We start from the raw sequence: 69,411 nt of genomic DNA on the forward strand, positions 1-69,411 counted from the left end.
AGGAGATACTAGGGGGGCGCAGGGCCACAGGAGGCTGTGCATGTGCAGAGAGGTGGCCAAATTCGTACTTTCAGAGGTAGGGCCACCTGAATGTGTTGCCCAGCTGGACGAAGGTTGAGGAGGAGAGATGTGGGCCTCTTTAGCCCTCCTCCCTAGTTTCGCCCATGCACTCCAAGGTCAGGTCAGGCCTTTGCGGGCCCACACTGATCCTTGCGCTCTCCATCTTAAAGGCTCTGGGAAGAGGTCCACCGTGGGAGGTAAAGAGAAACACAAGAATGTGGGAGTTCTGGAGGGCTGTCCGTGTCAGGGAAGGTGAAATCGCCAACAGGTGACCGGTGTTCTTGGTCATGGCCATTGGGGGCTTCTGATCAATGGAGCATCACCAGGGGTGTTCCCAATGGAACCAGTGGTCTTGATCCAGCCTCCGAGTCCCAGCACGTGAGTGCCCACTCCCTCTGCCTCCCCTGCAGGCCTGTCCTCAGGGTCATGGATAGCAGCAGGTGGCCCTGAGGCCAGGAATGGTCAAGTCTGAGGGAGGGACCGGACGGGAGAAGCCTGCTGGAGGGCCCTGGAAGGAGAATTATGGGCGAAGGGCGGGTGGTCACCGTGCCCCACATCTTGGACACTGAGTGGTGGTGTGGGGGAGCCCAGGGTGGGCATAGGTACCACGGAGCGGGGACCGGGTCCAGGCCTGGCAGGTGCCAGTCAGGCTTCGTCCCCTGCTGCTCCACGCCTCGCTTTCCTCCACTGGAAAATGGGCAGGAGCGCGGGCCCGTCTCCAAGGACGCATCGCGTCAACGCGGGGTCTGATACGCCGCCTCCGGGAGACCGAGCACCCTTGCGCCCTCAGGGTCTCTGACGCCGCAAGGAAGACCAAGCCCTCGCCGCCCGCGCCCCCATCGGGGCGGAGCTTGTGCCGGCCCCGCCCCCCCAGTCCCCGGCGCTCAGGCCGGCGCGCCCCCGGCCCAGCTGCGGCGCGTGACGCGGGCGCGCGGCTCCGGCGGCCAACGCGGGCGGGCGCAAGCGGCAGCGGCGGCCAGCGAGCGGGCGGTATGGCGACGGCGGGGACGGCGGGGACGGCGGGGCCCGAGCCCATGCCGAGCTACGCGCAGCTGGTGCAGCGCGGCTGGGGCAGCGCGCTGGCGGCGGCGCGGGGCTGCGCGGACTGCGGCTGGGGGCTGGCGCGCCGCGGCCTGGCCGAGCACGCGCACCTGGCGCCGCCTGAGCTGCTGCTGCTGGCGCTCGGCGCGCTCGGCTGGACGGCGCTGCGCTCGGCGGCCACCGCGCGCCTCTTTCGGGTCAGTGACACCGAGGGAAGGGACGTGGGGCCGCGGGGTGGGGGGCGGGCTGTGATAGGGGACCCGGGACACGGACCCCGGGCCCTCGCGTGCCCCTTTCTGCCTCTACGGGCCGGGTCACTGGAACGTGGGGGGCCCTCCGGCTGGAGGAGCTGTCCCCTTCAGGGCTGAGAGAGGTGGGGGTGGGGTGGATGCGGGGGTGTGGCCGAGCTGGAGGAACCCCGGGACGTGGGGGCCCCCACACGGATGGGGTGTTCGAGATGTGGGGGAACCAGGGCCGAGTTAGACCCTTCAGTGCGCGGCAAGGGGTCCCCGGGCAGTGGCCGCCGCACGCCGTTTTAGGCAGGACCGAACCGGGGATGGAGGAACGGAGGACGCGGGCGGGGTGGGCTTGGTGCTCACAAGCCGCCTGCGCCTTGCGTCTTGGGGACATGCGGGGAGCGCTGGGAACCTGAGCGAGCGGGGCCCGAGGTCCTTGCGGCGGCGGAGCCGGGGCGGCGGCGGAGCCGGCTTGTCCGCTGCTACCGGGAAGAGGCCAGAGCTTCCCGGTCGCTGCCTCGCGCATGTCTGGAGTCAGCGCCACCCTCCGACCTGGGGAGGCAAAGGCCTGGGCTCCCGGACCACGCTGGTGGTCGCAGTCTTGGCCGGTGGCGCGGCCTGGGTCTCCAGGGCTGGACTGGGCTGCCTCCAAGGGGGGGAATTGCCCAGTTTCTACCGAGTCTGTGAAGGCTACCGCCCCAGTTGGAGAGTGACCCTGTGGGTGACATTGGCGCCTGGCCTCCCTCCCATCCTTAGGGAGGGGTCGCTGCTAGGAGAGCTGGTAGGAAGGCGTTTAGGCCCCTAGCTTGGCTGCGACTCCGCCGTGGACTGACTGGGGTCACCCCGCCCCAATCTGGCTGGAGGTGGCAGGGGGTGCAGGGACAGAGTGCTCGGCGCCAACAAAGGGGCCTTTCTCTGCTGGCTGGGAAGAGACTGGCTCTTGTTAAGTCAAGGATAGGGTGTTGTTTGGCTGCCACTGTCCCCACCACCATCCCCGTATCCCCCACATGGGAAAGAGTCTGGAAGCAGACCCCCTGCTCCAGGGAGGGGGAAGCAGGCACAAGTGTCCCTCCACAGGTCGGCCTTGGTCCGTATCTGGCTTTGTTGCTCCCCCTACTTTCCCAGTTTCCAGCTGGGAAGCGGGAGATCCAGGAGGTTGAGGGTCAGAGCCCAGGCGGGGGATGTGGTTGCTCTGGGACAACCAGTGTGGAGCGGGCTCCCTCCCTGAGGAGGAGGCTGGCAGAGGGGCCTGGTGGCAAGATCGTGTACACCCTCCCTTCTGGAATCCCCGGAGCTTGGGTCAGCCCGGGTGGGACGAGAGCGATTCCAGGCTCGCCTTTCCCAAGAAATGGGTGGAGGGGCTGCCCTTTCCTCCAAAGCTCATCTTCTTGGCAGCCGCCTGGTTGCCAGGGGTTACTGGAACTGGCTCTGGCTGTCTCCATGGCAACTGTTGGTGCTCTGGCCCCCTCAAGCCTCTCCTGGAGGGAAGGGGGTGGGCTTGACCCAGCAGCTCTGGAGCCCCGCCCACAGGGAGCTTGAGGCCCAGGCTCCTGGACTCCCAGGGAGCTGTCCCCACCCCCCATTCCTCCGTGCCTCACCATTGCGTGATCCCTGTTCCTTCGAGTCCTCCCTGGTGTTGCCTTGTGGTCCCTGTGGCTCAGCTCATGTCTACCATCTCACTGAACATCCTTTCCCTGCCCTCCCCGTTCTCCCTCTGCCCCATTCTCCCCTCCTTTGTCCCCCCACATTCTCATGCTCTCCCCCCACCTACCCACCCCATCTTCCCCAGCCCCTGTTTCTCTCTAGTCTGCCCCCAAATTCTGGCCCCGAGATACCTCCCGTAGGGGCTCTCTGTTCTCCCAGAGCCCCCTATACTCACCTCCAGGCTCTCTCCACAGGTTTATCCCCACAGCCCACTCCGTATCTTCTCTTTATCCGCCTCCTCCCTGTTCTATCCCCAGCGTCCTCTGTGACCCCCAACTCCCCTGGGTTGACCCCACTGGTCTCCCTTACCTTACACTCACATGTCCCCCTCCTTGCCATCAGGGCTTTCTCTTAGGTCTTTCCTCACCCCCCTCCCCACCCTGCACTGGACAGCTGAGCACTAAGTTTAGCCCTTGGCTGGCGCACGTGGGCTCTGGTTACGCTCCAGGCGGCTGTGGGTACCGGGCCCAGCCCTCCCCAACCCCGCGCAGCCTGGAGAACCCCTGAGCCTGGGCTTCCTGGCCCTGGGCCCCCAGCGCTGATGGCCACCCACCTTCTCACCTGTAGCCCCTGGCCAAGCGGTGTCGCCTCCAGCCTAGAGATGCCGCCAAGATGCCTGAGAGTGCCTGGAAGTTTCTCTTCTACCTGGGCGCCTGGAGCTACAGCGCCTACCTGCTCTTCGGCACCGACTACCCCTTCTTTCACGACCCACCCTCTGTGTTCTACGGTAGGGGCCTTGCCAGACAGAGCAGGGTGGGGGAGGGTTCTGCTCGGCACATGGGGAAGGGTACATAGGGGAGCCGGACACTCATCTTGTCTTGTGCTAGATGTCTGCCCCCAAACAAGGCCCAAGGTAGCCTCAAGATAAGGGTGATCAAAGGGCTTTGGAGACAGGAAAATGTCTTTCGAAACTGGTCCTATTAGGGCTCAGGGAGGTGCCATGAATGAGGTGACCCCTTGCGTGGGCCCAGGTGGGCATTCCAGATGCCTGGAATAGCATGTGCAAAGGTCCTGGGGCATGCATGTTCTTGGTGCATGAGGACGAGAGGAGCATAGGAGGAGTCTGAGTTTCATCCTAAATGAGATGGGTGTGTGAATCATAAAAAGCTTCTGGCTGCAATGTGGAGGCAGGAGAGTCTTGGAAAAGGAAGAAAGTGACCCAGTGGGGAGGTGAGGGACTTAATGTGGCTTTGACCTGCTTGCCAAAGAGATAAAGACAGTGAGAAATGGCTGCATCCATTGATTGGATTAGATACGAGGGTTGTCAAGGCCTGAGCTTGGTGGAATAGGCAGGAAGGTGACTGCAGTGTCCTTTATTGCCAGTAGGCAGGCTGTTACAGAAAACCTGATCTGTGATGGGGGTGTCAGGGTCTCTCTGTTCCTGTGCTGACCACCCAGGCTGTGTGCCAGGGACACACATGGGCATGTGTCCTGCCATGTGACATAAACAGTTTCAGAAGGCTCCTGGAGGCACCAAGCCCCGGCTTCCATCAGAGGGCTGGGCACAGAGCTGCTGTGTTTCGGTGTCCTGGTGACAAGCACTGAGTTTGCTGGGCACCTGCCTGTCTTGGTGGGGCCCTGTCACCCGCATGGCCATTCTCATAAATCCCTGGATGGCAGGGTTTAGCTGTCATCTAGTTTTCCGTTATGTTAATGAGCCACAGTGGAACTGTCTGTTTCAGGCATGGAGTTGCCTCTGGCTTTTTCTTATAAGTTACGCTGTGATCACCTGCTTGCAGGTTAACTGCTTATTTGCATGTGCATTTAGTGGGCGCCTGCTGTGGACCAGGCACTGTGCTGACATGGCTGTGAGCACGAGAGCTCAATGAAATTGCGAGTGAAATGCGAAATCTGTGAACAGCCGGATAAGAAAACTTGAGGGGGAAGAGGGGAGGGAGGATTTCTACAGTGCCGAAGACGGCCCCACCAGAAAGGACTTTTTGTTTTGTTTTGTTTTGTTTTTCGGAGAAAGGACTTTTGAATGGGGACCTGGAGGTGCCTAGAGCAGATCAGAAATGCACCGGCCACCGTGGGAGGGGCACACTCCCGGCAGATCAGAGGCAGCAAGGAGCCCCCTAAGACGGGGTGTTTCCTAGGGAGCAGAGGGGGTTGTTGACAGGCTCAAATGATCAGGGGAATGAGGGCAGGAGCTCATTCTCTCACAGGGGCTCTGCCCAGAGTGAGAGAGAACTGGCTGGCTCGAGAAACGTTTTGAACGCGGAACTGGTAGGACTTTGCCAAGCTAGAGGCTGGGGCGGGAAAGGAGGGCGGGGGAGGATTCCGGGGGCTGGATGTGGGGGGTGGGGGCGATTCAGGGAGAGCAGGAGCTGGGTTTGGGACACCCAGGCGCTGGTCCCAGGGGCCAAAACGGGCGATGTGGTGGGGGTGACACAGAGGGCCCAGAGCAGCCAGTGGATGTGAGTGTGGAGGGCAGGCTGGCGGTCCGTGAACGGAGCCCGGCCCCCGAGGGCGCAGAGGTGCAGACAGAGTCTGGATGATGAGTCGTATGTGTGCCCCCCTCTCCCTGCCCTGCCTCAGATCGGGGGCTGGAGGCCGGAGGGGGACGCTCGCCCGGGGTAAAAGTCCTGCCAGTGTGATGGGTGCCTCCACCTTCCTTCTTCTTCTTTTTTTAAATGTTTATTTATTTTGAGAGACAGAGAAGGAGAGCATGAGCAGGGGTTAGGGGCAGAGAGAGAGAGAAGGAGAGAGAATCCCAAGCAGGCTCCATGCTGTCAAGCACAAAGCCCGGTGTGGGGCTCGATCTCATGAACCTTGAGATCATGACCTGACCTGAAATCAAGAGTCAGATGCTTAACTGACTGAGCCACCCAGACACCCTGACCTCCCTTCCTCCTAAAGAGGGACAGAAGCACCCGGTGGCTGTGTGTGTCCTGGGGGGGGGGGNCTGAAATCAAGAGTCAGATGCTTAACTGACTGAGCCACCCAGACACCCTGACCTCCCTTCCTCCTAAAGAGGGACAGAAGCACCCGGTGGCTGTGGGGGGGGGGGGGGGGGGGGGAGGGACCCTCCACCGCCTGCAGCATTCCCACGTGGTGAGGACAGAGCTTGGAGGGAGGGCCCTGCCGCAAGTGTGGGTTTTGCTGTCAAGCTTTGGGGAGGCCCTGGACCTGGCAAAGCAGTGGGATGGTGGCTGCAATTTTTTGTTATTAGGTAAAATATACATGACATAAAATCAACCACAATTCACCAGTCACAAGTAATGCATGAGTCTGCTTATACGGGGTCCCTGGAGTGGCCAGATTCAGAGACCAGAAGCGGACCCGTGGGCGCCAGGGCTGGGGGAGGGGATGGGGAGCGGGTGTTTAGTGGGGACACGGGTTCAGTTTTACCACATGAAAGGAGCTCACACACAGCAGTGTGAACGTACTAATACTCCCGAACTTAAAAATGCCTCAGCTGGCAACGCTTATGCTGCATGTGTTTTATCATAGTTTTAAAAAATCCACCATTTGGGGACACCTGGGTGGCTCAGTTAGGTAAGCTTCTGACTTCAGCGCAGGTCATGATCTCACAGTTCGTGGGTGTCGTGACAGCACTGTGCTTGTCAGTACTGAGCCTGCTTCGGATCCTCTGCCCCCCTCTCCCTACCTCTCCCCTGCTTGCGTGTGCATGCGTGTTCTCTCTCTCACTCTCAAAAATAAATAAACATTAAAAAAATAAATAACATTTACAAATTCACCATTTTATTTTTTAAATTAATTCTTAGAGAGAGACAGAGTGTGAGCAGGGGAGGGGCAGAGAGAGAGAGGGACACAGAATCTCAAGCAGGCTCCAAGCTCTCAGCTGTCAGCACAGAGCCCGACACGGGGCTCGAACTCACAAGCCATGGGATCATGACCTGAGCCGAAGCGGACTCCTAACCAACTGAACCACCCAGATGCCCCCAAATTCACCATTTTAAAACGAACAGTTCAGAGGCATTTAGTGCACTCACAGTCTTGTGCCACCATCACCTCTGTCTGGTTCCAGACCATTTTTCCATCACCCCAAAAGGAGACCTGTCCCCATGAGCATCACCTCCTCCCCCTGACATCCCCTAATCTGCTTTCTGTCTATGGACTCTCCCGTTCTGGACGTTTCACACATGTGGGATTATGCACTGTGTGCCCATTTGTGTCTGGCTTCTGTCACTCAGCCTCTTGGTTTTGAGGTTCATCCACGCTGCCGTGTGTGCCAGTGCATCGCTCCTTCCTATGGCTGAGTACTGTTCCATCGTGTGGCCTGACCATGTTTTGCTCGCCCGCTCACTAGCTGATGGACACGTGGGTTGCTTCCACCTTTTGGGGACTGTGAACGGTGCTGTGTGTGTACAAGGGGGCCTGGTTTTGGTTCCCTTGAGCACCTACCAGGAGTGGACTTGCTGGATCACAGCCATTGAGGCCACAGCGGGGAGTGGACAGTTGGGAACAGGCTCTAGAAGGTCAGGAGGGGCTGGGGCGGAGCTGGGTGGGAGGCAGCAGCATCTGGACCAGGGTCAGGGTGGCGAGGGCAGCGGAAGTGAGCAGAGGTGTGGACGGAAGGGGCCCCTGGGTGAGGGTCCAGGTAGATCCTGGGTGTGGAAGAGGTCAAGGCACAGATGAAGAACTGAGGCGAGGGCACTGGGGATTTTTAGGGGACAGCCGGGCTTCCGGGGAACGTGTGGGTCTGGTTCCAGGTCTCTGAGGCTGGGGGCCAGGAGGCCCTGGATGGGGCCCAGGGAGGCCATTTTGGGGAGGGTGGCCAGAGAACAAGGCACGGTCCAGAGAAGTCCAGGTCAGCACAGGCAGAGCCCTCTCGGTGAGGAAGCAGAGGTGACAGGAGAGCTGGGGTCGCTGTCACCGGGGGCCTGAAGCCTGAATATGGAGCACAAGTGCCAGGAGGAGTGGGGTGGCTGCAGGAGTCGGTGAAGGGGAGCCACAGCCCACATGGTGGGGCAGTGCCTACCCCGTGGCGCTGGCTGGTCTGACTTCTGCCTCAGCTGCTCCGCCCATAGCCTGGTGAGGTGGGTGGCAGCCTCCATCGAGCTGGGGACTGGCTGGGATTGGAGAGCCCGGGACAGGGCATCGGGGCTGGCTCGGGAGAGCCTGATGATTTAGGGAAGAAGACAGGAAGGGGGCCAGGCCAGAGTTGGAAATCCTGCAAGGGACAGATTTCAGGGGTAGGAGCACCTTCTTCTATAAATCGAGAGCTGTTCCAAAAACTAACAGCTGTTCATAAAAAATAACGGGTGGCGGGGCGCTTGGGTGGCTCAGTCGGTTAAGTGTCTGACTTTAGCTCAGGTCATGATCTCACGGTTCGTGGGTTCGAGCCCCACGTTGGGCTCTGTGCTGACAGCTCAGAGCCTGGAGCCTGTTTCAGATTCTGTGTCTCCCTCTCTCTCTGACCCTCCCCTGCTCACGCTGTCTCTCTCTCTCTCTCTCTCTCAGAAAAAAATAAAACCTTAAAAATAAATTTTTTTTTTAATTAAAAAAAAAAAAAATAACGGGTGGCGAATGAAGACAAAAAACCAGCTAGCAGAACACCTGCAGGAATGGGGGACAGGCCCGGGCTTGTGGAAGATGCATCTCAGCTTTCATGGTCCTGGGGGCCTTGGGGGTCCCTGCCAACACAGTCCTGCTGTCCCTAGACTGGACGTCGGGCATGCCGGTCCCACGGGACATCGCAGCCGCCTACCTGCTGCAGGGAAGTTTTTACGGCCATTCCATCTATGCCACGCTGTACATGGACGCCTGGCGCAAGGACTCAGTGGTCATGCTCGTCCACCATGTGGTCACCCTGGTCCTCATAGTCTCCTCCTATGCCTTCCGGTGAGTCCAGGGGCAGCAGGAGGCAGGGGGCAGAGCATGAGCGCAGAGAGGAGCTGCCATGGGCACAGGCTAATGCGTCCAGGGGAAGCGGGCTGCGGGGAGCGCCTGTGGGGGTGGGGTCCGGAGAGAGATTCCAGAGGGACGGGGGTCTGTCAGGTGCAGAGAGCCCCCCCACTCTGTTCAACTCCCCATCCGTCCCCCTCCAACCCCATGGCGGCCTCGGCCGGGTCACAGAGCAAGTGTTTACTGGACCGGCTGCCACGCGCAGGTGCAGCTGGGAACAGGGCAGGCCAGCTCTGGCATTCTAGAGCCCACCGCGGCCAGCACCTGCGGCCCCGGAGCGCTTCACATGTAGCCAGTCGGCACCTCGACGTGCGTATGTGTGAAATCCAGATCTTTTCTTTACTGGTCTGTGGTGGTTTTTTCTTTTTTTAATGTGGCTGATAGAGAATCTCAAATAACAGACGGTTCAAGCTCTGTTCCTACTGGACTAGGCGATCTAGCTACACGGCCGCAGGGGCCTGTTGCAAGTTTAACTACACTGAAACAAAGTTGTATATTCTCTTCTTCAGCCACAGCAGCCACATTTCCGCTGCTCAATGGTCACATGTGGCTGATGGCTCTCATATTAGACAAAGCAGATTTAGCACATTTCCACCATTCTAGGAAATTCTATTAGCTAGCACTGCTCTAGAGTAGAATCAGATGATACAACCCAAACAAACAAATGAGAAAAGAATTAAGAGTTTGTTTGAAAGCAATACCTGTGAAGAAAAATCAAGTCCGGAGATCAGGGCCGCCGGGGTGGTGAGGTGCGGATGGGTGTCTGGGCGACAGGTGGGCCAAGACTGAAAGGAGGTGAAGGAAGGCTCCGCGAATACTGGGGAGGAACATGTTAGGTGATGGGGACAGCATGTGCAAAGGGCCCGTGGCACACGAGCTGTCAAGAAGGCAGAGTGAGAGAGCCCAGCCACGCCAGGCTGAATTCAGGCCCAGGCCCAAGCAGCTATAAGTTGGAATGCTGGGGAGGGATAGAGGGACCGCCTTCAGGCTTTAGAGCCTAGTGGGGACTTGGGCTTTCCTGGGCAAGTCTACAGCTTGCAGCAATGTTCAGGTTAAACAGACCTAGGAGTGTTAGCGTGGCAGTGATGTGCAAGGTGAGGGACAAACTTGTGGGGGATCTGGTTACAAAATGGTCCAGGTCACGGAGGGTCAGGGGTCCCAGAGCTGGGGAGGGTGCAAAGAACTTCCAGGGAGGGTGCCAGTGGGGGCAGGTCCAGCTTGGGTGCTGCCACTGACCTGGCCAGCGGCAGGAAGGGGCAGGTCACGGAGGCCAGGGGGGCCAGCTCTGAAGGGGCCCACGGGAAGCCTGGGGTGCCGCCTTGCTGCAGCGACCTCTCCCATCCCGCTTCCCTCCCCAGGTACCACAATGTGGGCATCCTCGTGCTCTTCCTGCATGACGTCAGCGACGTGCAGCTGGAATTTACCAAGCTCAATGTCTACTTCAAGTCTCGCGGAGGCGCCCACCACAGGCTCCACGCGCTGGCCTCCGACCTGGGCTGCCTCAGCTTCTGCCTCAGCTGGTGAGGGGGGCGGGGAAGGAGGCGGGAGCTGTGGTAAGGGGCGGGGCCAGGCAGGGGAGGAGGTGGGCCCGGCGATAAGGGGCGGGGCCAGGCAGGGGAGGAGGTGGGGCTTTTGTGGGAAGGGGTGAGGCCACGCCAGGAGGTGAGGTTGGTGGGGCAGGCAGGGCACCCAGGACAGGAGAGCCTGAGGGGGACGGAAGCAGGGCAGAATCAGAGCTGGGCAGGAAGGAGACCAGATGGGCAGGGGTGGCGAGGAGACCTGGAGGGGAGGGCGAGGAGGTGGGGGGGTGGGGGGTGGGCAGGGATGTGCAGGGACAGATGGGTGAGTCCAGGTGGGACAGCCCTCCCCCTGCCCCCTCTCCCGACGGCTTCCCCCACCCACCCCTCCTGCGCAGGTTCTGGTTCCGCCTCTACTGGTTCCCGCTCAAGGTCCTGTACGCCACGTGCCACTGCAGCCTGCGCGCGGTGCCCGACATCCCCTTCTACTTCTTCTTCAATGCGCTCCTTCTGTTGCTCACCCTCATGAACCTCTACTGGTTCCTGGTGAGTCGGAGCCCCCGGCCCCCGGCCCGCCCGCTCTCCCTCAGCCGCGGTCCTGTCCCGGTCCCCGTCCCCACGCGGCGGTCCGGGCACAGGCGCCCCCTGGGTGCACCCAGGGCAGGGGGGGGGGGGGCTGGTGGCTGGAGCGCACGGCCCCTCGGAGGGCGGCGGGGTCAGGCCGGCGGCTTTTCCTCACCGGTGCCTCCCCTCCCACAGTACATCGTGGCCTTCGCTGCCAAGGTGCTGACCGGCCAGGTACGCGAACTGAAGGACGTTCGGGAATACGACGCGCCAGAGGCCCAGGGCCCCAAGCCCAGCAAAGCTGAGTGAGTGCGGAGGGGCCGCCGCCCCGGGTCATTCCTTTAGCCACGTCTGTCCGTCTGTCCGGCCACACACTCTCTGGGCTGGCTCCGGAGACAAGGCAGCGGATGATGTCGCCCGGCCACGGACGCTGTCCCCCGGAGCCTGCATCCAAAAGAGACTGTAATAAAGGCATGGAAGATGTAGCCGCAGAGCCAGGTGCTGGAAGGACAGACAGGAAGTGGGTAGAGAGGTGTGGGGGTGGGGCAGACGGGTGACGGGCAGGAATCAGGATCTGGGTGGTAGGAGGGTGAGGCCAAGCCGAGGCGCTCGTCCAGTGGCCCAGCCAGAGTCCACCCTCAGCAGGTGGCAGCAGGAGTGGGGGTGAGGGGTGCCGTGGGGGCCCAGAGAGCCCCTGCTCTGTCCTCGTTGACTCTTCCCGGCCTTGAGGTCCAGCAGGGCAGCCCAGTGGTCAGCCCAGCAGGCGGTACGACTGGGGGCTCAGACCCAGTCTAGCCCACGTGGGCGTCCGAGGGGAGGGGGAGAAAGGGGGCCTCATCAAGCGTCATGGAGGTAGGACCCCCAGGACCCACCAGCCCGTGTTGTGAGCCAGATGGTACTCAAAGCCGCCAGCCTGGAGGGGCCCCGGGAGTGCATGGAGGCAGGCGTGGGCCTGGGGTGTACAGCGCCCCAGAGACAACACGAGCAGCGCCGCAGCGGCAGCGCGGGGGGAGGCCCCTGACGACTCACAAGGCACCGGGCCAGTGGCCCCTGTGGTTTGGCTTCTGGAGCCATCAGGGGACAGCCTGGGAAAGGCGGTTTCAGGGAAGCGGTGCGCTCAGGCCCGATGAGGTAGGTCCAACGGGCAGTGAGGAGGATGAGAGAGGCTGAGGCTTAAAAAAGTCTCCTTGGAACACGTGGGAAGGGGGCAGGGGACGGGAGCCCGACCAGCGCGGAGAGCTGGGTCAGAGGGCCGCTCACATAGATAAAGGCACTTTGCACCCTCAGGTATGAGACCACAAGGGGGGGGCGGTGCGGAGGCTAAAATGCCGGCCCCCAGGGCAGGGAGGGAGCGGACAGGAGAGGCTGGGCGGCAGGTGCGGTCTCCCCAGCTGGCCCGTGTGGGCATGCTGGCCAAGGTGACGGATCACCACGGGGCCATCACTGTCATCGGGCCACGTGGGCACAGGGGCCATAGCCAGGAGGAGGAGTGTGGTCACATCCCGACTGTTGCTGTTTTAGGTGAAACAAATAAAAAGAAACAAAGACAATCCAAGATTTCTGGCTCCAGCCACCATTTACCGAGACGGAAGGTGGGGCAGGGCTGTGCGTACTGGCAGAGGGGGGATTAGGAGTCTAGTTTGGGGGATGTCAGACCGTCCAATGTCCAGAGAACATGAGTTGGGAATTCCATGAAGACATCAGTGAGGTCTCACTGAAAGGTCTGCCAGACCCTCAGAGGCTTCCAGAAAAAGCAACGGCTAAAGAGAACTCCGGGGATGGGCGAGGGGAGCATCTGCTTGGCCAAAACTAAAAATCTGAAGGTTCTTCCTGCTGGAAAGTAATGAACCCCTGGTGGAGATGCCCTCGTAATGCAGAGCCCAAGGCAAAGAGCAGGCCGGACCACCCAGCCCCGTTCAGTGCTGCTCCCTCGTCTGTCTGCCCCGAGAACGCCCAGCCAGAATGCAGGTTGGGGAGCTGGCATCTGGCCAGCATTTCCAGTAGGACGAAAGTACAGACCCCGCATAGAGGTGGCAGGGCATGCGATCGACCCACAGGCATCGCCAGCAGAACGAAATTCCCCGAGGTTGGCTAGAGTTAGTGCAGTTGGGTATCAAACGAGATGGGATGAAAAGCAAGGAGCATGTGGAACGTGCTATAGAAAAGTGGTCAGGACACCTCCAAACCATCAGCTCAGCTCATGGAAAACAGGGAGGCTGAGGAACTGTCCCAGATCGGAGGAGACTAAGAAGACATGGTGACTGAATGTATGGGATCATGGACCAGGAAAAGGACACCTCTGGAAAAACTGGCAAAATCCAAATAAGGTCTACACTAAGTTCACAGCACTGCCCCAGCCTTGGTTTCCCAGCTGTGACAAATACGCCGTGGACGTGTAAGATGGTAACATTCAGGGAGGCTGGGGGAGGGCTCCGCCAGAGCTCCCTGTACTGTCTCCGCGACACCTCCGCCAGTTCTACGATTGTCCTAAAATAAAAGTCTTATTTAAAAAAACACAAAAGGCATGAAAGACCGTCAAAAATGACACTGGATGTCCTATGACATTGCCAGGGCTGTCGTATCGAAGTACCGCACGTAGTGGGGGAGCTTTAAAACAACAGAAATTTATCCCTCGCAGTTCTGGAGACCAGAAGTCTAAGACTCAGCAGGGCCGTGCTCCCTCTGAAGTGTCCAGCAGAGGATCCTTCCTTGTCTCTTCCAGCTTCTGGGGGCTCCAGGTGTTTCTCTGTATCAGCCCAGTCTCCATATTCTATCTTCACATGACCTTGTCCTCTCTGGCTCTTCTGTCTTATAAGGACACTTGTCCTGAGATTTAGGGCCCACCCTAAAGCCAGGATGAGGTCATCCCAGATCCCTTCACTTCCATTTGCAGAGACCTTCTTTTCCAAATAAAGTCACATCCACAGGTGCCAGAGATTAGGATGTGGACCTCATACCTTTTTGGGGACCACTGCTCAACCTCTGTGGATGTTAAGACTCATGCAATTAGATACAGCTGAAGAGAGGATCAGTCGCTTGAAAGCTGCAAAGAAATGGCCCAGAAGACAGCAAAAACAGTTGGAAAATATGACAGCTAGAATTCTGAGAATCACCTGGTCTAGCTGAGTTCTCATAGGAGAACAGAGACCGTATGAGAAGATGCAACATGGAGCATTTTCCGGATGTAAAGACGTGAATCATAAAGAGAAAGAATAAAAAGACACCCATGCCCCACGCACATCACCGTGAAAAATATAAAACAGCCACAGAAAAGGTGGCCAATGAACTGTGACACTAACAGCGGCAAGGGACGCTGGATGGCCGCGGAGGAAATTAGCATGTCAGGTGCTAGAAAAGAAGTAATTAGCAACTGGGAATTTCCTGCACAATTTTTTTTTTTTTGAAAGAGAGAGTGAGCACGCATGCCCATGAGTGGGGGAGCGGCAGGGGGAGAGGGAGCATCCCAAGCAGGCTCCTCCCTGTCAGCGCAGAGCCCAACATGGGGCTCGATCCCACGAACCGTGAGGTGATGACATGAACTGACATCAAGAGTTGGGCGCTTAACTCTTAATTGAGCCCCCAGGCGCCCCCCTTCATACACAGTTTTGACAGCGTTTGCGCAAGAACACCTGGCTGGCTCAGCCAGCCGGGCACGAGACTCTTGATCTCAGGGTTGTGAGTTCGAGTCCCACATTGAATACAGAGTTTACCTTAAAAAATAAATAAAATATGGGGCGCCTGGGTGGCTTAGTCGGTTAAGCATCCGACTTTCGCTTGGGTCATGATCTCGCGGTTCGTGGGTTCGAGCCCCGCGTCGGGCTCTGTGCTGACTGCCAGCTCAGAGCCTGGAGCTTGTTTCAGTCTGTGACTCCCTCTTTCTCTGACCCTCCCCTGCTCACGCTGTCTCTCTCTCTCTCTTAGAAATAAATAAAACATTTAAAAAAATTTAAAAGTAAATAAATAAATAAATAAAATCTTTAAATAAAAACAATTACTCCAGAGACAGGATGCCTACAAGAATGAAACCTATGAAAATGTACCATCCACAGATCTCCATGGGTATTCTTCAGAAAACAGGAATGCTATTCCAAGAGGTAGATCAGCAGATGAAATGACACATACCTGGGTGAAAACTTTTAAATGCCTAATTTGAGATTTAAAATTTAAAGAAAGACCTGACGTAGTAAATATCAAAATGGGGTTGGGGCCTCTACACTTGACAGGAGGGTGGGGGTTACTGTTAGTCTATAGTAAGTACTTCTGTTAATGCTGTTGGGGCATAGAGGGGAACCCAGAAAAAAAAACAGGTACCACAAAATAAATGCAAAAGAGGAAGGTTAGAAAAAGCAGGATAGGTAATGCAAAATAAGAGGGTAGAATCCCAAATATTATGCACCCAAAAAAGCATACATGAAATAATTGTAATAGTTGCAACATTTTTTTTTTTTTTTAAATATCTACCTCTATACTGGTTAAAAGACTTCAAGTCCAGGGTATGTGAAAGCTGCAAGTAAAAGGATGGGACAAGAAATTCAGGTGGAGTTCTTGATCTGCAACGTTCCACAATGTGCAACCCAGAATCTCTGCATGAGGGGATTAAGGGAGGTAGTCGGGGCTCACAGTCAAGCAGCCCAGAAACTGGGTGAACAGATGCTCATTTTAAGCACAGGACCTTGCTCACCACTGAGCAAACTCCGCCACGGGGGAAATCTCCAGCACTCAGAACCAGCATCGTGCAGGCCGCATAGATGAAAATTCAGGGAGGTTTGAGAACAGCAAGGAAATGACAACAGAAACCACTTTTAATTCAGGAACTGCAAAAACAAAACGTGCCAGTGAGGTAGCGCCGCCCCTTCCTCACTGTGCTCGGCCTCATTCCTGCTGCTTCTCTCTCTTCTCACCCCTTCTCCCTCCCAGAGCCCCTGGTCATCTGGCACTTACATCACCGTCAGTCCCCCAGCCCCGTGCCCTGGTCACAACCCAGCCCCTCCGTCTGAAGCCTCCATCATTGCCTCAGGCTCTGCCGGGGTCAGCAGCCATCAAGGGCCCTCACCCCACGCCCCGTCTGCCCACCCACCCCACGGTACCCACCATTTCCCTGCCAGCCTTCCCCTCCCAGGCCCCTTTCATTCAATTCACCTCAACTTACAAGTTTCTCTCCCAGCTCACAGTGTTCCTCTGTGCACCGATCTCTGTCTCCAGGTCTGCTTGACATTCCTAGTATCTTTGAAAATATCCGGAACCAGCCCCCATCCCCACCCCGAACATGTCTCCGGAACATTTTTTTTCCATTGCAGTTGATGGAAACTCGGTGAAAACCTTGGCAAGCCCTAGGGAGTTCCCTCACTACTACTCCTTCTTACCTCTGAGGAAACATCTAGAATCCACCCGAGACGCTGCTTGCCCTCACTCATCTCCCTCCAGCTTCCGCCCTTGTTCTGATTCTTTTTTCCTCATGGTGGTACAGTGAGACTGAAAAGCATAAATCCGACATCATAGAGAAGCCACACGCCCCCCCCCCCAAATACTGACACTGGTTTTGATGGGGGAAGGGGTGCTTGGAAGCTAGTACAGAAAAATAGACCAGCATCATCGGGAAAGTTCTTGTAAAAAGTCACATGGCAGGGTACCGATCCTTGAAGGAATTAAACTTAATATATGGAAACTAAAACAGGGCAGAACAGAGCTGAGTCCATAAATAGAATAGACTCCAGGCCTAAAGATCACTGGGAGGCAAGAGCTGTCAGAACACTTGGTAACCATCTGGAGAAGAGAGCAAACCTTCGTGGGATCTTGAATCAGCCTGAGGGGCAAACCCCCCACGGATCAGATACCGAGACTGAAGTAGAAGCTGTGAAATGAAACCAGACCCAAAAGGGAGATTGTGTCGTCTAGCAATTGAACTATGAGAACAGTCCAGAAGCTGGGAGCCCCACCTCTGCTCTGTTGAGGGAGCCAACAGGCAAAGCCAGAAGAGCAAAGGCCGACGGGAGGCCCGCATAGGGCTCATCTATAACTTCATGGATCAATGGCTCCTGCTGGTGGCAGAGAGCGAGCGAGCGAGCGAGAGAGAGAGTGCAAGCCACGGGAAAGGGGGTAGAGGATGGCATGCATGCTCCCAGGAAGGGAGTCCAGTGTGTCTGGCCCAAGGGAAGAATGGACTGAAGTGGCTGAGGTCATCCATCTCCAGTGAAGTGGATCCTTTCACGAAAGGGTCTCTGAGCTAGATTGCTCTGCAAAGCAGGGAGATGCAGGGGATGGTAGTGTAATGCCCCTGTATGCTAGCATCTGTGTGAGACACCAGCAAGATTTGTGTGAAATAGCACACCGAAGCAAGACCCCAGGGCCGAGTCCCAGGAGCGGCTCGGGCACACTGTGAGTTTTCCATTCTTTCTGATGTCTAGATTGTGAGAATATATTACCAGCTCGGGGAACTTAATACATCTGTACGGAACCTAGAAGGTGGAATGCACGTCTGCAGAGACGGACAGACCATGTGCAGAGGCACGAAGGGCTGCCCTAAGTGGGAACAGGCATAGCCAGGACCATGACCATTAAGCCGCAGTAAGATGCTGTTTCAGCACCAGCAGGCACTGACAGAGGCACCAGGGAGCAGGGGCAGAAACCCTTGTTGAATCTGGTAAGGTGGTCATGGGCAGGCCCCCAGCACGCAGGTCCCCTCCCAGTGGGAACCCCAGAGACCTGCCACTAATACAGGCGGGGGAGATGGAATTTACAGAGAGCGGTGGTGCACACGGGAGTGATTTCAGTGTCGCGTTTTTGGAAAATTGAAGTGCAGAAGACATCTCTGTAGACCGTTCGAAATATGCAAACTATATGTTATTTAGAAATCAGGGGCCTTTCTCTGGACTCTTAATCTGGACACTTAGCATATTAACGAGAGTTTTAAGATACTGCATAACTTGTTCTAAGAACATGGAAGTAAAGTAGGGACTGTGGCAGATGTAGACAGAGGGCCGTGGATGGAGACTCACAGGGGTTGTGAAGACTTCCCTTGTTGGGCTGTGAGCCAGTCAGGGCCACCAGAGCCAGGGAGGAGCCCTCGCTGGGTGGAGTGGCAGGGAGCTCTGGCCAGTTTTGCCTCCCTGGAAGGGGAGAGATATAAAGTGCAAGGGCTTATCCAGAGCCGAGTGGTGGGGGGAAGTCAGGCGAGGGCTTTTACTTTCCAGCGCCATGAATAGCTCAGGAGAGAGGAGAGAGGAGGGTTTAATGGGGGGGGGGGGGGTGGAGGGGGCAGGGGCGCTATACCCACTAGTGAAAGGCAAAGTCTTATGGCCCTTTGAGAAGGGAGGAAGGACCCAGGTGCGCCCCCGCCGGGCAGGAAAAAGGGAAGTGGAGGGCAAGGCAGTCGGGACAGGGCAGTATGCAGGGCATGGGGCCCCGGACTAACCGCGGCCCTGTTCTGGCCTCCAGGAAGCCGCTGAGGAATGGCCTGGTGAGAGACAAGCGCTTCTGAACTCCTTTACCACCTTCACACCCCTTAGGACCCAGCCCCGTCCGACCACGCCCCTCCCAGGGACCGACCACGCCCCTGCCCCGGGACTCTGGCTCCGTCCAGCTCCACCCCACTGAGGCCCTGGCCATTGCCGGTCACCTCCCCCTGGACCCCTCCCCGGCACCCCCGAGACCCCGCCCCCGGGGTCTACCCTAGTCGGGCTTCAGAACCGCGGCCACGTACCCCAGGACCCTGACCCCGCCCAGCCCCAGACCTCTGTCCTGGCCCCTCCGGAGACCTCGGCCCCGCCCCCAGGCTGCAGGTCGGGGGTGTCCGGCGGCCCCTGAGCACTCGTCCGGCAGCTGCCAGCGAGGAAGATGCCATCGCCCTGCCGCCGTCCTGGCCGCCGTGTCCTTTTCCTCCTCCTGACCCTGCTGCTGCCGTCGCCGCCCCCAGCCCGCGCCCCAGCGCCCCCGGGGCCCGCCGCCTCCCTGCTCCAGGCTCTCGGGCTGCCTGACGCGCACCGGGGCGCACCCACGCCCCGGCCAGTACCCCCCGTCATGTGGCGCCTCTTCCGCCACCGGGACCCCCAGGAGGCCAGGGTGGGCCCGCGGCGGACGCCCCAGGGGACCACCCTGAGACCGTGCCACATGGAGGAACTGGGGGTCGCCGGAAACATCGTGCGCCACATCTCAGACCGCGGTAAGTGGGGCCTGCGTTGGAGGCGTGTGTCCGGGAGGCTGAGACTGATTTCCTCTGAGCGCCCTGCCACGAGCCTCCAGCGCCGCGTGGGGGAGGCCAGAGCACCTCCGAGTGTCCCCACTCATCCCGTCCAGCCCACGAGCAACCTGGACCTCCGCACTCCATCCGTTCTTCCCCGTGGACACCTGTGGGGACGGTTGGAGTTGTCCCAAGGCCAGGCTTCCTTGCACCCGGCAAGGCCCCCAGCTTGCAGCTGAAGCCCTGCCCCCACTTTCCCCCCACCCCCGCTGCTTCACACCATTTGATGCCTTTCCTGGAGATACCACCTCTCCAGCATCGCTTCCCCACGGGCCCCAGGCCTCCGTTCATCTCTTCCCCCGCCTGTGGCTGGCGGGCAGGCCGGCCTGCGCTGGGCAGGGCCTCTTACTTGCGAACGATGCCCTTCCCCCACTCCATCACCCCCCGCGCCGCTTCACACCATTTGACGCCTTTAGAAGGCGCACAGTATGGCGCCCCTCTTCCCCTGTCGCTCACCTTTCCCCCACCCGCAGAGACTCCCACGAGGGCGGGCCGGGCAGGGTGCTGGGGCCCAGCGCAAGCTGAGCCCCCTCCCTGCCCCCCCAGGTGCGCCCACCCGGCCCCCGGAGCCCGCCTGGGCTTCGGGGCAGTGCCCTGAGTGGACCGTCGTCTTCGATTTGTCAGCCGTGGAACCTGCCGAGCGGCCGACCCGGGCCCGTCTGGAGATGCGCTTTGCGGCAGCGGAGGAGCCTGCCGGCTGGGAGCTGAGCATAACTCAGGCGGCCGAGGGCGATGACGCGGTGGCCGGGCCGGTGCTGCTCCGCCAGGCAGTGCCCACCCTGACAGTGCCGGTGCGCGCCGAGCTGCTGGGCGCCGCCTGGGCCCGCAACTCCTCGGCGCCTGGCAGCCTCCGCCTGGCGCTGGCGCTGCGCCCCCGGACCCCGGCCGCCTGCGCGCACCTGGCCGAGGCCTCGCTGCTGCTGGTGACGCTTGACCCGCGCCTGTGCCACCCACTGGCCCGGCCGCGGCGCGAAGCCGAACCCGCACTGGGCGGCGACCCTGGAGGCGCATGTCGCACGAGGCGGCTCTACGTGAGCTTCCGCGAGGTGGGCTGGCACCGATGGGTCATTGCGCCGCGCGGCTTCCTGGCCAACTACTGCCAGGGCCAGTGCTCGCTGCCCGCAGCGCTGTCTGGACCCGGGGGGGCGCCCCCACTCAACCACGCCGTGCTGCGGGCGCTCATGCACGCGGCCGCCCCCGGTGCCACCGGCCTGCCCTGCTGCGTGCCTGCACGCCTGTCGCCCATCTCTGTGCTCTTCTTTGACAACAGCGACAATGTGGTACTGCGGCACTAAGAGGATATGGTGGTGGATGAGTGTGGCTGTCGCTGACAGAGCCAGACAGGGGCCCAACAATAAACACTGCGTGGTCCGCTTCCCTGTCTCCAGTCTGGTCACCTGGGGGTGGGAAAAGAAGCAGCCACATCCGTCACCACCCACTGCCAGGGCGTGGGGCAGTGTCCCACAGTGATGCCACCTGTCCAGCTCTCCTCGAGCTGGGTACCTAGAACCCCATCTCTAGGCAGCCCGACATCTAACGCGCCCAAGAGCCAGGAGTTGCCCACTGCACGGAGGTCACCCTCTGGTCCCTGCTGTGCACATCAGGCCACGCTCAGCTTTGCCACCCAGGTGACTTCAAGGCTCCCAACCAGCCAGGTCCCCAGACCAGGCGCTCTGCCATCTCCCTGCAGTTTATCCGCCCCAGTGTGAACACAAGAGCTGTTAATTAAGAATTTATTGGTGACAATAGAGCTTAAAACAAATTGACCAGAAATCAAAAGTTACAGTGCCTTGGTACAGATGCTCCTCGATTTGGAAAACTCAGAATAACTGTTGCTATGAAGGTGGAGAACAAAGCAAACAGCACAAAGCAGAGGCAAGGCATTCCAAGGAATAGAACAGGGCGGGTGGGTGGGCGCAGGTGTTGCCCACAGGGTGTGTCGCACAAGGGGTCATAGCGGAAACCTATCCAAACTCTATGCCTCTACATGGCCTATCAAAAGAAGGGGGAAACTGAAAGCCCTACAGCAATGGTAATAAATAAGAGGCCTTGCCAGAAGGAAGGTGGCCTGTGTGTCCCCGTCTCCCAAGTACAAGCTGGAATTCGGAGGCTTTGAGTTCAGGGCCAGTGTTAGCCTCACAGGGACGGGGAAGCTTGGGGGGGGGGGAGTCAGGGTCACCAGGGCCTGGGGTAGGTAGGGGATGGTCCCCAAATAGGTGGTTGCCAGGGAGACAGTACTACCCCACCGTGGTGCGCAAGGAGCTGGGGGTGGCTCTCCCAGCTATGGTAACTTCTTGACTTGTGGCCCAGACCCAGCCAGCCAGAAGCCCCCTCAACTAGCTGATGTGACAAAGTGGTCCAAGCCCCTTCGGCACAGAACCAACCTATTTCTGAAACATACTCCTTTTCCCCCAAAAAAGCAGAAATCACCCCACCCCATCACACCTGTGCCCACAGGTAGAGGGGCTCCCAACTTCGAGAGTGGGGTAGAGAACAAGGTCAGTGGGGCACTCGGCGTGTCTAACCAGCCACAGGGACTGTGGGTGCCTCCCTGGGGATGGGTCCTCTTGGCTGCCGTCTTCCATCAAATCCTCAGGAAGGACCCTAGGGAAGAAGCCACTGGCCAGAGAATAGCCACCTCCCCACCCTCTGGCCTCACAGCCAGTCCTGCCCAGGGCCCCTCCCAGAGTGGGTGGGGCGAGAGTCCGCCGCGTGTGGGAAGCGCTGTGCTTCTCAGAGTCCAGCGGAGACTGGGGCTGCCTGGCCCGGGACGAGACGGTGCTCTCTCACCGCCCTGACGTGCAGGGAGAAGCCGCTGGAAGCTAAAACTCAAAACAAAAATCCTCTTCGCGATCCTGTCACAGGTGTTGATCCTAATCTTGAGATGTGTTGGCTTGTTTAAACTTCGTTTCTGGAAGCTTCTTGCATCTTCCAGGTCCACCACTAAGATTTGAGAGACAAACTCAGGAAAGTATATTTTTCAGTACTCCTTTGAAAGAATCTTTAAAAAACAAACAGAAAAACCCAAAACACCGTGTTTTCTTTAAATGAAACCCTCTTAGAACACAGGCAGCGTAGCCAGGGCAGTTTCAGAGATGGCGTGGACAGAACCCACACCTCCGCGGGGCTCTCCCGACACGGCCGCCCCGGCAAGGAGCCTGCTCGGCACAGAAATGCGAAGTTTTTCCTGCTAAAACGTAGTCCCCTTTCAATAAAAGAGAAACAGAAAGAAAAGAACAGAGGAAAGGGCTACTCTGAGATGAGGGTCTTCCTCCCTCCGCCCTGGTCGCAGACCCAGGTGTGGACGCGGCGAGCGCTGGGCCTCCTTGGCGAGCGGGGCTGGCAGGGCTCGCTGGCGGGCGGTCCTCCGTGGCCGCCCGCCTCCCGCTCTCCCTTCTCCTTCTCCTCGCCGCCGCGGGCCAGCAGTGGGCGCTCGCTCTGTCTCGGGCTCCTCTCTCCCTCGGGTGCTCCTCTCCCTCTCCTGTTGCTCACAGTGGTGCTTCAGTTTTAGCAGTGGAAAACAGGTATCCATTTATTTTTATTTTTTATTACCCAGAATAAGATGCTGATGGACTAAGCCACATAGCTTAGCTCTTCTGCCGCCACCTGTGGGGAGTGAGGAAGGCAAGGGGCCATGAGAGAAGGCAGAGCCCGTGTAGCCGGGAGCCTGAAGGTGTGGGGCTCCTCCCCCCACTCCACTTCGCATCCGTGAAATGGAACCTCAGAAGCTGGGTGCCCAGACTAGTGACTCCCCACCCAAAGAGAACGAAGCCAAGAGCTTAAGGGGCCTTCTCTGCCAGCAGCACCAGCAGCACCCCACTTCTCCAGCACATGCACGGAGAGGGGCCCAGGCCTGTGCTCGCCCAGCGCCAGTCACACCACGCTCGGGGGAACCATACGACAGGGCTTGCAAGGCACGCGCTCCTGCAGACGTGCCCCGTGTACCTGAGCCAGGACTCCCACACCCTGTCCTTCCTCGCTGAGTTCTAGGACTCTCTCAGGAGAGGACTATGACGCAGGGAGGTGTGCGTGAAGCTCCCATCCCCCCACTGCCATGAGCAGGTGCACAGGGAGCCAAAATGGCAGGTCAAAGGACAAGCTGGCCTCTTGAGGACTTGAGAGCCTCCCACACATTTCCCACATTTCCCATCAAGTCCAGATACTGGTAAAGACCTTCTGCAAGGATCAGCTTGCCTTCTAGTACTGGGACAGCCCTGTCACTCCGCCGTGCTGGTAGGCCCGCTCCCCTTGGTATGTGGAGTCTTGCGACAGCGCCACATCAATCTGTGACTTAAACTCATCGCCAAGGTAACTGTCCTGAAAAACAAAGTTGGGGAAATAAGCATCCGAGTGGAGGATGTGCTAACATCTTTCCAGCCTCAAGAACCTGCTCCAAGTCCAGCCCCTCACCAGGCCCAGAGAGGATCTGGGAAAACCTGGTTCTGAAGCCGAAATAGCAACTGGTTACCTCATCACAGAACACAGGTAACCCAGACCACCTGCTTAAGACAACATCGGGGACATGATGTTCCAGACTCCACAGCCCCCCTGCTAAGGGTGTGATACGTAGGGGGCCATCCTTCTGAGAGGCGTGCTCAGGCCACTGGGGGTGTGTGTGTGAGGTCTGCACTCTGAGGCAGGGTGTGGAGGGCTCCCCCCGGACTGTCCTGACTTCTCTGCTGCTGGCTCACCTGGGACAGCTCGGGCTGAGAGAGGCCGGGCTGGCTCATCTGGGAGGGCTGGCTCATGGAGATGTAGCCCTGTGTCAGGGCGCCCTGGGAGAAGGGCTGGGAGGCCACATCCTGGCTGGCTTGGCTGTTGGGGAGATTCGTCTGGCTGGGTCCAGGGAGCCCAAAGCGGTTCTTCTGGCGCCCCCCACGACCAGTCTTGCCTTTTGGGGTACCCCGGCCTGAAAGACAGCAGTCCAGGGTTCCTTGAAGGAGGTCTGCATCTGACAGACCGGCCCAACTGTTCAAAGCCCAGATGTGAACAAACTCCGACACCAACGTGGTTTGTCCTCCGTGCTGCTGCCGGGCGCTCACCTGCGGCTGGCCCATTGGCTTGTCCAAAATACCCTGGTGGTGGCATGGGTGGCATGACCAGGTTGAAAGGGATGGGAATGTTCATGGCAGCCACGTGGCTGGGGCCCGCACTGATCATGCCGATCTGGTCGTGGGTCTGGAAGTACATGTTTGAGGGCCGGCCTGCAAGACACAGGGCAGACAGCAGGCGTCACCTGACACATCCAAATGAGCCTATTGTGGGGCACCTGGGGGGTCTCAGTCGGTTGGATGTCTGACTTCAACTTCAGCTCAGGTCATGATCTCATGGTTCGTGGGTTCAAGCCCTGCGTTGGGCTCTGTGCTGACAGCTCAGAGCCTGGAGCCTGCTTCAGATTCTGTGTCTCCCTCTCTCTCTGCCCCTCCCCCCACTCACACTCTGTCTCTCAAATATAAATAACAGTAAAAAGGGGCGCCTGGGTGGCTTAGTCGGTTAAGCGTCCGACTTTCACTTAGGTCATGATCTCGCGGTTCGTGGGTTCGAGCCCCGCGTCGGGCTCTGTGCTGACTGCCAGCTCAGAGCCTGGAGCCTGTTTCAGTCTGGGACTCCCTCTCTCTCTGACCCTCCCCTGCTCACGCTGTCTGTCTCTCTCTCTCTCTCCCCCTCCTAGAAATAAAAATAAAACATTAAAAAAAAATTTAAAAATAAAAAAAAAATAAATAAATAAATAAATAACAGTAAAAAAAGTTTTTTTCAAATGAGTCTATTGTCTGGCCCCCAAATGGCAGTCAGAATGGTCAGGATGTCCATCTTGTCCTCTCACTGCTCTGACTGCCACAGCGTTTCTTTGTGTAGCCCTATAACAAGGCCACCTGATACAGAATCTCACAACCTCAACCCTGACTCTCAACAGCCGCCCTGGGGCTGGCTCCTGGGAACAATCCTTTCTCCTATGGGAGTTGGAGAATCAATGGCCTACAAGCATCCAAAAGATTGAAACTACATTGCATTTCCAACTGGGTGGGGGGGGAGAGGGGTAGGGGGAAGGGGGAAGGAGTCTTTTGTAGGGCACTTTTTTTATTCATATTACACGCACCCCCATCTCCACCAATACCACCAAAAACAAGAAAACACCTGAGCTGACAAACTAGTGGATCCTACTAAAGCCAAAGGCCCCCAGGTACCCCCGAGGCTAGGGATGTCCCAATCTGCACAGAGCTGCCCTAGGGGCTGGGAAGCCAAAGTGAGTTGAGGCATGAGAGTGTGATCTTCTGGTCTGACCCCAAGGGTTGAAAGCCTTAGATGGGCCCACAGTGAGCTCAAGGATGAACGATGGGCCTGGATAACCCTCAACTACAGGGCAACTCACTCAACTCTCAACTACAGGGCCAATGAGATTTGTCACTTGAGCCCAGCAACCAGAGTACCAGGCAAGCAAGGAAAGGGGTCTCACCCGCTTAAAACACAACGAGCTGCTGGGGCACACCTGGCCACAGGATGGCCAGTGAGCACACGAGGGGACAAGGCTCAATGTAAAATGCGGGCATGTGGCCCCAAGCACCTGGGCGAGGCTGTCACCTTCTGTAGAGACTGGTGCAGGGAAGGGTCCCAAGAAGCAGGAACCTGGGGGGAGAGGAGGTACTCCATGCAGCCAGTGTTAAAGCTCAACCTTAGGACAGAGAGATCCCACACAGGAGAGCGGTCTGAGAGTGCAAGCGGAAACTTGGGGAAGGCAGTGAAACCAGAACCGAGACTGGGGGTGCCTAGAGGGGCTGCAGGAGTGCCCCTCCCAGTGAGAAGGTGAGCAAATGGTAGGGTGGGTAGGAAGCGCCGTGGCCTGCAGCACAGGAGCAAACAGGCATAGCTGCACTATCTGCCTGCGGACCTCTACAAGGCAGAACTATGGTATTTAAAAAACATTTTGTATTTAGAAACTGACAAAGACCAATTCTTTCGATTTCAAACAAGGGAAAGCAAGAAGGAACTCTCTTCATCGGGCAGGTTTCTGTGGACTAAGGTTTGGGAGGTCACCCCAGGAGCGACTGGGCCAAAAGGTGCAGGCACGGGAAAGATCAACATCAGGAGGGCAGTATGGTCCCCCCCACAGAGCAGACTCACCCTGGCTGCTCCGGTCATAGACTGATCCTGGGATAATGGCCTCCCGAGCATCATACATGGCTGTTGTCATGAACCGGGCTCCCTGTGAAGGGTTTAGATAGGTGAGGAATTTATCACCTTGACACAAGGAAGAACTTTCTAAAGATGTGACGGCCTGGCCACCTTCCAGGCTATGCTTAGGCCAACCCTGAGGCTTGCTGGGCCTTGCCCAACCCTCCTCCACAGACCTGGCCTTTGGTGCTGAGTGTTTGTCTCCAGGCTTCACATCAAGCAGCATTGCCGCTTCTAAGTCCCCCAGAGCACCCTGGCTTCACAAGGTTTCCTAACGGCCTGTGTCCAACTCCTAGGCTCCGCTCATGACTGCATCCCTAAAGGCCATGTCCAGAAAGCCCTTAGAATGCTGACGAGACCCAGGCCGGGGGAGCTCTGGGGCAACAGAATAGCGTGATCACTCCCGCACACACACACACACGCGTGTCCACCCTTGGCTCACACCTGCCACAGGTCACACTTGCCATTGCCCATTGCCACGTGCCAGGACGCTGGCCTGGGGAGAAGGAGGTTCTCCACACTGTCTTTCTACACCCATCTCTGGCCACCTACAGCCAGTGCTCACCGGGTTGATGGTGTTGACCAGCTTCCTGGGCTTGCTGAACTGCATGAGGCTCTCCCGAAGGTTGTTCAGGGGCCCCTCCACCAGAACCTTCTGCTCCTTGTAGTAGTTCAGCAAGTGGTTCCAGAGCGGCTGCTTAGACAGGGCCTTTGGGTTGCCCACGATAATGACCCCATACCTGCAAGGTGTGGGCCCAAGAACGCGGTGCTTAAGAGCTCTGCACAGTGAGCAGAACACCAGGAAGAAGAGTCTGAGGCAAGACCGAACAAACTCAAAATCCATATTCAAGGTGATAGGAGCTAAGCCCAGGCCGCTCTCCCAGCATCCCACCCACTACATCCCTCCCCAGATGCCTGGCCTGCTCATGACAGTGCCCACCACAAGTGCCAGGGATGGCCGGGGAGGTTGCTGGTCATGGTGACCTGGCAACAGAGCCCACCCTGCAAGCTGCCAACAGTGCACTGGGTAGATCTGCAGGCAATTTCTAATGAGTCCAGAGGTCAAAACACATCCATGAGCAGATGAACTCCCAGACGAGTGTTTGCAGCCACGAGCCCGCCTCCTGGGAAGTCACCGGCAGTCCCAGCAGGCTCTGCGGCCTCGGGAACCCTGATAGGCCCAGCGCATGGAACTCAGTGCCCAAGCTGGGGTCTGGCTTCTGGTGGATGCTCACCCTCACCCAACCATGTCAAGACCCCCAGGTTGAACCTGGACCCCCTATGTTGGCCACCAAACGAGAGAGCACCTTAGAAAGGGGGGCTAATAGACAAAAACCAAGATGCCCTGACAAGGGAAGGAACCAATGTGTGAGGCGAGCCTGACTTCTAGCTGGTATGAGGGCAGCTGTGGTCCAGTTTTACTCAAGGGTGACACAAGGGGCCACCTTATTCTCTGGGTTTCCTCTGCTATCATCGTCTCAAAAAAGATTATGTTCTAGGACCAAAAAGGTAGACAGGACCAAGATACTAGACTCCTGGATTATACATCTCTGCAGGACACAGCCCATACTACTGGGTTTTGATCTTAGGTCAGAAGGGCCTAGATAACACATCCCACAAAACTGAGGCCACAGAAACCCACCAGGACAAGAAACAAGTGTCTCATTGGGGAGGTGTTCTTTCCAAACTACTGTCTGGAGCACTCTGACCTCAGGCTGGTAAAGCCCCACCCCACCCTGTAAGGTGGCCCAAGGTTCAGCCTGGAGGCAGGACTAACAACGGGAAGAGGAGAACCAGGCAAGGAGGAGCCCTTGGGTGGACCCTCCCAGCTCCAGACTCCAAGGGAAAAGTCCCTCTGAAGAACTCCCGTGGCAGGAACGAGGCACTGGCCACCAGCAAGGTCCAAGGGGACCTAGTCTTCCATACCTTGCCCTGGTCAGGGCCACATTAAGCCGCCTGGGGTCATTTAAAAACCCAATGCCTTGGTGCTCGTTGGCTCGCACACAGGAAAGGATGATGAAATCCTTCTCTCGCCCCTGGAACGCGTCCACACTGGCAATCTCCACCTCCTACAAGAAACGCACGGTCATAACCAGCTGGCTGCCTTCAAGGACCCTCACAGACTTGTCCCATCCCACCAACGAGCCTGGGACCCAAAGCCTGCAGAGTCCCTGGAGCCAGCAGCCTGCTCAGTGCGCCTCCAGGCAGCAAGGAGGGAACCCCTGTGGCTGGGGCTGCTCCCACTGGGCCTTCCCAGTCCCCAGCCCCACTCATCCGGCCTTCCTGTGCTTTGTCTTTTTAACCTTGGCAATTTGTTTCCCAGTAATAAAAGCATACACACCTATCACAAAAAACCTTACACTGTACCCAAGTTAACAAGAGAAACTGCTGGTCTTACACTGCATTTTCGTTCACTTCCACATACAGAAATAACTATGTTGTCTTGCATTCTGGAGGTTTTATCCAGGCGCTGACACAACAGTGAACGGCGTTTTCACAACTATGTAATATCCGCTGTAAGGCTAACACTTAACTATACTATAGTGTTCAACTTAGAATTATTTTAAGTTTTGCTCTGAAAACTATCCTGAGAATAATCTGAGGGAACACATGCCCTCACAAAACCGTGCCAGTTCACATTCCCAGGCCAGGTGATCAGGTCAAGGTCAGCAGATCTTGGGGGTCTTGGGGGAGACTCAGCAGACCCAAGCAAAAGTGTGCACCTGGTAGAGCTTGGTGTGCAGGGAGCCGCTGAACTGCATGTACTGCACCAGGTAAGAGCGCTGGCCCTCGTAAGGTGTGATGATCCCGATCTGGTCAGGCTTGGCACCTGCCTTTAGCAGCTTCGTGGTGATTTTCTCCACATTTGCAGCTTCCGTCCTACGAAAATTAGCCTTTTAGTTCCTGGGATGTACCTGTGAGCTCCTGAGGCTGAGGCTGGATGGAGGCTGTGGGAGCTACATGGACAAGTTCTATCTCCAGGGCGGCCCTGTGAAGGCCCTGCTCGGTGCACCCACAGCTGGGTTCCTCATCATTTACCAAGGGAGTCACGAGCGGAGAGAAAAGGCTCACACATGGGCTTAAGAATATCTGCTCAATAGGGGTGCCTGGGTGGCTCAGTCAGTTAAGTGTCCAACTCTTGATTTCCACCCAGGTCATGATCTCACAGTTTGTGGGATCAAGCCCCTCACAGGGCTCTGCACTGATAGTGATTCTTTCTCTCCTCTCTCTCTGCCCTCTTCCTCCTTGTGGACTCTAATAAATAAACATTAAAAAATTAATAAAATTATACAATTCAAAGAAGGGGGGAGAGAGAGAGAAAGAGGGAGGGAGGGAGGGAGGGAGAGAAAGAGAGAAAGAAAAAAGAAAAGAAGAGAGAAAAGAAAAGAAAAGAAAAGAAAAGAGAAAAGAAAAGAGGAAGAAAGAAAAAGGAAGAAAGGGGAGCCTGAGTGGCTCAGTCAGTTGAGCGTCCAACTCTGGCTCAGGTCATGTTCTCGCCATTCGTGGGTTCAAGCCCTGTGTCGGACTCTGTGCTGCCAGCTCAGAGCCCGAAGCCTGCATCAGATGCTGTGTCTCCCTCTCTCTCTGCCCCTCCCCTACTCTCTCTCTCAAAAATAAACATTAAAAGAAAAAAAAAAGTTTAAATAAATAATAGAAGAATGAACTCTCAGTAGAAAACCAGATGCTGAAAGTGAAATATGGAAATAAGATGTTGGTGTAGATGTCCAAAGAGAATGGGGAAAAGGAGGGCAAGGGCAAGTTTTAGCACTGTGTTAAAAAATGAACACATTAGCAGCGGTTAGTGGCCACTTGCCAACCTACCAATGAAGCTTGCAAATGCCACGGTTGAGTCTGCTTACCTGTTCAGGTAGGAGGTGCCTGAGCTGGCGATCTCCTCTTGGCCCTGGGTCACGTAGAAGAACATTGGCTTATCAGGCTGGGGCCACTGGAAGTCAAACCCCTTCTTCACTCGATCCGCTGTCACCGGGTAGGGAAAAGAGGCAACACTTCACATTTGAGAAGTCGCAGCCAATCTGGACTGAGCACAGATGGAGCAATGCGGAGACCACGACATCGCAGTGAGAGGCCCATGCCGGAGCAGGAAGCAGCAGGCCCCAGGCAGGAGCCCCTGGTCTATGGGACCCTAGGGAGGTCACCAGAGCAGGTCCACTGCCCCCAAAACACCCAGGATGTGGGGAAGCCGTGCCTACCAACATCCAGCTGATGCACAAAGCTGGCTTACCCACTGAACAGATCTTATTAGTGGGTGCTTTCTGTGGTCTAAGAAACCTCTGCCTACCTCAGGATCACAAAATAATGCTGTTTTCTTCTAGAAGCTTCATTGCAGTGCCTTAAAGGATTCACAAACCCCTATAATGGGCTTTTGTGGATGACAGTGTCGAGTCCACCTCATCCTGTCACAGAACAAGGCCTACAGATAGGGGAGTCGGATGGGTGAGGTGGCCTCCAGACTCTGTCTCGGGCACTGTGTCACAGTATCCTGGCAACTGCAGTTTTATAGTAACTTGCATCACCTTATGGTGATCTTCTTGTCCACCTTGGCCATTCTATATCCTATACATTTCCTTTTAATTTTAAAAATTGGCAAGTCCATTCACACACCCCACCCAATCCTTTGGGAACTTTGGAGCTGCATCTTATCAACAGATCAGCATGAGAAAAATGGTATTTTTGAATCCAAACAGCCTAACATCAATGACCCTCTTTGTGTCAAGCTGAGAGAGACCACATCCATCTTTACCATTCTAGCAAGGGCAGGAGCCAACTGGCTACCTTGGTGGTACATTAGCCCAGGGGCTGCTTTGTAGCGCCTGCCAATTTTAGTGTAGATGCTCCTGCTATAGCTGATGTCAGGCTACCCCAGGCAATTTTAGTGTAGATGCTCCTGCTATAGCTGATGTCAAGCTATCCCAGGAATGGGTATGGGCAGGCGCCAGCACCTCAGGGCTCAAGGGGGCTCCTGGGAGCTGGTCAGGTTGTGTTTTGGGTTCAGATGCTAATTATACAAGTGTGTTCACTCAGTGAAAACTAACTAAGCTAGACAATTAGAATTTGGGCACTTCTTCACACTTCAATGAAGAATTTAAAAACACATACTTACTGGGTGCTGACTCCGTGCCGGGCATGGCAGATACAGCAGGAAACCACCACTCCCATTCCCTACCCCAGAGCCGATGCCATGGAGGGAGGCAGAGCAGGGCTGGCAAGGGTCTGAATCAGAGCTAAGCAATAGCTTTCCCAGCTACTGTCAAATTGCAAACAAGCTCCATGTGGCCTGGCCTCTCCTAGCCCCACCTCCCAATGGACTGGTAATGTTCTACGTGTCACTGTAATGGTAATAATAACGGCACCATCGACTCCCAGGACCGCACTGTGCGGTGGCTGCACAGCCCCGATCAGGTGTGCACTTCCAGCCTCTGTCTCACCCACATAGCAAGCCAGAGAAGGTCGACATGGCAGGCTGCTGGTGTTAACCAGACATTAAGAACGCCAGTCTCAGACCCATGTGCACTCTGAAAAGGTAAGGAATGCAAATAGCTCCCATTTCCATGGGTTATATCTGCTGACATTTACTATATTCTGAAACCTAGAAATATAAAATGTTTAAAAATTCCTTTAAAAATAAACATGTTAGCAAAAATATTTTTAATGAAAAGTACTATTTCCCACCAACATATATATTTATCAAGGTTTTGCAACTCAGCTCACAACTTGGCTGACTCTGCTGCGAGCCCTTGCAGGAGGGCGGTCAGGCCACACAGATGCGTGCAGCTGGAAAAGGGAAGAGTGTCTTAGGACTTTGTCCACAACTGTGGAGTTGTGGCCGGTCCCACATCGAAGGAGGACCCCCTGAAGGATGGTACCAAGAGAGCCTTTCTCTTCTGCCCTGCCCTCAGGATGGCCTTTGACTTTTTAACACCCCTGCTGGCTGTCAGAATGGGAAGTACTTGCTCACCAAGTCCAGCAGAGCTCCCAAAGATTAACAGTCTTCACGGACATTTGTCACCACCACAGATCTCACCGGTAAAGCTACTCAGCAATGAGAAGACTTGGTCAGCTCAGGGTAGGGATGTGAGTTTTCCAAAATTCTGATTTTCATCTGAATTCTCAGGTTTTATCCGTGGTGGTAAATACTATCCATTGTTTTCCTTGAAGCCACAGGCTGGCTGCCAGCATCGACCTCACTCACACTGAAGCACCAGCCGGCCCTCCAGGGTTGCTCCTACACCCTCAGCACAGCAGAAGGGCACATGATGCCTCAGTGTTACTGCGAGAGTAGTTCTGACTTCAGTCCCGTGAGCCCCTGGGGCCTGGGGTTTGAGAACCTCAACAGGGGAAGGAGTTGGAGGGGACATCAGCTCTTCCATCTCCTGTTCTGCCTGCTGTGTGGCAAGCCCCTGGGTGTGAACTCTCAGGTAGCGACTCTGCATTTTACAAGGACACAAGCTCCCCCTTGCCCACACCCCAAGGACATCCCCCACTTCAGGGTGGCTGACCTTCTGTCTCTCTGACCACTGTGCCTCTCTGACATGCCCCCTACACACAAGTGGTCTCCACATAAGGCCAGTGAGGCAGTGACAACAGGTTTCAGCGCCCCAGGCCAATTCTAGGCCCCCACTGTGGGCTGAGTACTACCTGCGGTGACGCCGTTCTGGAGAGAGCCCTCGTAGAAGATGTTGGACGGGAAGGCACTGAGCGCAGGGTGCATCCGATACTGGACCTGGAGGCGGATGGGACGGATGCCCAGCACTACCAGCCGCTCAAAGAGTGACTGGGACAGTCCAGCCTTGGCGGCCTTCTTGCACATCACCACGGGGCCCAGCTGGCAGTGGTCGCCCACGAGGATGAGCTGTGGTGAGAAGCCCACACAGGTGAGGAGCTCAAGTAAGAAACTACCTAGACGTCCACTCACGAGGGGCACTAAGGGGTCCTGGAGCTAAATAACCACCCAGCCATGCAAATTCAAGCAGTAATACTTAACCAGGCACCAGAAAACCTCCCACCACATACAGGTGTCCTGGCTTTCCCAAAAAGGTTGTTATGTCACCTCTCTTTTACAAAAGACTATGTTAGTATGGTAATGGCTTTTCTCGTAAAAGCAAAACTCCTCTTCCAATTTCTTTTGGTTGTCAAAAACAGGTACTAACATCAGCCTTCTATAAAAGCAAAATGGTATAATGCGAACTTGTGGAAAGCCAGGATGTTCCTCACTTTATCCCATTTTGGCTTTTCAGAGGCTTCAAGGGAATTCTGTACTTCTGGATGGCAGAGGAGCCCTATATATGAGGTACACAGATTTGCACTTGAGACTCACAGAGCTCTCTGTGTCACCCATCTTTCCAAAAACCCCTCAGTGGACCCACTGTACACCCCTGTGCTCTGCCAGGGCGTCATACAGCATTACAGAACATTATCAAAAAACAAATCTCACACAAAACCGCACATGAGAACACCCACTTGTTTTCAAACAGGACTAGAGCGAGTGTGACATGGCCCACCTGCTTGGCGCCAAGAACCACAGGGACCATGCACTCTGGTTCAGTGGCCTGGGTGCTCTCGTCAATTAGGATGGAGCGGAACTGCATCTTGGCAAGCCTCGGGTCCCCTGCACCCACACATGTGCAGCAGATGACATCTGCATTCTGGAAATGAGAGAAGGCAAGGCATCAGGGCTCCTGCATGGTATGTTACCAGGCCCCAAAGGGCGGAAGGGACAGGACACAAACCATCCCCCAACCTGACATCTGTGGAAACAGGCTGTCCCACCCAAACAATCTCTACATCTCGGCTGTAGGGACACAAACTTTTGAGATCCTAAGTCGCTGTACTTCATCGGAAACAGCCTTCAGCACAGAAATGGTTCCATGCCTCGAGACAGCCTTTGACAGGCAACGCTGAGCTGGGGGAAACTCTGGTTTGTTATAAAAGAGGAGAGTGTTCCAGACCAACCCCAGGGCCAAGATGCATGACCACAGAGAAGACAAATACAGGAGGTATGGAAGTTCCTTCTCAAAAGCAAGAAAAAAAAAACCCAACCTAAAGGTGCCATGGCATGCCTAGCAAACTCCAACAGTTCTCACAGCCAAACTGAACACGACACCACCCAAAGGTACGAGCTCACCATGAGCAGCTCCCGCTCAGCAGTGCGCTTCAGGGCCCGGTAGCGCTTCTCATCGGCAGAGGACAGCTCCCCAGTCTCGTCCTTCAGCTGCTGCAGCTTCTGTAGCTCTGGCATGCTAGAAATACAGCGACACCTGAGCGGGTGCAGGGGGCAGGCGCTGCTAGGGCCTGCGCACGGGGAAGCACCACACTCGAGGCGGGCGGCTCAACACCCACCTATCCATGTTCCTGATCTGGTTGTGCAGGGCCAGGAACGACACCGGGGAGTCGATGGCCTCGCGGCTCTTCGCACAGAGCCGCACGACTTTCAGCCCAGTCTGGTGGATCTTCTCAGTCAGCTGATCCACAGCTATGTTGCTCGGAGCACAGACGAGCACAGGCCTTCAACACAATGTGAACCAACGTCTCAGGACTCGCCCAGAGGAAACTCAGAAATGTTAACTGCCAGGGCTGGTGTTCACAGGCAGTGGAACCTGCTCACAATCGAAGACTAATGCCAGGAGTGAACAAGGCTGAAGGAGCTAAAACCCAACTGGTCCAGAGCTTCCTGTTTCCACCTGGTTTCTACACTTCTCACATGCAGCAACGCTACTGAGTTCTGCATCCTCACCCTCCCGTCTGCACCGTAAAGACTTTCAAAGCCCCTCGAAGGGCACAGGCACAAAACTCAGGATACGTTGACCCATTGCCTTTACCAGAGCAGCAGGCTTGCTTATTAAAAACAACCATAAAGGTCAAATCTCATATAAATAATATAAAACACAGTGCGCTGGGTCACTGGGGCTCCCAAGCAGCCTAGCAGACAAGCCTCCCTCTTTCCACCAGGGCTGTGCTGAGCCCTACCCATTGCCTTGCCGAGCCAGGTGGTAGACGATGGTGGCAGAGGTCACGGTCTTCCCCGTGCCTGGTGGCCCCTGAATCAGGCTCAGTGGTCTCTGCAGCACAGTCTTCACGGCGTAAACCTTAGGATACAAGCAGCTGTTAGGCTGTAGCCACCCCTGGTGAGCTGGGGGGCCCCCACCCAGCAGGCTCTGCCGGCCAGGCCCCCTCACCCCCCTCCCAGGACGGGTGGGAACCTGAGAGTGGTTGAGGTCTGGGAGCCCCTGGGCCGTGAAGCGCTTCGGCAGCTGGCACTTGATGATCACATCCTCCACCTCGTGGCCAAGCAGTTTGTGGTAGATGTAGCCCGACACAGAGGTCTCATCCACGGCAAACGTCTTCAAAGCACTCTGCATCCTGGAAGGAAAGCTCAGGGTCAGCGACACGCACAACTGAGACAGAGTCAAGTCTGGCCCTCTGAGATGAGAATCATCCAGATGCTGAAGGAAGTGCCTGCGTCAACAGCAAGTGACTGCAGAGCAAGCGACAGGTGCATCCGCAGGGGGCAGGTGGACGTACCTATCAAATGAGGTTGACTTCCATACGAAATCCACCTGGAAATTATGAGTCACCTCCACAGGGGCGCCCACACTGCTCCGAAGCTCAATGGCGATCTCATCGCCATAATCTGTGCCACTGAGTTAAGTTTCATCTTTGTCAAAAGCTGGGTTTGCCTTTCTGAGGAAATTTCATCAGTCTACTGAGGAGAGAGCCCCTCCTCTGCACCCAACATAGAAAAGCCAGCCTGCCCCATGCGCTCACGACAGACAAGCCACTGCTCTGGGCTCACTACAGCCAGCTCCCTCACTCTCCCTGGGAGGAGCACTGGGGCAGCGCCCGGGGTGGAGCGGCCACACTGAGGCCAGGTTTCAGACTGAACTTCCACAGAGCCCTGGGGCGCAGAGCCGGGAGCACCCTGGCCTCAGGCAAAGCAGCTCTTTGATCAGTTTGAAACAGCCGGCATGCCCTCAGTACAATTGAAAGGGCTCAGCGGCAGCAAACACCCCCTCAAAGGAGCACCTCCAGCCATGGCCGCCCATGATGCCCTTTCTTCCATCTGCGGCGGCGACCCACATGTGGGCTTCCTGCACTCAGCACGAGCTCGCCTTTCTTTACTCAAAGGATACTATCAGGGACCTTGATGACGTGGCCGATCCCTTTCCACAGGGGTGCCAGATCCCCCTTGTACCGCAGGCATATCTCATCTCCCTGCATGAGCCGCATATCTTCCAGAAAAAAAACAAGAAAGTTAGCGTTTTCAACATGTGCCGAAACTGCCACCATGAAGAGTTTAAACAAATTAAGGGACACTTTACAAGGGTGAAACTAGGAATTTTATGCTACTTATGGTCACAAATATTTTAAAACTTAAAATCACCTCTTAACCAAATTATGACTAAATCCTCATTACCAGAGTCAGTCTTGGGCAAAGTGAAGTAGGCGATTCTCTTCTTGTTAAGGCCCAGGTCCCACCTGACCGTGATGTTATCTTGAGTCTGAGCACATGAAAAATAAGAGCCCTGTTAGCCTGAGACACAGACACGGGCCTGGACTCCTCGTGTCTGGGTTTGCACAGGTGTGTGCCCTCTGAAGACCTTACAAGCCATGACGTCAGGATACAGTGAGCAGTACCCAACAGCCTGAAACACCAACAAGGGCACATCCAGGAGAGAAGCCATTAGGACCCCCAGAACCCACTCGAGATGACCATGAGACCCCCACACAAGGTCTGCTCTTGGAGGCGGCTTCTCTGTGAGCTGCATAGGGAGAAGGAAGCCAACAGCTGATCCTCAGAGCTCCCACTTCCCATACGTGTTCTTCGTGGAACTGGTGCAAGGAGCGCCCTCAGCTCGCCATGGCTCCTCAGGTCCGACTCTTGTAGCTGTGGGCAAAGGCCGCGAACCGGACTGAGAGGGACTTTTGTTGGATTTTAAATCAGAAAACACTCAGGCCGAGGTTTAGCTCCAAGTGACCGGGCGTCTGCCCCAGGGTCACGCCCTCGCCTGCCCTCAATCCACCGTTCTGTCTCTCTGGGCACTGTGCCTCAGCCCGCGCCAGCATCCGCGGTTTGCAGAGGAAACTGCCCTCCCCAGACCTTAGGAGAGACGCTGTGTTAAAACGACCGAAACCCTCCTGCACACACATCACCTGGGACTCTTTCAGTTTCTTATCGTAGTCGGCCTCCAGCTTGACCAGAGGGCCGAATATGTTCTGGTACTGGTAGGCGTCCTCGTACCGCAAGAGGACGTGCTGCGGCTCCTCGTCCACACCGGGCTTCTCCAGATCCTCCAAGGTGGCAGAAGGATTCTCCTACAACACAAGCACCGCACATTTTCACCGACACACGAAAGGACTACACACAAGCTCACTAGTCACCAGAAGAAAAGAGCATATCCATCACCTCTCAGAATGAGTCCATGTTGGCCTGGCATACAGAAGGGCACAGGCGGTCAGTGGTGTCCACCCCACAAGGAGAGCCCTTGTATGAGGAAGCGTACGCGGCACAGGGCGGTGGACACTGGCCTGGGTCTTTGCTCAAACTTCAGCCATTGCTGCTAACCCTCCTCTGCCCAGGGCTACACCAACAGGGTGAATATTGGTGATGACACCCCAGGTACACGGCCTGACACACCCACACCATCAAATGGCCGCATTCTCCAACAAATGCCTAGCCCCAGAAGTGGGAGAGAGAAGACTTCTTTTGGGCTGCCAGAAAGACCACTGGTTCTCCGGCTGCGGACACAAAAGGTGAGCACCCCACACCCCAATTTCTTCCTGACCCTGTGCTGCACCGATAGAGGTGACACACTCTTCCCTGGCAGGAACAGAACAGCATCTGGGCTGTGGGGATATAAACAGGAAAGGTGAAATAAATCTGGCAATCTGAAAATCAAAGTAGAAAGGTACCTTGTTAGACAGATGCTACAGAAATATTCTGATTCACACTCAAAGTGAAAATAATTCACATGTAAGATTTCAGATTAGGGGCACCTAGGTGGCTCATTCGGTTAAGTGTCTGACTTTGGCCCAGGTCATGATCTCATGGTTCATGAGTTTGAGCCCCACATCGGGCTCTGTGCTGTCAGCAAAGAACTTGTTTCAGATCATCTGTCTCCCTCTCTCTCTGCCCCTTCCTCTCCTCATAAAAAAATAATAAATAAACATTAAAAAAAAAAAAAAAGATTCTGGGGGCGCCTGGGTGGCTCAGTCGATTAAGCGTCCAATTTTGGCTCAGGTCATGATTTCATGGTTCGTGGCTTCGAAACCCGCATTGGGCTCTGTGCTGACAGCTCAGAGCCTGAAGCCTGCTTCAGATTCTGTGTCTCCCTCTCTCTAACCACCCCCTAACTCACACTGTCTCTCTCTATATTAAAAAATAAACAAACAAATAAAAATATTTTAATAAAAAAATAAAAATTAAAAATAACAACAAAAAAAGATTCTGGATTATATAGGGGTGCCTGGGTGGTTCAGTTGGTTGAGCGTCTGACTTCGCTTCAGGTCATGATCTCGCCGTTTGTGGGTTAGAGCCCCACGTCAGGCTCTGTGCTAGCAGCTCAGAGCCTGGAGCCTGCTTCGGATTCTGTCCCTCTCTCTCTACCCCTCCCCCACTCCTGCTCGCTAGTTCTCTCTCTCAAAAATAAACATTAAAGAAAAAAAGATTACAGGTTATATAGGCACCTAATTAAAATTTCTAGCCCAGTTACTAAACTTTTATCCTACAAGCTGCCAGAAGCAGAGATGGGCTTCCCTGGGGAGCAAGATCTTTTGGGGGGGGGTGGGAAGGCACCCCACCACCCACCTGGAAGCCCCTCCCCTTCACTCCTCCAGCAGCTATAGGCTCTGCCTCTCTAACCTTTGTGACCTGGACCCTTTCCACCTGAACATTCACCCCTGGCCTGGTGTCACCCTGGCTCAGACACCTCACAGGCCCAATGAGGTCTTACAGCATCCTCACAGTCCTGTTTCCCCAGGCCTGGGCTCCTCCCAACAGGTCCACCCACAGCTACTTCTGGTCCTCCTCTTTCCCACCACCCACCCTCACCCTTTCCCACCCTCTCTCCCTCGGCAATAAGAGAAAAATTCCACCAACCAGAGCTGTCCTTCCCCACAGGCCTGGAAGGAGGTGCCCATGAGCTTCTACCAAGGGGCCACTCAAGTACAGACGGCAGTCTCTCCTGAGCTCCTTCCAGAATCTCCTGTTTTGAACACAATCCCAGCAGCTCCCCCTGGACCAGAACTGTGCTGAGGCAGATATACATTCTCAGCAGGCCCTTACCTTCCAGAGCTCCTCCAGCTTGTTGATCTGCTGAGCAGTGATCTGCCGGGCCCGCAGCTGCTCTTGCTCAGAAGGGATCTTGACCAGCCAAGAGAGGAAGCAGCGGTCCTGGATCAGGGGCTGCCACTGGGAGCTGTCCCAGTTGATGTCCTTGAGGCTGCTCTGACTGGCACAGGGCTGCCTACAGAAACACCGAGGGCAGGGAGAGCCCAGATGAAGATGACCTCCACCCCCAAGGCTTACCTTTCACCCCAAAATAATGTTCCCTACATTTTATTATGTGATCACATTACCTTTAAATTGTTGGTAACACACTGCCTCTCCCCAAGCACTTGAGCTCTGAACTCTTAGAACACTCTTTTTACAGAAGTGTTTTCATGACTTAACCAGAGCACGCCCCAGAAGAGTTCCTCAACGTTCTCAGTTCTCTGACTAGGGCCCCCACCCCAAAATGTGCTCACACCTCTCCCATGAACAGAATAGGGCCCCGTAGGTGCTGAACGCCCTGCCCCCTCGGAATCAGGGCCCCGCCCTCACCTGCACAGCAGCACCACCACGGAGTCCGCTTTGGCAGGGATGAAGCCGAGGAGGAAGACATTGCGGCAGCCACAGTTGTAACACTCCAGAACTGTCTCCCCCAGGGGCCCATCCTTGTGCAGAGTCACCTCTTTGCATTTTGCCCTCACGAGGTGATTTACAATGTGGCTGAAACCAGGAAATGATAAATAGTTAACACCCAAAGTTTGGCTTTTCACCACTTCCAATTTTCAAGCTCCCCGTTAAAAGTTCCGGTACCGTTCACAGTCCATTAGCAGGGGCGGTCACACCTCATCCATCTGGCATCCCAGGGGACCAGCCCGCCCCTGAACTGGCTCCCCACTGAGCGTAAAAATCAATCCGACTTGAACAACCTTGAAGGAAAACTTTCCTAACACGTTTCACATAGTTCCTGCTTCTTTTTTTTAGTTCCCGCTTTCTGAAATCCTATGTATGGGGCCTGACTGAACATATCACTGAGGCCAAGACTGCTGTCCCGGAGAAGCAGGAGGTTTGCCCCTTCCACCACTCTTCTGTTTGTTGAGGCTTCTCGGCATAGCTTCTATGCCCGCTTCCAGGAGCAACTGCCCCTCCTAATTTGCTGCAGGCCAGGAAACTTGATAACTGAACGTATTAGAAACCTGAGGACAGTAAAAAACAGCAGGGCCCAAGGCCACTCTCAGGAAGCACAGGGCCAGCTCTGAACTGAACTATCTGAAACTGGCTTGCCTCGGCTCTTTCCTCACTGCTGCGTGGCCCTCCCATCTCCAGGACAGGGACAGAGGTCACCTACACCGGGGGCTTGCAAGCTCTGCCTCAGGCTCTCCCCAGCTACCTGACCACCGGTGAGACACGGAGCCAGAGCGCACCTGCCAGCCTTGCTGCTGAGGCCCTCCCTTCACCCCCTTCACCTCGGGGAAACCCCTTCTGTTCCAAGCTTCAGCTGACATTCTAACCCTCTCTGGACCCATTAAGCCAGTCAGATCATCTAAACAACCATCACCGCTCTCAGTACCCACTTTTCTTTTCTTTTTTTTTTTTTAAATGTTTTTTTATTTATTTTTAGGAGAGAGAGAGAGAGAGACAGCGTGAGCAGGGGAGGGTCAGAGAGAGAGGGAGTCACAGACTGAAAAAGGCTCCAGGCTCTGAACAGGAAGTCAGCACAGAGCCCGACGCGGGGCTCGAACCCACGAACCGTGAGATCATGACCCAAGCGAAAGTCGGACGCTTAACCGACTAAGCCACCCAGGCGCCCCTCAGTACCCACTTTTCTGAAGCCATCACACACAACTGGGCATTTTACCAGCCTCTGCTTTCCTGTCTTTTCTTCACCTACCTCACCCCACCTACACTGGAACCTCCCTGAAGGCAATGGCTGCCCCATTATCTTTATACGGCCTCACACAAACATGCAGTGCTGGCTGACGGAGTCTGTTTTCTCTTAGAGGCTTTTCACTCACTTTTTCACAGATCTTGGCTCTGCTGACCGGAAGCTGGGGTTGCCAGCTAAGAAGTTTTAGTTAATTGCTTTTCCTGCAGGAGAGGAACTAATGCAATCATAGTAATGGTGAAATTACCCAGAACATTCTAAAAATGGGACACGATATTGGTTACCCTGAAGATGCTTTTCCTTTCAAATCTTTTTTTTTTATATTTTTTTTATACAAGAGAACAAATCTACACCTTTATTTATTTACTTTCCAGTTAGTTTAAATCCTTGAGGGGCACAGCATCACACGGATTCTGTGGCCAATGGGTTTAGCAGGAAGGTTGCTTCGGAATTTTGCACGAACCATGCCACTGTTTCCACGAGCACGAGTTACTTTTCCCCAGATTACTCTGGTTTTATTCGGTTTGCCACCAGGAGTCACTGTGTTGTTCTTTGCTTTGTACACATAAGCACATCTCTTGCCTAGATAGAACTCAGTTTCATCTCGGGCATAAACACCTTCAATTTTAAGAAGAGCTGTGTGCTCCCTCTGGTTCCTGAGACCCCGTTTATAGCCAGCAAAAATGGCTTTGGACCACAACTTTCCAGACATATTTGTCATTTCAGGAGTCCTGTTCCCAGCAGGCCTCCACGGGTTCAGATATGGCGGAAAGAAAGCTTTTTCAAATCTTTAAAATGAAATACCATGGGGCGCCTGGGTGGCTCAGTTGCTTAAGCATCTGACTCTTGATTCAGCTCAGGTTATGATCTCATCGTTTGGGAGATCGAGCCCCGCGTAGGGCTCTGTGTTGACAACATGAAGCCTGCTTGGTTTTCTCACTCTCTCTCTCTCTCTCTCAAAATAAATAAGTGAACATTTTCAAAAAATAAAATTAAGTCAGCCCCCTTTCTTATCTCGGAACCTCAGAGTTCACACTGCTCACTCTAAGGTGACAGGAGATCTGTCTACTGTGTCCTCAGGCAGCACGAGATGGTGAGGCCTGGCCTGCAGCTGACACAGGGAGTGGGGGCTCTGTGCAAATAAACCTGCCTATGGAGTTTTATCACTTTATGTCTCTAAAACATGAATCCCCAAAAATGCTGCTTTCTTGGCAGAGACCTGGTGCCATTTCCCATAAGGGTCTGCTCTGCCTCTCTGTGACAGGGGAGCGAGCTGTCATACATCATGGCAGTTCTGGAGAAGCCACCAGGACTGGAGTCTCACTGGTGGTGGGGGCCAAGGAGTCCCATCACTACAACTAGACCGACTGGACCCTCCCTGGCATCCAAGCCCCAGCACAAAACTGGTCTCACCCCAAACACAAAACAAGAGACCCAGTCACAGCTGCTGCTGATCAACAGCAGGAAGGGAAGCCCAGAGACGACGGTCAAGTGAACTTAATTTAATCCGATGATTCAGGATCTGGCCCATATTAGCCTCAGGACTGCTCCGATGAGCTAAGGCCAGAGGGAGCCTTCTCAGGAAGTGGCTCCCATGGATGCCCATTACTGTCTTGGGAACATCCTCCCCAGGCACCCAGTAATGAAGATGAACGGGCGTGCCAGGAGCTCATCTTGCAGAAAAATATAAATAAAAACTGGGAACAAGAATTAAGCCAACCCTACTTGCATAATAAAAAGAACCACAGAGAATAAATCAAGGGTAAATACATTAAGGCATTCACACACCACCATCTGTTTCAAGTTAAACCAGTCACAGAGGAGGGAAAAAACCAGGTTTGTTAGCGTGATTTTATATTGTGCTTTTGCTTCAACATTTCCATAATTTACACACAAATCTGAGCACAGCACTGATTAAAGACACATGCGCAGTGTGATTATCTACCTGCCAGAAGTATTTCCACGTCCATTACAGAACCACTTCTTGCTGGTATTACAGTAAACCACGCAAGCAGGATCGTGTATTCCGCAGTAACTAAAAAAGTCAAAACATCAACAGTTAAAGCTGGAAGGTCTCTCTCTGGTTTTAATTTGGCAGGATGTAAAATTCTTTCCTCTTACAACATTTTAAATTTTTTCATTAAACACATACTCAAACCCAACGATCCCACTAACAAAATCCAATCAGTTAACTTGCAGAGGCTTCTTGACCCTGCAAATGCAGGGAAGGGGTTCTGGGTGCTGGGGAGCCTTCTCAGGGAGGCCCTAGACAAGAGCAAAGCCCCTTCCAGGTGAGGGGTGAGAGCTGTGGAAGGTGCCAGGTGAACCCAACAATGGAGGTCTGACACCCCAAAGCAACCCCTTGTCAACCCTTTGGCCTGAAGTTTCTGGAACTGTGACTTAAAAGAAGGAAAATCAGCTTCGCTGGCTCTGGGCACACAGAAAAGCAAGCGGTAGCCACACCGCGGTCACAAGGCGCTCCACACCCGGCAGAGGGCGCCATGCTCCCGGGAACACTCAGCTCGATCGGACCCAGCAACAGAGGGTCTCTGGGTGCAGGCTGTGTTCAAGCTTGCAAGGAGCACCTCAGGAGAGTCCCAGCCTCATTCTTCTGAAAATCAACACATCAAAAACAAAAACTGGCTCACCAGAGTCCTCTGCGTATATGAAGCCAAGACTCAGCCTCAAACTGAATGTGTTTGAGCCCAGAACCTTCCCTGCAACACCCCACAGTATGGGGACAGCTGGGAGGGTGAGGGGTGTGCAAACTTCAACCACCTGCAGCTTTACCGGAACCACTTCACTGGCAAATGTGTAGGTAACAGGAACACTGACATATCACTAACATGTGAATAAAAACATTTGTAAACGAGAATGGAAAAAAGAGCCAAAATAAAGTGAAAAACAAAAGGCCAAAATAGTTAAAAAAAAAAAAAAAAAAAAAAAAAGTCTGTCCAAAGAGCAGGGAAAGAGCGGCACTCTGTCCTGTGGTGGGCACAGACTTTGAAGGGGCAGTGTGCTGACAGGTGGGCAAGACTGAGCTGTGGCCCAGGCCTAAAGTGGCCCTGACTGGCCAGGTGCCCTGAGCAAGATAATTTCACCTCTTCTGGTCTCAATTTCCTTCCAAAGCAAGAAAGAGTCCTGATGTAATGAATGGATGGGTCCTGCTCTAGATAAGAATTCCAAATTTGGTCAACAAACAGGTCTACGCACCGATTATTCAACCTCAGTTCTGGGGGAATTTTGAACACATCAGAGAAGCAGGTATTTTAAAATATCCCACAATCAATCATCTCTTTGTAAGAGAAATTTTAGCCATCTGTTTACCCGCTAAACCTAAATGCTCACCAAATGTGAGGAGTTCTTTTGAATGAGCGACCAGGACAGGTACCAAGAACAACCCCAAAGCCTGAGAAGGGGAGTCTTTTCCCTACCCTCTAGATGAATTAGGGGTGTCAAAGCATGCTGACCCCACCCTCCTGCTCCTGACTATGTATACACAGGTCTGAAGAACCTCCTTATTTTGTAATACCAAATGTCACAGTCCATGCTAAGACCATGGCTTAGGCTTCTAAAGGCATCAGCACCCACCTGCAGGCGTGTACAGGGAGATCCTTCGTGTAGTAGGTATCTTCTTCATCTTCTTCGAAGTTCAACTCGGCCAACAACTGGCTGGTCTTGGCCACATTGTCATCCACAGCCCCATTCTGCAAAATGCCCTCCGGTCCCCCGACCTACAGCAGAATAGGACCATCACCACGCAAGGCTGCAGCTCTCAGGCCTTAGCCCAGGCACATGACCTCTTCTCAAATGAGCAGCCACGGCGACCTTCCCACAAATGCTGGCCTGCTCTCTGCTTTGAGACAGTTCAGCTTCTTCTGACTGGACTTTTTACACCCTATTAAACACACCTGGACAAAAACAGGGTGTTGGTGACCTACGTCATCCACCCTGCCTCCTGCATTATCCAGGTCCAACCCCATCTGGTCACGGAGCCATCACCAAACCAGGATGCTGAGGAAGACACTTCGTTCCCATGACTGAGGGTCACAAGGAACAGGATGGCTTTTTACAAAGTTGTTGCAATCCCCTCTGGGGACAGCTGCACTGGCAGGCCAGAAGGCCTGGAATCCCACCAGAGTGAAGGGTCCCGCTGAAGCCTAAGCACCAGACGTAAAGGCTGTGTCCACTGGAGATGTGGGAGAACAGTTCTCTCATTGGCCAACAGACTTCCTCCACTGCCAGTTTCCCTCTCCAGAGGGCAGCCCTTCTTCATTTTGAATTAGTAGTTCAATGTTAGGATGACCCTCCAAACTCAGGCTATAATCTTACTATGTATGTTACCTTTTATATGTTACAACAGCAAAAACATACCAAAAGGCAACTTTAACAATAACCCATGAATTTCACAGGCACTTCTACTGAGCTCACATTTCCATTCAGAGGCACACGGATTCAACTCACCAGAGATTAACGGGCATTCCCAAAGCCACCCCAGGAACCTCAGACAGCAGTCAACAGTCCTTGTCATCTCCCCATACCCCTAACAGGAGGTAGGAGATGACACATCTCCCACATGAGGCTGGGGTCAGGCAGCAGGAGTGTCGGAGCAGTGAGGAACACAAGGAAGAATGAATGATGGAAGCCCCAGGGCAGGCACCAGGTTTCTCTGAGCTGTGAGACAGGATCAGACACTGGCCCCCCTCCCTCAAAAAGCCCCTGCCATTTAAGAGTCACACCACACGGGGCCAGCTCAGACCAGTGCAGCACAAGACAGCAGTGTCCACGGGGCCCTTCCCTGTCCACTGCTCCAGCCAAGTCACCTATGAGATTCTAAAGACATCGGTTCTCTTGGGGGTGTGGAGCTGGGGTGTGTGCATGCTAGCGCAGGCAGGCGCACAGGGGGGAATCAGGGAGTGCTGTGGCCTTCACGGGGTGTTCTGGAAATTGCAGTGGCACATCTGGGTTGTAAGTAGAGGGCATCTACAGCTGTGTCTGTAATAGTCTCAGCCCAGATCAGAACCCCATTTCAGCTTCTGCCACTAGTTTAATGTACTTTTTTTCAGGCAGGCAACAACCAAGTTTAATGAAAGAAAACTATGCTTTGTTTGAAAAAAAAAATTGTTTTTCAAAGAAAAAAAATCAAAATCAACATCTGGATTTTAATGCAAAAAACACAGTACTATAACAATCATAAGCACTTCTCTGTGAATCCCTGATCTTTTTTTAATTATGGTAAAGTACACATTATATAAAATGTACCACTGACCTTGAAACCATTTAAAAAAAAAAAATTATTTTTGAGAGAGAGAGAGAGAAGGAGAAAGGGAAAGAGAGTGCGCACGAGCAAGCAAGAGGCAGAGAGAGAATCCCAACCAGACTCCACACTGTCAGTGAAGAGCCTGACATGGGGCTTGAACTCATGAACTGTGAGATCATGACCTGAGCCCAAATCAAGGGTTGGATACTTACCCAAGGAGGCCCCCAGACGCTGCCTCCCTCCATTGTAACCATTTTTAAGTATACAGCTCAGAGGCATTAAATACATTCCTATTATTCTACAACTGTCACCACCACCCATCTCCAGAACTTTTTCATCTTCCCAAACTGAAACTCTATTTAGTACCAACTCTCCATTCCCCACCCCTAGCCCCTAGCACCAACCTTTCTACCTTCTCTCTCTAAAACCTGACTACCCTAGAGATCTCATATAAATAGTTTCATAGTATTTGTCTTTTTGTGACTGGCCTATTTCACATAGCGTTACATCTTCAAGATTCATCCATGTTGTAGCATGTGTTAGAATTTCCTTTTTTAAGACTGAATAACATTCCACTGTATGGATTTTGTTTACCCATTACTCTTCAATGGGCACTTGGGTTTCTTCCACCTTTTGGCTGCTGTGAACATGGTATACAAATATCTCATCAAGTCCCTGCTTTCAATTCTTTGTTGAATCTTATGGTAATCCTATGTCTAACTTTTTTGAGGAACTGCATTTTCCACAGAGGCTATGTCATTTTACATTCCCATCAACAGTGCACAAGGGCTCCAATTTCTCCACAGGCTCAATGATACTCATTATCATTCTTCTGGGTTTTTTTTTAAGTAGCCAACTTAATGAATATGAGGTGGTTATCTCATTGTGCCTTTGATTTGCATTTCTCTGACAGCTAATGAAACTGATGATCTCTTCATGTCCTTGCTGGTCTTTATCTATCTTCTTTGGAGAAATGTCTATTGAAGTCCTTTGCCCATTTTTAATCAGATTGTTACATTCTTTGCTGAGCTGTGCTTTGAAATTCTGATAGTTGGCTATCACTTCAAAAAGTCACCTGTTTGCCAATGCTTCTCTTGAAACATGCAGTGGCCACGCTAGTGTGAGACTACCACCAGGGCCAGCACTGCTGGGTCACAATGTCTCCTGATGTGACTGTGCCTAGGCACACACGTGTTGGTTTTCTGAAAGTGTGTGGCCAGGTGATGGCTCCTGGATTTCATCTTACGGCAGTGAAGGAGGTATATAGATCATGCTGCAGAAGGCAGCAACTAGAAATGGACATCTGCAGGGATGCCTGGGTGGCTCAAACGATAAAGTGGCTCATGTTACGATCTCAAGGTTCCTGAGTTTGAGCCCCTGCACTGGACTCTCCGCTGTCAGCATGGAGCCCGATTCAGATCCTCTGTCCCTTTCTCTGTACAACTCCCCAGCTCCTGTTCTCTTTCTCAAAAATTTAAAAAGAAAAAAAAAGAAACTGACATCTGTGATCCCATTTAAACTCTTAAAGTCAATAAACTGGTTCCTCAAGTATTTAAGGTAACAACAACGTTTCTGAGAATATTATGAAAGGCAAACTTTTTACTTGATCTAAAACTTCTTTCCAGCGGTACCTGGGTGGCTCAGTCAGTTAGGCATCCAGCTCAGGTCATGATCCTACGGTTCATGGGTTCAAGTCCCACATCAGGCTCTGCGCTGACAACGCTGGGCCCGCTTGGGATTTTCTCTCCCTCTTTCTCTGCCTCTCCTCTGCTTGTGCTCTCCCTCTCAAAATAAATAAACTTTAAAAACCAAACTATTCTTTCCAAAGATCTGGTATCCAGAGCTTAGATAAATGTGTATTGACATCTTTTATGACTTAACTCTGATCAGCTTTCATCTTTCCAAAAAGAAATGTGCTACTTTTCCAATCCAATCTCAGCAGAAAAACACCTTATAAAATCCAGGATTAGGGTGCCTGGGTGGCTCAGTCAGTTAAGCATCTGACTCTTGATTTCGGCTCAGGTCATGATTTCACAGTTTCATGGGTTTCGAGCCCCATGTCAGGCTCTGCACACTGACCACATGGAGCCTGCTTGGGATTCTCCCTCTCTTTCTTTGCCCCTCCCCTGTTCATGCTCTGCCTCTCTCAAAATAAACTTAAAACAAAAAAACAAGAAAACAAAAAAAAAACCAACCACCCAGGATCATCAGAGGGCTAAGGTAGTGGTCCAGGAAGGAATCAGCAGGCGGGCCCCCGCTCTCAAGCTCAGAATAGTATTTACATTTTTTTTTAAGAGAAAGTGTGAGCAGGGGAGAGGAGCGGGGGGTGGGGGTGGGGCGGGAATCTTAAGTGGGTTCAGAAACTGACCCTCGGACAACGACTTGAGCCGAAATCAAGAGTCAGATGCTCAACTGACTGAGCCACCCAGGTGCCCTGGTACTTATTTAAAAAAAAATTTTTTTTTAATATTTATTTAGTTTTGAAAAAGAGAGAGACCAAGTGCGAGCAGAGCAGAGAGAGACAGGGAGATACAGAATTAAAAGCAGGCTCCAGGCTCTGAGCTGTCAGCACAAAGCCCGAAGCAGTGCTTGAACTCATGAACCGTGAGATCATGACCTGAGCTGAAGTCAGACGCTTAACCGACTGAGCCACCCAGGTGCTCCCCAGGATTTCTATTTTAAATGGTTGGATTAAATACCTAATAATAGTCTCAATTTTACTTCTTATCACACAAAGTCTAGAACACTTACTATCTAGCCCTTTAAGAAAATGTTTACAGATTCCGTATCTAGAAGAACTCCTAAAATATCTTATTAGGTTGCATAAGCTTTTACATGTAAAGAAATGCTCTTGGGATCACTTCTCAGCCTTTTGGCTAAGATCAAGTGAAGAAATGCTCTTGGTGATATTTGAAGCTTTACTCTGCTGAAACATCAAAACTAGTACATCGAGTAATACAGAAAAGTACATACCACCTGGGCCCTGTCTTCCTACCCACTCCTGTCTCATCTGGGACTCATATCTCACAGTTCACCTCCCCTCACCAGCGGAAGGCATGAACCAGCAGAGGGCACCTCCTGACCAGCCACATGGGGACCCACACTGCACCACACTTACCCCTTCAGGTTAATAATGGGGAAAGAAATATAGGTCGACTCTCAGAACTCTTGGGAGACAATACAATACAGATACAAGATCAGGTAGACTCTCCACACCTCCAATAAAGCTGGGGAGGCCAGAGAAAGAGTCCAGATTCTCCAAGGCCCAGTAGCCCTCCAGCCTCCTGGTTAGGGAACATGTAAGGTATAGTGCCCACACACGTGCGCACACACTCCCAGCTCCTGGATCAGCCCCACTCCTGCCCAGCTATGATCTGGCCACAACACAAACTGACTTCTATAGCCAGGTTGTAAATTTCTCCCTCTACTCTCTGGAAAGTTTTAAGATAAACATTAACTTCAAAAATACACTGACCTTAGAAACTATAATTAAATTACTTAAAACAAAGCTCTAACTAGAGAGTGCCCAGCACAAAGAAGGTCCACAATCCATGCCAGGTGATGTGACGGGAGGAGTGAGGGGTCCTTGGCCTTGGCCTGAACAGGACTGAGGTCCCCTGTAGCCCCCAAGGCTCAGAGAGGCAGCAGCCCCTGCACCCAGAGGCACCCTGAGCCCACTCCCAGGCACCACATCACTGGGGAAACAGTTCCCTCTTCACTTCCGCTCTGAGTACTATTTGAAGTACATCTATGAACTGCTGAGCTGATCAAGGTCTACAGGCGTTTTCTGCCCAGGGACAGCTTCATACAAGCAACTACAGAACTCACTGTGCACATCAGAGTAGCAGGAAGAAAGGTCGCTTCAGTCCCACACAGGAAAAGCATGTAAATTCAAAAATCACTCCTAAATGTGCTAGTAAGAATGTTTATAGACCACAGACTTTTACTCCAAACCTCCTAAGTGCTGTACCATGCAGCAAGAAATGGACCTTTTTTTTCAGTCCCTCAGTCCCTTAGTCTGCCAGTGCTCTGGAGTCTTTGCACTCACTGTCCCTTGGCCTCTGCACAGCTGGCTCTTGGTCCTCTGGGTCTCAGTCCACAGGGTGCCTCCCAGGGAGGCCTCCGCCATCCCATCTGTGGATCCCCAAAGCCAAGGTCCCAACTATGACCCCAGGACCTAGAAATGAGCCCACACCCCACGAGGTCCTCACAGTGTAGGCTAAATGAATACATCTTCACATTCAGAAACATAAAGTCTGGAATGTAAAATAATTCATCAACTCATCAATAGAAGTATTCTTTTGTCCTGAGGTTTAAATAAAGAGTGGGCAATCACCTTTCCTCAGGGAAAGCCAGAGGGGAGTGGCTGAGCCTCACTTCTGGAAAAGGTTAACAGAAGTTCTGGTCTCCCCCTCCCAGTTTTTGAGAAAGTTTCAAAACTACAGGGAATGAACAACCCACACACCCATTACCTGGATCCACCAGCCACTCACACTTTGGCATGCCTGCTCTCTCCCACTGCGCGCACACGCACACACACACACACTTTTACTTTCCTAACCCATTTCAGAGTCGCAGGCCCCAAGACCAGCACTCTCTCCCTATAATCACCATACAAGCCTCACACTCGGGAATTATACTGATAAAATACTATCTAATAAGCACAAGCACTGTTCCCCAACACTCTAACGTCCTTTCTAGTTTTTTACATTCAAGACCTAGTTAACACGCGTTACTTATGATGTCTCTTTAACCTTCTTTAATCCATTAGCGTTAACCACACATTAACTGCTGACAGTCAATCATTTCTGACCTACCAAAATGCCTTCTCACGGTCCCACTCCATAGAGCAGTCCCCAGATTCTGGATAAAAAGGACCCTCACCAGCTTCCCCCTTTACAGTGGACCCTTGTTCTGGTCAGCATGCTGAGTCCAGCCCAATGATTCATTTCACTGCTCAGAGTGTCCTGGATGTGTCTGAGGCATCCCCACCTCAACCTGGGCTGCCCCTGAACGCCCAGCCCCGGGATCTTTACTCTCAAAGGAGCCCAGTCCACACCTGCAGGGAGAAGCCAGAGTGTGATGAGGGGTTCAGTCCAGAAGCCAGGACATGTCACAGGACAATGACAGAGACTGGCCCCCAGCTCAGTGGCATGAAAAGAAGAGGGAGGGGCTGCCCTGGAGAGCAAGCCGGGATTAATGACCATCACATTAATGCTGGACCTCACTAGGGGCCAGACCAAGTCAAGACATTTCCTGATGAATGAAGCATCTGTGGAGGAAGGGAAGCCCCATGGATTAGATGATCCCAAAAAACCACTGTCAGTGCTGTTCATCTGACAACAGCAGTATTGAGTATGACAGGAATATGCCTTTTTGTTTCTAGAAACGCATAGTAAATATGGTAGGTCAAAATGATTGTGGTGAGCTAACTCATATGGCTCAACCTAAGAGGGAAGGGATTTGTTTTAAAGCTCTTCTGCGATGAGAATAAAGGGGCAGAAGACAATCTTCAAAACTGCCGAATTCAGGAGATGCATGGGCAGGGTTTGTTTTCTTTACTTGCAGAGAATCCATAACCAACATTTTTGCACAATATAGATGGACAAGGTGGCCTCCTGGAGTCCGGGTTAACCTCGAAGAGCCATGCACCCAAAAAGAGGGATGGAAGGCAAGCTCAGCTCTGACCGAATGTCTTCTACTCCAGGATGCAGAGAGCCACCTCCCCAGAGTCACTGGCATCACTGGCAGCTAAGCTCTACAAGAAGCTAAGTAGACACCAAAGTGTCGTCCTTTATTGTGACAAAGGGCTACCCACAGAGCTCAGCAAGCAGCCTAGGTCTAGAAGCCTTCTAGACAATAGTCTGCAGGGATCCAACGAAGCCTGGCCTGGCACAGTAGTCCAAGCTCACAAGCTGCTATGAGACTAACACATATAAACAGGCACAATGACCCCTTCTCAGCCATGGGATCCCAGGACCCAACATCCCCATGTTTACCAGGGGAAGCAGAGAGGGCAGGATGCTGCTCTCAAGGAAAGCTCCTCTGCCAAGAAGAGTTCAAAGACCCCCTGAAAGCAGGGCCCCGATACCTGGAAAAGGAAGCCCCTGGGGAGCCTGGGTAGCTCAGTCAGTTAAGTGTCCGACTCCGGCTCAGGTCATGATCTCACAGTTCGTGGGTTTGAGCCCCGCGTCAGGCTCTGTGCTGACAGCTAGCTCAGAGCCTGGAGCCTGTTTCAGATTCTGTGTCTCCCTCTCTCTCTGACCCTCCCCTGTTCATGCTCTCTCTCTCTTTCTCTCTCTCTCACAAGTAAATAAAAATATTTAAATATCAAAAAGAAAAGAAAATGAAGCCCTTGAAGACCCAGCCAGACTTGCTGCCCTTCAGCACCTCCCAGGCCACACTCTGTTCTGGGTCCCACTGAGAAGAACTGGTAGTCATGACCATTCTCTGCGGGCAGGACTAGCCTGGACCACTGCAAGACCACCCTGCCAGGGCAACAATCACAACTGCCTCTCAGTTGAGAGCCACTGCCCAGAATCTGCTCCCTCCAGCCTCCGTGCATGCTGCTCTGGAGGGGCCTCTCGCCCTCCCTGTCACAGTGGTATCTCCAAGGAGTCTGCTGACCAGCAATGACCCCACCCAATACCTCCCATCAGAGAGGAGCCCTGCCTCAGCCATGGGGGATCATGGGCCCTGACAAAAACCACAGGCAGGAACTCCTGTCTGCTCTAGCCATGATTCCTTATGAGGACTCAGGGGAAACAGGGTATGCAGGGCAGTCAATATGTACTGTGGTAGTTCACACACTCACGTACGTACACGTGCTAGCGCACACAGGCACCTATCTGACCACAGTGCACTCTGCCGGGGCTTCCCTTCTGGCCTTGTCCACACTCTGCCAGGCCTACCTGCCATCTAAGCGCCCTTCCTCTCAAGCGAGGTCACAGTATCCCCTTAGCAACATCATGAGGCTCTAGGATCCAGCCCAAGCCCCCTGGCATGACACACCAGCCCTTGCCTGCACCCACTCTCCCTCCACACCAAGCCAGGTGTGTAGCGCTCCACGCCCACCTCTCTGCCCAGCAGCATGCCTTCCTGAACTCGAGGAACTCGGCTCACAAAGGCTTTCCCTCTGCAGGGCGGACCACTCCCTCTTATGGGCCCTCATGATCCCAAAGGTCAACCGCAGTCTCAGCAGTACCTGTCATTTCTAACAAAACAACTACAGATGGCAAAGAATTCACTTTGACCCCCAGCCCTCACAGAGCACAGCAAAGCAAGGAAACAGGAAGTACAGAGAGAGGCAGGAGACAAGGGCCAGGCTGAAGAGGTTGGCCTGACAGCCTGTACAGTGGGGACAAAAGTTAAACATGAACAGCAATATGAGGGCTCCCAGGCTCGCCCTGAAAGCAGCGTGGCCAGGCCTCAGTTCCTGACTCTGCACCCACGTGGAGGGCCCAGCTTACAGGGTGGTGAATCTCCCCAACATGTGACTGGGAGTGGCTGAGCACGGGGTCACTCCATTTCTCTACATTAGAGCTGCTGATGAGAGACTACAAAGGTTAACAGGAGCAAAAATGAAGGAGCAGGAAAGGGAAGAAAAAGAGGTATGAAGAAGAATCAAAGACAACAAACTGTGTGATGGTCGAGCAATGCTGCAAATTTACTAGAAAAACACTGAACTGCACATTTACATACAAGACTCTAAGATATACCTCAATAAAGCAATTAGAAGGATGTCTCTTTTTTTGGTTATGGGAGCTGGACTGACAAAGAACTTTGTTTTTAGTTAATACTGGTATTGTTCAAGTATTAACTGTGCCCTCAATCATACTGAATCTGGGTTAAGAAATTAGGGTGAAGAGAATAATAAGTCATTTTGCTTATGCACCACTGACCTATAAGCCCTTCCTCTCTCCTAATCGCCCACAGAGTCCTAACCATCTGGAAACAAACCTGGGAAATCCAATAAGGGGAAAGTGCTGAATGAACACTAGCCAGAGCTCCTGCAAGGTTACCAGCGTCTTATCTCCGGTTTTCTCAAGGTGTACTTATATCGCCGCTGAACTGAGTGTTCATGAAACCAGATGGAAAAAAGTCCCACTCAAATTTTAAACTCACCACTTTAAGGAGCCCCTAGACTGCAGTGAACTCATTTCTCCTCTTCATAAACTATAGACCAGTAAGCAGAAGATGATCTGCTTACCTGGATGGTCAAGAATATGTTAGGACAGCCTTCCACAATAAATTCTGAAAACTAGGTAGCAACTCTCTACTCAAGTATCTACCACTTGAAGAGAAAAAAGAAGCTCAAGTGTATGTACTCAAGACTACAACTGATGAAGAGCCTTTGTTTATCCATTTACCTGTTGATGGTCACTGGGGTTGTTTCCAGTCTGGGGCGCTCAAGAATGAATCAGCTATAAATGCTGAGAGCAGCCCCACATGTGGACAACCACCTTTGCTTCTCTGCAGGACCACAGAGGTATGGGTGAACCATTTCCATCAGCAATGTATGAAAGTTCCAAGTGGCTTTCCAGCCTTTTAAAAAATTTGAGCCACACTGACGAGTGGGTAGTGGTATCTTTGTGTGGTCTTTCTTTTCAGTTTCACTGAGGTGTAACTGACATACAGTAAACAGTGCATGTCTAAAGCATACAGTTCTATAAGTGGTCATACATCAATGCATGTAAACACCCAATCAAGAAAACGGACACATCCATCACCAAGTCTCCTTATGCCCTTTGTCACCCTCTTTCCTTTCCTTCCTCCTTCTCCCAACCACTGATCTGCTTTCTATTACTATTAGCTAGCATTTCTAGAGCTTCATACAAACAGAACCACAAGGTACATACTTTTTTTTTTTTTTTTTTTAAATCAGAGTGCTTCTTTTACCCAGTAGGATTATTGAGATGCATCCACATCATTGTCTGCATCAATAGTTCATTCCTTTTTCTGGCTGGTAGTGTTCCAACTCTTAAGATTTTTACCATAATTCCTATATTTGGAGAAAACATAACAGTAGCAACCATCAAAAGGAAATATTCCAACTAGACACGGCAGAAGTTTTATAACACCAGCTATTATGCAAAGCACTTCTGAAATTACCTTTCCCTGCCCTTTGAGGGGTAGGGGAAGGGCCCAGGAAAGAGTCAGATAGGCAAAAGAACACGGTCCCTTGTATCTTAAGGACACTTGGCAGGACTATGTCAGCATTCTCCATCCTGGGATCTGGAAGGCTTTGATAAATATCAGTTTTATTTCATAAACAAAACAAATGTTATTTGAACCAACTTGGAGCTCAGGAGGAGTCACCCCTATGCCATTCTCCTACCCTGGAAGGGACACACATTCTATTCTGCCTTTAAACAAACTTTCAGGTAAAGCCAAACAAGCAAAACTGGTATCAAGAGTGCATGTTGGGAAGGAGTCTGGCAGCTCCTGAAAGGGTTATGCACAAAGGTACCACACAGCCCAGCAGTTTCACCTACAGCCACACAGAAACTTGTACATGAATGTTCACAGCAGCATTATATATAATGGCTAAAAGTGTCAACAACCCAAACACCCACCAGGAGATGGGTGGATGAACAAAGTGTGGTCTGTACCGTGGAGTATTATACAGTCAACAAAGCAATGGGAGCAGATACACGTTACTGCGTGGATGAACCTTGAAAGCATGCTCGGTGAAAGAAGCCAGACACAAAAGACCACCTATTGTCATTTATATCAAATGTCCACAGTAGGTAAACCTGAGACAGAAAGATTAGTGGCTGCCTGGGGTTGGAGACAGGAGGACTGACAAGCTAAGAGGTATGGGGTTTCTTTTTAAGGTGACGAAAATGTCCAAAAACTGATGATGGTGATGGCTGCACCACTCTGAATGTACTAAAAGCTACTGAACTGTGCACTTTAAATGGGCAAACTGTAAGGTATATGGATTCCATCTCAAGAAAGCTGTGAAACAGAAGTGGCTGCACAGCACTTGATAAGTTACAGCCACTCATCTAGTAAGATAAAATCAAAAGGCATTCAGAATGGGTTTTTTGAGTCTTTCTGGAAGCCCCATCGTACAGTTAGTTACACAGCCAACTCTTGAGGACAAATAAGGAAAATCCCAAATGTGGTAGGCAGCCAATGCCACCAACTGGCAAGGGGGAAGAATCAACTTTTTTTCCACTTTTCAATTCTATTCAGACTTTCCTGCCCCCAAATTCAGGGCCTTCTACTGCGACACAAAGGATATTACTCCCATTCCCCAAACACAAAGTTACATTACAGGTGAGTGGGTCGTCTGAGTTCATTAAAAGTAAAGAAGGATAAACCCTTTTGATGTCATCAGAACAGAAGAGAGCTCAACTGCAACATTTACCTCTGCTGGAGAGTTTTAAAGCTCTTATTTTATACAGCTCAATGTTCAGGTGCAGAAAAATAACTAGATTATTTCAACAGAAAGAGATTATTACATGCCTTGTAATTAATCACAAACAGAATATAAGGAACAAAACTAGAACTCAGAGCTGCTGTTTTATATTGGCTACAGTTTAAAAAGAACTTGCAGGGGTGACTTGGTGGCTCAGTCGGTTGGGCGTCCGACTTCAGCTCAGGTCATGATCTCACAGTTCATGGGTTCAAGCCCCGTGTTGGGCTCTGTGCTGACGGCTAGCTCAGAGCCTGGAGCCTGTTTCCGAATTCTGTGTCTCCCTCTCTGATTCTCCCCTGCTCGCGTGCTCTCTCTCTCCCTCTCTCTCAGAAATTAAAAAAAAAAAGTTAAAAAGAACTTGCAATAAAACAATTACCTTTACCAACCCTGAGCTGCGACTATCGTGGCACATCCCTCAACTGAGCGATCTTTATCCGCAGTCTTCAGGATACACTGGACACAAGTTACAGACAACGTTACCTGGTCCATCCAAACTTGAGTCCAGATTTCATGTATGCTTCCGGTCCGTCCAAACATGAGTCCAGATTTGAGGTATGTTTAAAAGTAACAAAAATAAACTTCCTATACCCCCGTTTCACAGATGAAACAGAGAGGTCGACAGGTGTAATCATGAGCCTTCGGCGCTCATTCATTTCTCCAGACACACTCTCTCCTCTCTACCTTCCTCTACCATATGTAAACCAAACTGAAAACTACATACTTGCACACCTGTTCTCCCTGATGCTCCACTCATCAGGCATCTATTTTTAAGGAATCTGAGGTTAGAATGAGTCAAATGTTTTCTGCTTCTATTAGGGGCTAAAAGAAAATCCAAGTGGGTGGTCTACCCACGAGAGTGACTCAATCAACTAGCATGCAAGCCCTCCTCTCCAAGGACAGAGTCTGAGCTTACTCTGGCTGAGGATGGGGTGGCTCCCCCAGCTCTGACAGTCGGTCCGCATGCCAAGGAACACCTGTGACAAGGGATCCCAGCCCCAAACCCCAGCCGGTCCCCTCTGCCACTCCAGGGCTGGGACCTAGGTTCAGGAAGTGCGCGCCTAATACTTCTCATAACCCAAACCCAAACTTAAAATACCTAAGTAGCTTTCCCTAAATATTCACATCACTAAAAACAAAATTTTCCAACGTGGCAGTAGCACTCATGTATAACCCACAATCGCTACCCCCACTGGAGGAACAAACTCAAACCTAACTTTTCCAAGGCAGAGCTGTGGAGTTACATAACAAGTCGGTTTCAGCAACAGGCAATGCAAAAAGGAAAAACAAAACGCAACCTGTCTCTTGAATAATCTTAATCGCCCGCGAGTGTGGGGTTCTCAACTGGAGCAAAAATTCCGTTTCTACTCCCGGAGCTTCGACCCTGCCCTCTCCAGAGTCCCTGGGCCCGGGGAAATTTGAACCCGCGATTTAGTGGGCATGACTGGGGACGGGGGAATGCCCAGAAGGCTGGGACCACAGGTGGGGGGTGGGGCAGGGAGGACGGATCGGCCAGAGGGGAACCCGGGCGGATCACCTCGGAGTTGGCTTGAACAGGGCACGGACTCAGCTGGAGGAAAACTCGGGGACAGGTCACCCCCGACGGCAGGTCACCTCGGACACGCCCAGAAGGGGACTTCGGGCAGGTGACCTAAGACGCGGCCTGAAGTAGATCCTGAGAAGAGCACCTGGACCCAACCAGAGCGAGACTCGAAACAGGTCTGCCCAGCCCGGCTGGAGACCGGGAACCGAGGCAGGTTACTCTCGACCCGGCCGGATTGGGGAACCCGGGTAAGGTCAGCCCGGGCCGGGTATGAGTGCTGGACCTGGAACAGGTTACTTCGGACTCTGCAAGAGTGCGGGACCCGGGGCAGGTTGCCGGGAGCTGAGGCCCGGCCCGGGCTTCCGGCGCCGCCATGTGCCGCTCACCTGCGCGTCCAGCTGTCCGGCCGCAGCGCCCGCCCCAGCGCCGACCGGGCCGCCCGCGCCACCTCCTCCGGGGCCGCCGGGGCCACCCGGGGGCGTCTGCGTCTGGCTGGGGAGGGTGAAATCGGTGAACTCGAACTCCGAGCCCTGTGTGTCGGCGCCAAGCAGCTCGGCTTCCTCAGTGTCCAGGAAGGTAAGGGTCTGCGAACTGGGCCCGTACGCCTCCACACTCATGGTGCCGCCAAGGAGAGCCCTCAGGCCGGCTCCGCGCCGCACTCGAGCCCGCCGCCGCACTGAGGCCTAGGCCGCAGGCCTCGGGCCGCCGCCGCCGCCGCGCCCACGCCTCTGAACCGGACTGAAACGCCCGTCGCAGCACGAGCCGGGCCAAGAGCCACGCGTGCCGAGCCGCTGCCGCTGCCGCCGAGCCCCTCAGCGACGCTGCTCCCCTCAGAGCCGCCCGCCACTCGCAGCCCCCGGCAGGAACCGCCGTCGCCGCCGCCGCCGTGCGCGTGCGCGAGCCCGGCGCCGGCGCAGGTGCGCGTGCGCGAGCCCGACGCCAGCGCAAGCGCGCGCGTTCCTCGCGGACGCCTCCAACCGCGCCCGGACGCCCGCAGCCGAGCGGGCCGAAGGAAAACGCAGGGCGCACGCGCGGGGGGGCGGGGCTTTTAACCGCCGTCGCGGCGGCCTCTCGAGGACGTGGTCCCGCCCCAACCGCTGCTCAGTGGCGCTGGGCGGCGGGCGGTGCGACCGCGGTGGTTCCGTGTGTAGGGACGGCTAGCATGTCTCGGGTTAGTCGAGCACTGTCTGATTGCTCTACAAAGCTGGTCGCGGAACATCTAGTTGAGGAGGCTTGGAAGGGACGGTGTACCTCCAACTCTGGGAGAAGCTCCCTGGGCCTCAATTTCCCCATCTGTGAAATGGGGGTACCTGGCACAAAACATGTGCTCAGTATTAATTGGTTGAATAAAAGAATAGGGACAGCCCTTAGCACGGAGGCTGGCATAGGGCAAGGGTGGTTGCTGCTGCTTCTTCGGACAGTAATCTTAATAATGTTAATAATATATCAGCTATAACAACACTATAATGTTATATTGTAATTATTAATTACACTAATTATAATTACATAATTTTAATCTTATTATTCAGAGGCAGTATGTAGCAAAGTGATTGGGAGCACTTACTCTGGGGTGAAATACAGACCCGGACACCTTCTGGTTGTGTGACTTTGTATGAATGATTTCAACTCTCTGAGTCTAGAGTTTCCTCCCCTGGGAAAGGTTAAATACTATCCATTAAGATAGGATGAAGAGGGGCACTCAGCTGGCTCAGTTAATGGAGCCTCCGACTCTTGATCTCTGAGCCCCACGTTGGGTGTAGAGATTGCTTAAAAACAGAATCTTTTAAAAATATATATTAAAAAAAAGAAGATGGGATGAAGAATACATTAATTATGATTCACTCATTTAGGTAATTATAAAGGAAAAAATTCCACGTGGACAGTGGTTGGCTTTGTTCACATCACACAGTCTTCCCCAAGGGGAGAATAATACCCACACACAAGTGCTCAGTAAGTTTGTCCCAAGTTCAGCTACTGGTTTATGAACTTCAAGCCTAAAATATAGTATCTTGGGGAACCGCCTCACCTCCAGTTCCCTATTTATCCCAAGATTCTGGGGCTCTCTAAATGCTTGAAGTCTGTTCACAGGACTCCTGGTTTGCACGGCTACTCTAAAAGTTCCTGATCCTGCATGGTTCCTCATTTTCCAATATTCCTGTCACTACGTGATAAGAGGTTCCTTCTTTCTTTACATCTTTTCTGACCTCCTACCATGCACTAAAATATGGGAATATAGAAACTGAATAAGTCCCCTCTCCAGGAAGACATGGTTTAAGAGGAAATCCCAACAAGCCAGTAGATGGTTCAATTAAACATAAAGCCCTCTTTGGAAAATATCCAATTGAATTACTAGAAGCATTTAAGACCAATCTGGTAACACCTGTCAGAGTTTTAAACCTATCTCCCTCCCCTCCTTTGACCTAGCAATTCCACTTCTAAGGATCTCCTCTTATTTTCTACATACAGTCACATCTGCAAAATGACATTTGGGGGGCGCCTGGGTGGCTTCGTCGGTTAAGCATCCGACTTTCGCTTAGGTCATGATCTCGCGGTTCGTGGGTTTGAGCCCCGCGTCGGGCTCTGTGCTGACTGCCAGCTCAGAGCCTGGGGCCTATTTCGGAGTCTATATCTCCCTCTCTCTCTGGCCCTCCCCTGCTCACGCTGTCTCTCTCTCTCTCTCTCCTAGAAATAAAAAAAAAATGACATTTGGATGGTACACTAAAACATTATTTAACACAAAAGAAGTTGGTAATGGAGGAATAGGTGTGGGGGTGGCAGGAGACACAGACATACAGACAGAGTAAATAGTCACATGGCAGAAATAAGCCCTTATCAGTAATTACTTAAATGTAAATAGATTAAACTTTTCATTAAAAGAGCAGAGATTGTCAGATAGCTTTTTTTTTTTTTTAATATTTTTATTTCTAGGAGAGAGAGAGAGAGACAGCGTGAGCAGGGGAGGGTCAGAGAGAGAGAGAGTCACAGACTGAAACAGGCTCCAGGCTCTGAGCTGGCAGTCAGCACAGAGCCCGACGCGGGGCTCAAACCCACGAACCGCGAGATCATGACCTAAGCGAAAGTCGGACGCTTAACCGACTAAGCCACCCAGGTGCCCCTGTCAGATAGCTTTTTAAAAACGATCCAGGGGTGCCTGGGTGACTCAATTCATTAAGCGTCTGACTTTGGCTCAGGTCACAATCACACGGTTCGTGAGTTCAAGCCCCACATCAGGCTCTCTGCTGTCAGCACAGAGGCTGTGTCAGATTCTCTGTCTCCCTTTCTCTCTGTCCCTCACCACTCACGCAAGCGCGTGTGCGCGCTCTCTCTCTCTCTCTCTCTCTCTCTCTCTCTCTCAAAAATAAGCATTTAAAAAGACATTTTTAAAAAATGATCCAACTATATGCTGTCTACAAGAGAATCAATTTAGGGGCACCTGGATGGTTTAGTCGGTTAAGCTTCTGGCTTTGGCTCAGGTCATGATCTCAGGGTTCGTGAGTTCAAGCCCTGTGTTGGGCTCTGTGCTGACACCTGTCAACACTGGAGCCTGGAGCATGCTTCGATTCTGTGTCTCCCTCCCTCTCTCTCTCTCTCTCTCTCTCTGCCCCTGCCCTGCTCACACTCTGTCTCTCTTTCTCTGAAAAATAAACATTAAAAAAATAAAAAAGTAAAAGACACTCACTTTAGATTCAAAGACACAAATAGGTTGAAAGTAGAGGGATGGAGAAAGATAGTCCACACAACAACTAAAACAGAACTGGATTGGCTATACTAATATCAGATAAAATAAATGTTAAGATTAAAATTGTTACTCAAGACAAAGAGCACCATATAATGATAAAAGCTTCAGTCTATTAGGAAGATATAATAATTATAAACATATATGCACCTAACAACAAAGTCCCAAAATACATAAGCAAAATGTGATAAAATTGAAAGGAGAAATAAACAGTTTAACAGTATCTATGGCTTACTTTATTTTTTTAATTAAATAACTTTCTTTTTTTAATGTTTTTTTATTTCTGAGAGAAAGAGAGAGGGGGGAGGTTCAGAGAGAGAGATACAGAATCCAAAGACAGGCTCCAAGCTCTGAGCTAGCCATCAGCACAGAGCCCAACGCAGTGCTTGAACCCATGAACCATGTGATCATGACCTGAGCCAAAGTCAGATGCTTAACCAACTGAGCCACCCAGGGGCTCCACTATGGCTTACTTTAGAGAAAAGAAGTCAAAGGCTTACCAGATGTTGGAATGTTAGAGTAGATTGTCATTTAAGACCACCCTCAGAGGGTCCAGAGGACACACCTTTGAGAAGTGAATTTGTGGGGAGGTGGGGGAGGCGCCCAGCATCCTTGAAGAGCTCTCTGATCACTCATCTCTGCAGGCCAGAACTTACAGTGGTGACTGCTGCCACCTGAACTGAGAAACCTAAATGTAATGAGAGTAACTGGGCTCGAGTGGTAAGGGCCAAGTGGTGGCACTCAGCCACCAAAGGCAAGGTAGTTTTGGTTACCATAATGGATAGCAGAGTCGAAACAGTCATCAAAAAAGTCTGATCCACAGACTAGTCTGTGGTTTGGGCGAGTTGATCATTCTACTCCCAGAAATGAAATAGATGTGAAGCTTACTAAATTCTTATTTTTTCTGTATAAGCAGAAGAGTTCTAGATGAAGTGAACAAAAGTCTATCTTAAATCATAAAAAACAGAGTCACAGCCCCTTAATCAACTTCCAGGCTTGAGCCAGTTCACAAACCCAAATCCTTTGAATGAAGGTGAGGCTGGGTCACCTTGAGGAAGGACCCCAGTACATTACTGAAATTTATACTGTTAATCTTTCTCTCAGCCTTCCCCCATAGGGCCTATGGTCCCTTACCAGGGTGACTATGCATTGGGGAAAAGGCAATAATCAGACCTTTCAGGGATTACTGGACGTTGGCTCTGAACTGACATTAATTTCAGGAGACCCAAAATGCCACTGTTGTCCACCAGTCAGAGCAGGCCCTTATGGACGTGAGATATGACTCCCCAGTGGTCCCCCAAACCATCCTGTGGTTATTTGTCCAGTTCTGGAATGCACAATTGGAATAGATACACTTAGCAGCTAGCAGAAGTTTCATATCCATTCCCTGACCTGTGGGGTAAGGGCTCTTATGGGAAGAATAGCAAAGGCAAAGCCACTAGACCCGCCTCTACTGAAGAAAATGGTAAACCAAAGCAGTACTGCCTTCTTGTGATTCCAGAGATTAGTGCTGCCACCAAGACTCGAAAGAGGCAGGGGCGGTGATTCTCGTTACATTCCCATTCCACTCTCCTATGTGGCTTGTGCAGACGACAGATGGAGCCTGGAGAATGACAGTGGACTATTGCAAGCTTAACCAGGTGGTAACTCCAATTGCAGCTGTTCTACCAAAGTGGTTTCATTGCTTAAGCAAATTAACATATCCCCTGGTACCTGGTATGCAGCTATTGGGCTGGTAAATGCCTTTTCCTCCAGTCCTGTCCGCAGGGCCCGCCAGAAGTAGTTGGCTTTCAGCTGGCAAAGCCAGCAATACGCCTTCACTTTCCAATCTCAGGGGTGTCGCCTGTCTCCAGCCTTATGTCATAATTTAGGTATCGGGAATCTTGATCATCTTCCACGAGATATCACACCAGGCCATTACACTGATAACATTATGTAGATTGAGCCTCGTGAGTAAGAAGGAGAAAACCCTCTACACTTACTGGTAAGACATTTGCATGTCAGAAGACAGGAAATAAATCTGACAAAATTTCAGGGACCCTCTATCTCAGTGAAATTTCCAGGGGTCCAGCGGTATGGGGAATGTCTAGTGGGCCTCTGTGATTTTTGAGGCAACAGATAACTCCTTTGGGTGGCCCACTCTGGCCTGGGTGACTCAAAAAGCTGAGTTTTAAGTGGGGCCAGAACAAGAGAGAGCTCTGCGGCAGGCCCAGGATGCCCCAAAAGTTCCTCTGTCACTTGAGCCTTGAGATCCAGCAGTCACGATTGTGCTGGAAGAGGCAGCGGCTGATAGGGATGCTGTAAGGGAATCACAGGGCAGGCCCGTAGGATTTGGGGGCAGAGGCCTGCCATCCTCCACAGATAGCTACTCTCCTTTTGTAAAACAGCTGTAAGCCTGCTACCGGGCCTTGGTAGAGACTGAATACTTCACCACGGGCCACCAAGTTACCATGTGACCTGAGCTGCCCAGCATGGACTATGTATTGTCTGACACATTAACCTGGAAAGGTGGACGTGCACGGCAGCGCTCCACCATCAAATGGAAGTGGTACATACACACGATGTGGCCCAAGCAGACCCTGAAGGCACAAGTAAGCTCCACAAAGGAGCGGCCAGTTGGGGCGCCTGGGTGGCTCAGTCAATTAAGTATTTGATCCTTGGTTTCATCTCAGGTCATGATCTCACGGTTCATGAGTTCGAGCCCTGCGTTGGGATCTGCAGTGAGAGCATGGAGACTGCTTGGAATCTCTCTCTCTCCCTCTTTCTCCGTCCCTTCTCCACTCACTCTAAATAAATACATACATAAACAAATAAATTAACTTAAAAAAAAAGTGGCCCTAATGCCCATAGTCCCCTCCTCTGCTATACGGCCTCCTTTCTCCTGTATCTGTATCTATGGCCTCATGTGAAGTTTATTATGATCGGCTGACAGAGGAAACGATCCTGGGTCTGGATTATACAATATACAGGCACCACCTAAAGGGACAACTGCAATACTACCATCCCTCTGAGACATTCCTCAAGGACAGTGGTGAAGGACAGTCCACCCATTGGCAAAACTTCAAGCAGTACACTTAGTTGCTCATTTTGCTTGGAAGGAGAAATGGCCAAACATGCAATTTTATGGTGATTTATGGGCTGTGCGAATGGTTTGTTTGGATGGCCAGAGAATTGGAAGGAAGACAATTGGAAAATCAGTGACGAAGAAATCTGGGAAAGTGGTACGTTAATAGGCCTCGAATGGGGGGAAGTGTGAGGATATTTATGTCCCATGTGAATGCTTACCAAGGAGTGACCACAGCAGGGGAGAATTTTATTTTATTTTAAATGTTTATTCATCTATTTTTTGAGAGAGAGAATGAGCTGGGGAGGAAAGAATCCTAAGCAGGCTCTACAATGTCAGCACAGAGCCTGACGTGGGGCTCGATCTCATGAACCATGAGATAGTCACCTGAGCGGAAATCAAGAGTCGGATGCTTAACTGACCAAGCCACTGCGGTGCTTCCTCAGCAGAGGAAGATTTTAATAATCAAGTGGATCGGATAAACCTGTTCCATGGATACCAGTCAGCCTCCTTCCCCAGCCACCCCTGCGCATTGCCCAGCGGGCTTGTGAACCATGTGGCCAGGCGGCAGGAGTGGAGATTATATATGGGCTCAACATGAACTTCCACTCACCAAGGCCAGTCTGGCTTTAGCCACTGCTGAGTGTCCAGCTGCCAGTAGCAGAGACCAACACGGAGCCCTGATATGGCACCGTTTCCTGAGGTGATCAGCCAGCTACCTAGTGGTACGTTGATTACAATGGTTCCATTACGGAAGAAGGAGCATTTTGTCCTTACTGGGATGATACTTACTCTGGATCTGGAATTGCTTTCCCTGCATGCAATGCTTCTGCCAAAACTACCACCTGTGGATTTACAGGATGCCTTATCCACCATCACGGTGTTCACACAGCATTGTGTCTGACCAAGGAACTCACTTCGCAGCAAACTAAGTGCAGCGATGGACGCATACATATGGAATTCGTTGTTTTTCCCCATGTTCCCCACCACCGTGAAACAGCTGGTTTGGCAGAGCAGGGAAAACAGCCATTCGAAGACTTGGGTGCAGAGCCAGCAAGGTGGCCATACGTTTCCGGGCTGTGTCACAGTTCTCCAGGAGGCTGCATATGGTCTGAATCATCATCCAATATGTGGTGCTGCTTTTCCCACAGGCGGGAGTCATAGACCTGGGAATCAGAGGTGGAGATGGGAGTGGCTCCACACATTTTCACCCCTAGCGTCACACTTGACAAGGTTTTGCTTCATGCCCCCATGACCTTATACTCTCCTAACCTAGAGGTCTTCATTTCTTTTATTTCTTTTAATGTTTATTTGTTTATTTTGAGAGAGAGAGAGAGAGAGAGAGAGAGAGAGAGAATCCCGAGCAGGTTTCATGGTGTCAGTACAGATCCTGAAATGGGGCTCAAACTCAGGAGCTGCGAGCTCATGATCTGAGCTGAAGTCACAAGCTCAACGGACTGAGCCACCCAGGTGCCCCTAGAAATCTTCATTTCAAAGGGAGGAAGGCTTAGACCAGGAGAAACAACAATGATCCCATTGAACTTGAAGTTAAGATGACCGGGGTGCCTGGGTGGCTCAGTCTGTTGAGCCGTCCGACTTCGGCTCAGGTCACAATCTCACAGTTTGTGAGTTCGAGCCCCGTGTCAGGCTCTGTGCTGACAGCTCAGAGCCTGGAGCCTGCCTCGAATTCTGTGACTCTCTCTCTCTCTCTCTCTCTCTCTGCCCTTCCCCTGCTCACACCCTGTCTCTCAAAAATAAATAAACATTTTTAAAATTAAAAAAAAAAAAAAAAGGAATGAGGATTTGGCTTACTCCATGAAGTAAAGAACCATGACCACTCAGGTGCTTGCTGAGAGCAAAGGGAATATGGAATGGGTGGTGGAAGAAGGTGGTTAATACCAGCTATGTCCACACGAGCAGTTATAGAGATGAGGACTATCATTGTCATGAGTATTTCTTCCATCTTTTGTTATGCGTGTGTGTGTATAATGTATATAGCAAATATCTTTGTTTTCTTCCTTGTCTCCTCACCATGTGAATGATGTATTGACTTTATATCATAGTATTTATGTATTGTTAGCTTAACATCATAGTAATTAACCTATAAGACATCAAGGTCAAGAATAAACATCACCCAAGGACTTTGCATTCTCTCTGGAGAAAGGATTAGTGTGTTTTCAGTTATACCCAAGGAGAGTTGTATCGTGTTTTGTGATAACAGTCCAAGCAGACTAAGAGAGCACCCTTCTTGACAATCAACTGATCACAAATGTCAGGCTTTATTTCTGGATTCCCAGTTCTACTGCATTAATATATTTGTCTGTCTTCATGCTAGTACCACTCCATCTTGATTAGCTTGTTTCGTAGTAATTTCCAAAATCAGGAAGTATGAGTCCTCCAATTGTTTTTTAAGGTTATTTTCTGGAGGAGAAAATGTGTATTCAAGTCCTTTGTCACTTTTAGATTATTTATATTTTTATTAGCATTGTAAGAGTTCTTTCTGTATTCTAGATACAAGTCCCTCGTCAGATGTATGCTCTGCAAATGTTTTCTCCAGGTCTGTGGGTTGTCTTTCTCACTCTCCTGATGGTATTATTGAACGTTTTAAATTTTGATAAAGTCTACCCTACCTGTTTTTTGTTTTGTTGACTGTGCTTTTGCTCTCATATCTAAGGGACTATTGCCTAATCCGAGGTTACAGATTTATCCCTGTATATAGTAGGGGTCCAACATCATTCTTGTGCATGTGGGCATCCAAATGTCCCAGCACCGTTTGTTGAAAGGATTGTTCTCTCCCCACGGAATTATCTCAGCACCCTTGCCAATGCTTTTTAGTGTAAGTATGTGCCATGCAATATTTGGAAGACGCTTAGGCTAAAAACATATTATATGTTCATCTGAAATTCAGATTGCCCCAGGGCATCCTGTATTTATTTGTATTGGCTGAAACTGGCAACTCTATACTGTCATCTAGTGGGTAGAGGCCAGGGATGCTGCTAAATGTCCTACAACGTACAGAGCAGTCCCCCCAACCTCAAAATGAAATCTGGCCCAAAATGTTAAAAGTACTGTTCCTCTGCCTTGAAACAAACACGGGGTGATGTGGGGGGGGGGGGCATTGCCTGACAACCAGCACCACGGCAACTCTGTGAGTAGGTGGCATTGGCTCATTTTCTGAAAATGGAGTGGAAACTGAGGCTCAGAGCAGTGAGCCTTTGCTCTTTTTTTTTTTTAATATTTTTATTTATTTCTAGGAGAGAGAAAGAGAGACAGCGTGAGCAGGGGAGGGTCAGAGAGAGAGAGGGAGATACAGACTCTGAAATAGGCTCCAGGCTCTGAGCTGGCAGTCAGCACAGAGCCTGACGTGGGGCTCGAACCCACGAACCACGAGATCATGACCTAAGCGAAAGTCGGACGCTTAACCGACTAAGCCACCCAGATGCCCTGAGCCTTTGAAATCCAATGCTAGGGGAGTTGGGGGTGGGATTCATCTGGATATTCTTAAAAACTGTCCAAGAGAAATTGTCCCAGAAGGGAACCATGAGGCTTTTCAAAGAGGTTGGGGTGTCCCCCTTGATGCAGGCATCTCAGATTTGAAGGGCTCAATCTCCAAGGACCCCACCGCCACCACCACCAAGCACTCAGGTTGAGAAGTTCCTGGATGGTCCCGGGCATCTGCATTTTTAACACAAACCTCTCNCCATTTATGTGAAACATCCCGAGTAGTTTAGTCCACGGAAACTAAAGCCAGCTGGTCCTTGCCAGGGGCTGGGAGGGGCCAGAAACGCTTCATGCTTTGAAATGCTGGGGATGCTATGT

General features: G+C 52.5%; 3 protein-coding genes across 4 annotated transcripts; 2 read left to right on the plus strand and 1 right to left on the minus strand.

The window, feature by feature from the left end:
- The first annotated feature begins 1,052 nt into the window (after positions 1-1,052).
- Positions 1,053-18,516, plus strand: CERS1 (ceramide synthase 1). Its single transcript, XM_039228298.1, has 7 exons — positions 1,053-1,298; positions 3,609-3,768; positions 8,669-8,849; positions 10,271-10,432; positions 10,828-10,975; positions 11,189-11,298; positions 18,428-18,516. Exons 1-7 carry the CDS (start codon positions 1,053-1,055, stop codon positions 18,468-18,470), a joined length of 1,050 nt encoding a protein of 349 aa, XP_039084229.1. The 3' UTR covers positions 18,471-18,516.
- Positions 18,517-18,812: 296 nt separating this feature from the next.
- Positions 18,813-20,604, plus strand: GDF1 (growth differentiation factor 1). Its single transcript, XM_039228297.1, has 2 exons — positions 18,813-19,151; positions 19,776-20,604. Exons 1-2 carry the CDS (start codon positions 18,827-18,829, stop codon positions 20,522-20,524), a joined length of 1,074 nt encoding a protein of 357 aa, XP_039084228.1. The 5' UTR covers positions 18,813-18,826; the 3' UTR covers positions 20,525-20,604.
- Positions 20,605-20,948: 344 nt separating this feature from the next.
- UPF1 (UPF1 RNA helicase and ATPase) lies at positions 20,949-59,409 on the minus strand. 2 transcript variants are annotated; one of them, XM_039228079.1, is made up of 24 exons: positions 59,179-59,409; positions 45,158-45,300; positions 43,512-43,601; positions 40,237-40,404; positions 39,700-39,880; positions 37,569-37,730; positions 36,799-36,916; positions 36,548-36,646; positions 35,940-36,048; positions 35,618-35,777; positions 35,385-35,503; positions 34,758-34,922; positions 34,543-34,657; positions 33,920-34,063; positions 33,057-33,270; positions 30,260-30,377; positions 29,123-29,279; positions 28,326-28,468; positions 26,965-27,139; positions 26,349-26,430; positions 24,272-24,433; positions 23,921-24,138; positions 23,424-23,546; positions 20,949-22,835 (listed from the first exon to the last, which is right to left on the minus strand). In XM_039228079.1, the coding sequence occupies exons 1-23, from the start codon at positions 59,407-59,409 to the stop codon at positions 23,427-23,429; spliced, it is 3,393 nt and encodes a 1,130-aa protein (XP_039084010.1). In that variant the 3' UTR covers positions 20,949-22,835; positions 23,424-23,426. The 2 variants fall into 2 exon arrangements, with proteins under 2 accessions (XP_039084010.1, XP_039084011.1); XM_039228080.1 differs by lacking the exon at positions 20,949-22,835 and having other exon boundaries at positions 23,427-23,546; positions 36,832-36,916.
- Between the last annotated feature and the right edge of the window lie 10,002 nt (positions 59,410-69,411).

This window comes from Hyaena hyaena, unplaced genomic scaffold (genome assembly GCF_003009895.1).
Source record: "Hyaena hyaena isolate Hyena2069 unplaced genomic scaffold, ASM300989v1 scaffold_30, whole genome shotgun sequence".
NCBI lineage: Eukaryota > Metazoa > Chordata > Mammalia > Carnivora > Hyaenidae > Hyaena > Hyaena hyaena.

Coding starts and splice junctions, on each gene's coding strand:
- CERS1 (XM_039228298.1), top strand. CDS start 1,053: ATGGCGACGGCGGGGACGGCGGGGACGGCGGGGCCCGAGCCCATGCCG. Junction 3,769..8,668: donor CCCACCCTCTGTGTTCTACG/GTAGGGGCCTTG, acceptor TGCTGTCCCTAG/ACTGGACGTCGGGCATGCCG. Junction 10,976..11,188: donor TGAACCTCTACTGGTTCCTG/GTGAGTCGGAGC, acceptor CCCCTCCCACAG/TACATCGTGGCCTTCGCTGC.
- GDF1 (XM_039228297.1), top strand. CDS start 18,827: ATGCCATCGCCCTGCCGCCGTCCTGGCCGCCGTGTCCTTTTCCTCCTC. Junction 19,152..19,775: donor GCGCCACATCTCAGACCGCG/GTAAGTGGGGCC, acceptor CTGCCCCCCCAG/GTGCGCCCACCCGGCCCCCG.
- UPF1 (XM_039228079.1), bottom strand. CDS start 59,409: ATGAGTGTGGAGGCGTACGGGCCCAGTTCGCAGACCCTTACCTTCCTG. Junction 36,647..36,798: donor AGTCATAATTTGGTTAAGAG/GTGATTTTAAGT, acceptor TTTTTCTGGAAG/ATATGCGGCTCATGCAGGGA. Junction 27,140..28,325: donor GTGGCCCTGACCAGGGCAAG/GTATGGAAGACT, acceptor CACACCTTGCAG/GTATGGGGTCATTATCGTGG.